General features: G+C 37.3%; 9 protein-coding genes across 13 annotated transcripts; 8 read left to right on the top strand and 1 right to left on the bottom strand.

Annotated features, from left to right (window-relative positions):
* The first annotated feature begins 748 nt into the window (after positions 1-748).
* On the top strand, positions 749-12771 carry LOC147393942 (protein argonaute 1-like). Of its 2 annotated transcripts, none has more exons than XM_086453079.1 (22): positions 749-994; positions 2254-2993; positions 3070-3299; positions 3410-3559; positions 3645-3778; positions 4108-4217; positions 4682-4788; positions 4932-5070; positions 5156-5272; positions 6640-6747; positions 6859-6930; positions 9456-9578; positions 9724-9889; positions 10004-10263; positions 10432-10574; positions 10739-10801; positions 10866-10929; positions 11506-11641; positions 11742-11815; positions 11919-12013; positions 12095-12126; positions 12350-12771. In XM_086453079.1, the coding sequence occupies exons 2-22, from the start codon at positions 2286-2288 to the stop codon at positions 12553-12555; spliced, it is 3237 nt and encodes a 1078-aa protein (XP_086309205.1). In that variant the 5' UTR covers positions 749-994; positions 2254-2285; the 3' UTR covers positions 12556-12771. The 2 variants fall into 2 exon arrangements, with proteins under 2 accessions (XP_086309205.1, XP_086309204.1); XM_086453078.1 differs by having other exon boundaries at positions 750-994; positions 2278-2993.
* A 9973-nt stretch (positions 12772-22744) lies between these two features.
* On the top strand, positions 22745-28999 carry LOC147393941 (phytoene synthase 2, chloroplastic-like). The gene is made up of 6 exons (XM_086453670.1): positions 22745-23444; positions 23526-23576; positions 25939-26111; positions 26537-26772; positions 27472-27664; positions 28662-28999. Exons 1-6 carry the CDS (start codon positions 23015-23017, stop codon positions 28839-28841), a joined length of 1263 nt encoding a protein of 420 aa, XP_086309796.1. The 5' UTR covers positions 22745-23014; the 3' UTR covers positions 28842-28999.
* Positions 29000-32319: 3320 nt separating this feature from the next.
* Positions 32320-42334, top strand: LOC147393939 (uncharacterized protein At4g15970-like). Of its 4 annotated transcripts, none has more exons than XM_086453752.1 (5): positions 32320-32569; positions 33843-34208; positions 36059-36540; positions 36682-36782; positions 38285-39835. In XM_086453752.1, exons 1-4 carry the CDS (start codon positions 32351-32353, stop codon positions 36746-36748), a joined length of 1134 nt encoding a protein of 377 aa, XP_086309878.1. In that variant the 5' UTR covers positions 32320-32350; the 3' UTR covers positions 36749-36782; positions 38285-39835. The 4 variants fall into 4 exon arrangements, with proteins under 4 accessions (XP_086309878.1, XP_086309877.1, XP_086309875.1 ...); XM_086453751.1 differs by lacking the exon at positions 38285-39835 and adding an exon at positions 42244-42334 and having other exon boundaries at positions 32338-32569; XM_086453749.1 differs by lacking the exon at positions 38285-39835 and adding an exon at positions 41365-41502 and having other exon boundaries at positions 32338-32569.
* MMD1 (RING/FYVE/PHD zinc finger superfamily protein) lies at positions 39822-41986 on the bottom strand. The gene is made up of 3 exons (XM_086454509.1): positions 41698-41986; positions 41362-41605; positions 39822-41268 (listed from the first exon to the last, which is right to left on the bottom strand). Exons 1-3 carry the CDS (start codon positions 41984-41986, stop codon positions 39822-39824), a joined length of 1980 nt encoding a protein of 659 aa, XP_086310635.1.
* Positions 42335-45575: 3241 nt separating the features above from the next.
* Positions 45576-46996, top strand: LOC147393938 (uncharacterized). The gene is made up of 2 exons (XM_086454508.1): positions 45576-45667; positions 45778-46996. Exons 1-2 carry the CDS (start codon positions 45576-45578, stop codon positions 46994-46996), a joined length of 1311 nt encoding a protein of 436 aa, XP_086310634.1.
* Positions 46997-47008: 12 nt separating this feature from the next.
* Positions 47009-47713, top strand: LOC147393937 (uncharacterized). The gene has a single exon (XM_086454507.1). The coding sequence runs from the start codon at positions 47009-47011 to the stop codon at positions 47711-47713; it is 705 nt and encodes a 234-aa protein (XP_086310633.1).
* Positions 47714-48907: 1194 nt separating this feature from the next.
* Positions 48908-49516, top strand: LOC147393936 (uncharacterized). The gene has a single exon (XM_086454506.1). The coding sequence runs from the start codon at positions 48908-48910 to the stop codon at positions 49514-49516; it is 609 nt and encodes a 202-aa protein (XP_086310632.1).
* A 33-nt stretch (positions 49517-49549) lies between these two features.
* Positions 49550-49996, top strand: LOC147393935 (uncharacterized). Its single transcript, XM_086454505.1, has one exon. The coding sequence runs from the start codon at positions 49550-49552 to the stop codon at positions 49994-49996; it is 447 nt and encodes a 148-aa protein (XP_086310631.1).
* Positions 49997-50427: 431 nt separating this feature from the next.
* Positions 50428-50829, top strand: LOC147393934 (uncharacterized). Its single transcript, XM_086454503.1, has one exon. It carries the CDS (start codon positions 50428-50430, stop codon positions 50827-50829), a length of 402 nt encoding a protein of 133 aa, XP_086310629.1.
* Positions 50830-70157: the final 19328 nt, after the last annotated feature.

Here is a 70157-nt window from a genome sequence, read left to right as displayed (position 1 = left end):
TCTGACCCATTAACTTCTTATATAGTTCATCAATCAAATGGTTCACACACACACATCCCACACAATTTTCGTAACATTTCTTATTTATGGATATTTTCAAATTATACGCTCTGGCATCCATTTCGTGCACCGACACCCACACTTATTCCACGTGCCTCATCATTACTTTGGTGAGTATTCGCACACACATGACACATACACATTTTTAGTGACGCTTGCGGTTTAAGGATATTTTCAAATTATACGCTCTGGCATCCATTTCGTGCACAAACACCCACGCCCGTTCCACGTGCCTCACCATGACTTTGGTGAGTGTTGACAAGTGTCATGCCAAGTCATAGTTTTCTCCCAGATAGAAAGGGAAGTTGTCATTTTCAGAATAAAAAAAAAATACTAAAATGACGTGGAAAATAACACGGTCTTCAGCACTGTGTATATAGAACCGTAGATTTCTTCCTCTCGATACGATGGTTGTATAGTTAAGAAAAAAAGATGATTCTCTACAGACAGAGTGCCGAAGGCAGTGTTTTAAGGATAGCTGTAGTTCAGATTCCCTATAAATACTAGAAGAAATATAGGAATGGAGTAATGATTTTCTGAATCCCACGTTGACATACTAAAAATACTCTCCTGACGTGGCATGTGGCAAAACGCTAGATCCATTTGCCTCCCGATACACAAATGCACATATTTATGGAGATGTATTCAGTTGTATCCCGAAGCAAAATCTATGGTTGTAGCACATACTACGTCAGGAGACTATTTTGAGTATGGTACGTATGGGAGTCATTTTATCACGACTCATAGTGATTAGTGGGAAGGGCACATAGAGAGGAAGGGATTTGATTACTAAGGGTTTGGTAAAGGTTGTTTGTTTTTTATTCTCTAAGTCTCCGAAACCACCCTGTCGGAGGACGCTTAGCCCTTTTACCTTACTAAGAAACCCTTGTCTTAACTTGCCTTGCCTTGCCTCTGATCGAAAAGCGGTTTTAAGGTAATCATAGTGGTATTAAGGGTAGTTTTTTCTGGTTTTCTACGATCAGAAAGTGGTTTTCTATGATCGTCTATTGTTTTTCTCTATTTGATGTTAGTTTCTGCTGTTGATCTAGTTTGTCATCTTTTATGATTCCGATCTATGGTTTTCTTTGTTTTGATCGTTCTGAGTTCTCATTTTTGTGTTGTTCTCGTTTCATATTTTTATTTTTCTTAAGCAGATCGAGAGTTTCTTCTCAATACTTGGATGCCTTGTGTTTTAAGATTATTATATGTTAGTTTGTTTTTATATTTCGTTTGATTTTGAGATGAAGATGCCTGATGATGTTATTTAGTGGTTTAAGTGAGATTGGATCTTGTAGTTAGGATTTTATGAGATGTGATGTTAAGATTTGTGGTTTTTTGAGAAATTTCTGGTTTTCGTAGTTTAGACAAAGTTGGAAAGTTGTTGTATGATCTGCATTGAGGAATCGGATGTTTTTCTATTTTGCATGCTGCGAATGCATAACAACTTGTATTATAGTTTTAGTTTTAGTGAACCCCAAATCTTTGGGAAGAGGCTTTGTTGTCATTTTAATTTATGCCGATCTTAGGATTCTTACCCAGATCTTCATGTAATTGTGAGTTGGAGAAGGTAATGTATGATTTACGTGATTTTAGATGTATTGTGAATGGCTTTTTTTTTTCTCGGTAATAAATTGTTAATTTTACTGTTCTCTGTGTTATTTTCTCGTTCCGTGATATTATTTTTAGTGATAGCATATAAGGATGAATTATCTGTTGTCACCATTTATGTTGTTTTAGTCTTTTAATCTTTTTTGGTTATATGTTTTTTTCTTCTTCTTTTCTGATAGTTGTTTCTGTGTATTAATTTGTTAATTTTGCTGTTCATTTTCTGGTGATTCGTTGTGTTATTTGATCATGCATGTAGTGTTCTTGTTCCTTGATATTATTTTCAGAGATAGCATATAAAGATGGACTACCTGTTTTCAGCATTTATGCAACTTTAGTTTTTCAATCTGCGATGATTTTATGTTTTTTTTCTTTATAGCTGTTTTTGGGTAATAATTTTTTAATTTTACCTCTTATTTTCTTGATATTTCTTTGTGTTATTTTGCCATCATGTATATACTGTTCTTGTTCCTTGATAATATATTCAGTGACAGCATATACGGATGGATTATCTTATCTGTTTTCAGCCAATTATGTGACTTTAATCTTTTAATCTTTGTTTTTTGATTTTTTGATTTTTCTTGATAGTTGCTTGTTTCTGCTGCTGGGCAGTTGACATCATGGTGAGGAAGAGGAGAACTGCACTTCCTGGTGTTGGTGGTGAGAGCTCAGAAACTCAAGAAGCCAGCGGTAGTAGTGGTGGTGGACAGCAGCCAATGGAAGGGACTCCACCACCAGCTCAACAGGGAATTGGAGGAGGAAGGGGGTGGACTCCCCAATCTCAATCTCAGCAAGGAGGAGGTCGTGGAGGATATGGTGTTGGTGGTGGTAGGGGATACCCTCAGGGACGTGGAGTATCCCAACCACGCGGTGTATCCCAACCACGTGGTGGAATACCACCTCAGCAATATGGTGGCCCTCCACCAGCTGAATATCAGATCCGAGGAACTCGTCCACCAGGAATGCCTCATGAGCAAACTGGTGGGCAACCACGCGGTGGTGGTCGTGGTGGAGCCCCGTCTTTCTATGGTGGCCCTTCCAGGCCACCACTACCCGAGCTGCACCAAGCCGTTGTGACCCCAGGGGCATCATCTTCTCAACCTAGTCCATCAGAACAGACCCCTCCTTCTGAAGTCACACAGCAGCTTCAGCAGCTTTCGCTCGTCTCGGAAGGGGCTTCCGGCATGGAAATTCAACCTGTGGCTCCGTCGAGCAAATCTTTGAATTTTCCCCGCCGTCCGGGTAAGGGTAATGCTGGGGTCAAGTGTGTTGTCAAGGCAAATCATTTCTTCACCGAGTTGCCAGATAAAGATCTTCACCATTATGATGTAAGTTCTAATTCTACCCTTTCTTTACAGAGGCCACTGAAATGGATATTGATCATTATTATTATTTTTTTGCTAGGTTTCAATTACGACTGAAGCTGGATCTCGGGTGACTGAAGTTACTTCCCGGGGTGTGAACCGTGCTGTTATGAATCAGCTGGTTAAATTGTATAGAAACTCACAACTTGGTAACCGTTTACCAGCATATGATGGTCGGAAGAGTCTTTATACTGCTGGACCCCTACCTTTTAATTCAAAAGAGTTCTCAATTACTCTAGTCGATGAAGATGATGGCACGGCTGCCCCCAGGTGATTGATTGCTAATATACAACCTATCATTTTGTTCTCTCTCTCACCCACATACCCACTTTCATTTGTTCCTTTTTTTTTTTTTTATGATCCCTTCTTTTGTGTTACAGGAGGGAAAGGACATTCAGAGTTGTCATCAAATTTGCTGCTCGTGCTGATTTACATCATCTAGGATTATTTTTACAGGGGAAGCAAGCAGATGCCCCTCAAGAGGCTCTTCAGGTGCTTGATATTGTTTTGCGTGAACTGCCTAATAGTAGGTAATTATGATATTCCCATCATCTTCCGCATTTTTTTTCTCTAAATCATGATTGAAAATATTATATCGTCTGTGATTGGTTGTAGGTATTCTCCTGTGGGGAAATCATTTTATTCTCCAGATTTAGGGAGAAGGCAGCCTCTTGGTGAGGGTTTGGAAAGTTGGCGTGGTTTTTATCAGAGTATTCGTCCAACACAAATGGGATTGTCTCTGAACATTGGTAAAATTATTTATTTTGCTTTTTATTATGGGCTAATTTTATATGATATTGTAATTTTTGCTGTACACACTTACACAAGTTATTTATGCTTTGCTACTTTCAAGTTGTAATCTATTTTCCACCCAATTGATTTTACCAACATAACCAGTATGGTTGTATATTCTCATTTCTTATATCAGTGGAATTAATGTGGACTACAAACCATGTTCAACAAACACAGCAAGAAAGTCTTCATAATACAATCTTCTACACTTATTGGAGAAAAAAACTCTCACTGAGAACCACATACCTTGGGTTCTAGTTACTAAAAATATTTGTTGATGTTGCAGATATGTCATCCACTGCTTTCATCGAGCCTTTGCCAGTCATTGACTTCGTAACTCAGTTATTAAACCGGGATGTCTCAGCTAGGCCATTATCTGATGCTGATCGTGTGAAGGTCTGCCTTCTTTCTTATCTGGGTGCTGCGTAGTGTTGTTTTTTTTTTGGTTCCACTTAAGATTTATGAATATATGTTGTTGACCTTTTTGTACTTCTATTGTTTATTACCTTGGAATCTACTTTTTATTAGTTCAGTTGGTAAAAGGCAAATTTTAGTAGGAAGGTAGGCAAAAAAACTATGACTTGATGTCTTGCCAAGTTAATGTTAATGAATAACACTTGAATTGGGTTGTAATAGTCGTTGACAAGTATCTTTTATTTATTCAACTCCCCTATCTTCACCTTAAGTTGCCTCTAGTTTTTTTTTTTTTTTTCAATTATAAATATTGATCTACTTGTTTTATTTTAATCATATCCAACCTATTAAAATATGGAGATGTTTTACTAGTGGTAGTTCACCATTATTTTTTGTTTTATTTGTATCTTATTTGTGTTTCATTGGTTCTACTGGGTTGTCCACAGATTAAAAAGGCTCTTAGAGGTGTGAAGGTTGAAGTCACCCATCGTGGAAATATGCGTAGGAAATACCGTATTTCTGGCTTAACCGCACAGACGACACGAGAGCTGACGTAAGTTGCACATGTTTTTTAATTATAATTGGATCTCCTTTATCACATCCTTTCCTTTAACTTATATAATTGCTGTGTTTGGTTTTATATGTTTTACAAATGTCATCTTTGATGTGCACTGGCTGGCCCATGGGTTTCTATAGTTTCCCAGTCGATGACAGGGGTACAATGAAATATGTTGTTGAATATTTTCAAGAGACATATGGCTTTGTCATTCAACATACCACATGGCCTTGTCTGCAAGTTGGGAATCCACAGAGGCCAAACTATCTTCCTATGGAGGTAACGAATTCCAACACAATATTCCTTCCTGGTTGGCCATTATGTTGTATAAGTTTGCGTGGTAATTATCTGTAAAAGAATTCAGGTATGCAAAATTGTGGAGGGCCAGAGGTACTCCAAGAAATTGAATGATAGACAAATTACTGCTCTGCTGAAGGTAACTTGTCAGCGTCCTCAAGAAAGAGAGCTCGACATTTTGCAGGTATGTCTTTGTTCAAAATATTTAGTATTTTGGTCAATATCTTATTTTTCATATGAATGACTCAGACATATAATGTGGCTTAAGAAAGTTGAAAATATAATTCCATATAGGCTATTATCAGTAGCTTCTTAGGCAAACAATGTCCTATTATTTTAAGTGGGATTTGCTTTGGGATGCACAAGGGGCTTGTAATCTTCTGTTTTTGATTCTTGTTTTGTTCTCTTTCTTTTCGACAGAACTAAATTTTGTTCATAGGATTCAGGTGTCTTTTTTTCCATCCTGGGATTGATATAAAGGTCTATGGATAGATTACAGTTCTATAATTAAAAAGAATGCTTAACTCCAATAGATGGAAATCACCAATTAGGCTTAGTTTTTGCCGTATTGGTCTACCAAGAAGTGGGGCTTACATAGGGTCACTGACCGAGGGAAAGTGTGCCACATGGAATTTTTGTTTCCTGAGTTCATTGATTGAGCAAAGCTTTTATGGAAATTCAGTACTACTTGGTGGAACACAGGTATCCTATGCTTCTCGAAATTTAAGGATCCTCTTCACCATTGATCAACATCATTTACTCATGGAAAGTTAATGTGTCTGAACCCCATCAACAATGTATGGATTCCCTAGCCAAATTACAAAATGCACCCGTCCTTCGCAAGGCTTGCACGTTCTTCTTGTACATTATTATAGGCATATAAATTGTGACTTTATGATTCATTTTTTCTTGTTATTAGTCTGGTTAGTTGATGAATTTCAAGGGTGCGTGAAGTTTTACTAGGAGCCAACATCATTGACCTATGGTCAAGGGTGACTCACTAATTTCACTCAGTAAAGGAAGTGTTATTTTTCATGTTGGTAATAATAAATTAAATGCTCAGAAAATTTTCTAAGCACACTAGAGATATATCAAAAGAAGAGACCTTTCTCGTGAGTGAAGCCTCTTGTTATTAAAAAAATCATCACAAAGTGAATTTACAAAATAGTTTCTGGTGCAGCCTCAAAAGTATAGAGGGCCTTAACCCTTTCTTTTTTTGGTTAAGGTTCCTATTGTCTACATGAAAGATGCATTGATAATGCCCAGGAAACAAAGCCAGTAAATATTATTATTTCAACACTTGACCACCGAAGCCCAATTTCTAACCTGACCAAATTGTTTTTTGGTTTTTAGCAGTGAGTCAGGCTACAACCTTTTAGATGGTTGGTACACTTGTTAGCTGTATTTTTGGAATTTTGGGCTTAACAGATCTACTAGTTCTTTTGTTATATTTAGTAAGAAGGTTCTTGAGTTAAGAAATAGATCGTAGATGTTGTATGATTAACAACTTCTTCGATGGTATGGTGTTCTAAAGCTTATTTTTTCTATTAGACTGTTCATCATAATGCTTACCATCAAGACCCTTACGCAAAGGAATTTGGCATCCAAATCAGTGAGAAACTAACTTCAGTTGAAGCACGCATTCTGCCTGCACCCAGGGTAAGTAAATGTGCAACTGTTTTTATCTGCACGATATCATTTTTCTGTTATATGGAACCACCTTTTGCCACTTCAGTTAATGGTTCACGATTGGTTGTGGTGTTCATGCAGCTTAAATACCATGATACCGGAAGAGAAAAAGATTGCTTGCCAGTAGTTGGCCAATGGAACATGATGAATAAGGTTTCACCTTCTCATTATTCAAGAACTTCACAATTTAATATGTTTGCCTTAGAACTGTTGAGAAAAATTATCCAGTCTCTTAATTTGTCTTCCTATCTAGAATATTGTAAATGAATCAGTCTTGTCAAAATAAATGTTGATATACTTGTATTGAATCGTAAAGTCGTAAGGAGTAGGATTCTATTTGAATCGTGATTTCATTTGATCTAAAGCAGTCTAGTTGAAGGAAGACGAGAAAAATGTGGATGGTCCTTGTCTTTGGTCACATTACTTCATCGTCAAATTAAATAAATTGCTCATTTTCATCAATGATCTTAATTATCAGTATTTAAATTTTGCATGGATGGACATGCATTTCTTGTTATTCATGTCAGTGATGTTAGTTAATAAGCATAAACACCCACAACTTTTTTGAGGTTTAGAAAGAACAAAAGTTACATATGTAGGTGTCATTGTTTTCACAATAAAAATGGGCCTTGTATCTGTATTCCAATCCTAAGAATTGATAGAGTTGTAAGTTTCAATCATGAATTGTATTTGAATCCTACATTGGATTCAAATTATGAATCATAAGATTTAATCAACACTGGCAAAAACAAAAGGTTGGTCAGATTTTAGACATTTGTCACCAAAGAATCCCATTCTAGACATCTTGGTTACTATGCTGGCCGAGTTATTTTGGGATTTTTGAAAAATAAGAAGAAAGAAAAAGAAAGAAACATCATCTATATTTTGGATATGATTTGAAATATAGTATGTTGCTTAAGTTTATGGTAGATTTAATGTAAGAAAAGAGATGGAAGGTTTGTTAATATTTTGAAATATTAGTTTTATGCAATAATAGGTTATAACTTAAGTTACTACTTACAACACTTGTCCATCAATCTGTCATCTTATATTTATGCATCACACTAGCTTTTAAAAATTAATTTCAACTACAGTAATTGGACGCGATCTATTTTGGGCACTTCTCTTGATTTCACACTGATGGAAGGACAAATTATTCATTTATACTCATTAAAGAAAAAAGATTTATTTATGTATCATAGTCAAATCTTAGTTATTCATTAATATTTTTAAGTTATGAAGGAGAAAAAAAGACTTGTAATGTTTTATTGTAACAGTATTGCTTGACTGGATTCTAACAGAAAGGTGTCAGTGGGATAGATGAATGTCCAACATTGCTTGGGGGAGAGCTCTTACTGATTTACAAGAGGTCAAACTTGTAATGTTTTTTACAACGCCGCCTTGATGCCGTCCATTTATTCAACGTCTCTTACAACACCGTCGTATGTTGTAAAATGGACGGCATTTGAGCATTGTAAAAACATTGTTACAAACAGTTGTCCCCCTTCCCTGATATTTGTATTCCGATTAGGATGTTTTTGTCAACTTCCTTCTGTCTTCAATAGTCTAGGAGTTTCTTGTAATAGACTGATAGATTCTCTCCTGAGAACTGAAGCTTATTGACTTTCATTGTGTGAATTGAAAGATACATTGAGAATCACTTAAGATAACAGTCTTTCTCAAAGATAAGTGAAGGATTCCAAGAATATCTTTAACTTATATAGAAGAGGATGTGGATGGTGTATAAAACATTCATTTGAGTTTGGTAAGGTGAAACAACTATCCTTCTACGGAAATAATTAGAAAATCAAGGGTTGGAACTGAACTTTGATGAGGCATAGTGCTTTAAAAGGCATTCGAGGCTTATCTCCTGAGACTCGTCAAGTGGTGGGGTCTTCCTTAAAATTCCCTATACCTTTGTAAATGCACAAAAGCTCACGAGGCATACACTTCTAGGAGTCTTGACAGAAAATGACTTAAAATGCCTTGTCATCAACCTCAGCCAGACCTTTTCTCCCAAAAATAGTCAATCGTTAAGCTCTTCAACCTCTATGGTAAATTATTATTAGCCGATTCAACTTCTTTTACAACCTCTTCTAGAAAACACTATATTTTTCTTTGCAAAAATTCATCACTTCTAGAGGTTGAAGATATGTGTGTTTAGGTCAATGGGGGTATGTCATCAGTCTGAAAACGTGGGGGTATCTCAAATATTCACCAAAATATAGAAGGGTATGTCTAAGTCACCCTTTATTGGTATTTTATTTTTATTTTAGTAATTAAAAAGGCATTTTCAGGAGCAAAGGTTTAAGTGTTTTATGGAGTGCTTGGACCCAATATTACCCAGATATGCTATTGATATGGTGCCGCTATGGCATTTACATTTTTGATATTGCTTCTGACATGGATATCAATATGATATCCATTTTGAAGTATCTGTGTAACATAATAACAAAAGACTAGGCTTTGGACAGAGTCGAATGGAGGTACAAGATTCGTTTAGCCAACCCCAAATATTTGGAATAAGGCTTGATTTTACATGCAAGTGCTGTTGTTGTTGTTGTTATGTTGACGACTGTTTCTATCCCTTCCATTTGTCCAAGTTCAATTTCACATGCAAATGATTTGGCAAGAGGTTTATAATTCTTGAATTTCTTTTGTTTTTTTATCTATTGCAGAAAATGATTAATGGGGGGACAGTGAGCAATTGGACTTGCATAAATTTTTCACGCGGTGTGCAAGAGAATGTTGCTCATGATTTTTGTCGTGATCTTGCACAAATGTGCTATGTATCTGGCATGGTACAGCTCGACTTACCGCCTTGGTTGTTGCCTTATTTATTTGCTATTAATTAAAAAAAATGCTTCTGTTGTGTAGGATTTTATGTTATATCTTTTTTTCACCACTATTTTCTCTTCTGAACTACACTGTTTGGATTATGTGCAGGCATTTAATCCTGAACCAATACTTCCACCGTATGGTGCTCGTCCTGATCAGGTGGAGAGAGCCTTAAAGACTCGGTACCGTGATGCCATGACCAAACTGCAGCCTCAGGGCAAGGAAGTTGACTTGTTGATTGTTATTTTGCCAGATAATAATGGTTCTCTTTATGGTAAGAAACATCTATTTTCTTAACTCCAATGCTCAGTTTTCAAATTTATCTTTATTTATTTTTCTTGAGTCACAAAGGTGTTACTTTAAATTCTTTGCCTCTTTGTATTTGCAGGTGATTTGAAGAGAATCTGTGAGACAGACCTTGGACTTGTGTCCCAGTGTTGTTTGACAAAGCATGTTTACAAGAGGAACAAACAATATTTGGCAAATGTAGCTCTTAAGATAAATGTGAAGGTTGGTGGAAGGAACACTGTGCTTGTTGATGCATTGTCGCGGCGCATACCTATGGTCTGTGATCGACCAACCATCATTTTTGGTGCTGACGTAACCCATCCCTCTCCTGGGGAGGACTCGAGCCCCTCTATAGCAGCTGTATGATTTTCATACTATTTCACCACTTCTAAGTTTTGGTTGGTTCGATATAGTTGGCATTTAACACATGCATGCGTATTTATTTGTGCATTTCTTTTTGTTAATCTCTTTTATTTGAAATTATGTGATGTTGATTTTATTTTGTATTGTTGCTTAATATTTTGTCAGGTTGTTGCTTCTCAAGATTGGCCTGAGGTAACGAAGTATGCTGGTTTGGTCTGTGCTCAAGCCCATCGCAGGGAAATCATTGATGATCTATATAAAGAATGGCAAGATCCTACAAGAGGAACCATGAAAGGAGGCATGGTCAAGTATGCTCTTTAATTTCCCTACTTTTTTGTTCAGTAGGTGAGGTTGAACTTGTGGTTCCTGTATTCTAAAGTAGTTTATATTGGGGTTCATGGAAGTGGACAGTTCTTAAAGAGCATAATAGGAGTTGGAGTTTGAATAAAATTTATGTTCTTATATAATCCAGGGATCTCCTGTTATCTTTCCATAGAGCAACCGGGCAGAAACCACAGCGGATCATATTCTACAGGTAATGTCCTTGTATTTTTACTCTTTCCCTTCCCTATGCAATGCTGATGATGCACCACATGCAGGGATGGAGTCAGCGAAGGCCAGTTTTATCAGATCCTATTCCATGAACTGGAATCAATTCGTAAGGTATGTCCATTTGTATTTTACTTAATTCTCCATGTGAGGAGATATATGGTGGGGTAAGGCACTATGCATCATACACTTGCCTACTGAGCCATCAATTTAGAACTTGAAGTATGTGGGTGGTTTTATATATTAGGTGGAGAATAAGGAATGTCCTGTGTGGCTCAAACTATTGGGTTCAACAGTTGGTTGAAAGTTCATAAGTTCTTTGTTCTTTGTCCTATGTTTAATAGAAAGTCAATGTTCTTGACCTATGTTACTGAGATAGGACTCAGGACTGAATTGGTTTGGATGCGATATTTAACGTTAAAAAATGGAACTATCTAAAGATAGGACTCAGGACTGAATCTGAATGTTGTGAATGCGATATTTATCGTTAAAAAAATTGAAGTATCTAATACTGATAGGGTACCTATTTTTATGTATCTGGGTAACATAGGTTTTACATGAGATGAATCAATGGACACTTTTTATAGTCATATATATTACTATCTTTCATGTTTGAGCTTTTCATATTCAAATAAATCCTACCAACAACTTCCATTACCCCTTCTTCAAACTATATCCATCAATGTTCAGGCATGTGCTGCGCTGGAACCAAATTATCAGCCCCCAGTGACATTCGTTGTGGTTCAAAAGCGTCATCACACAAGGTTGTTTGCAAACAACCATGCGAATCGCCGTGAAGTCGATCAGAGTGGAAACATCTTACCTGGTTCGTTATTCTGTTGGACCTCCTGATCTCCTTTTTAAATCTTTAAATAAATTTGATATATATTCCTTGGTATAAATTGCTCTTTTATTATGAATTGCAGGAACTGTTGTGGACTCCAAGATCTGCCATCCAACAGAGTTTGACTTTTATCTTTGTAGCCATGCTGGCATTAAGGTATACTGAAATCCTTTTTTCCCTTTCATGATTTTTTGAAGGTTCTGTTTCTGAATTTCGGCTTTGATGTTGATGATGGTGAACTCTGCATCAAATATTGAAGGGTACAAGCCGGCCAGCTCATTACCATGTGCTGTGGGATGAGAACAAATTTACTGCTGACGGGCTCCAGTCTCTTACGAATAATCTCTGTTACACGTATGGAATCTCTCCTTAAAATTGTCGTTATTCTTTTAATTTTATATTTATGATAATGATTTGATCTTATTTTCTTTGCAGATACGCTAGGTGCACTCGCTCTGTGTCAATCGGTTAGCTCTCTCTCTCTCTCTCACATACACACACGCACACACAAAACAATATTCTTATAATGACTTCTTACTAGAAGATCACTACCAGCTCTTATGTATTAACAGATTATGTAGTATAAACAAGATTCTTACGATAAACCATAAGAATTTATTATGCTGAACAGCGATTTTTTTAAAATCTAGAACAATACTGTGGGTATTATTGATTATGCGTTTTTGGCAGTACCCCCGGCATATTATGCGCATCTGGCTGCCTTTCGAGCTCGTTTCTACATGGAGCCAGACATGTCTGATAGTGGGTCGATGACAAGTGGTGCAGGTCGTGGTGGTGGTGGTGGTCGAAGCACACGGGGCCTAGGTGCGAATGTTGTGGTGAGGCCCCTTCCTCCTCTCAAGGAGAATGTGAAGAGGGTAATGTTCTATTGCTAGATGATCTTAGAGTTGCTTGCTTGAGGAACCCGGTGCTATATAATACTATGTATGACTAAATGTTGTTTGTGACTTGGATTTTATTTTAAACTTACATTGTTAGAAAACTATGGCCCTAGGGATAACGTGTCCTTACAGGTAGCTAGGGATCTTGAAATTGTTACCTTTGTGCCCTTTTATAGGTGGGGGCAAATGAATACTTTACATTCAAAATAAGACATTTGATCGATCAAAAAAAAAAAAAAAAAAGACATTTGACATTGGGATCAAATTGTAGTGGGATGTGTTGCCAGTTGTGGAGAACGGCTCCACATCCTACATATGGGTGTACATTTGAATCGGATTACCAACTCCTTGTTGGCCGCTGGACTTGTTGCAAAACCACATTTTGCCACTTGGCTTTAAGGTACAAGAGCAAAGTCTGTGGTATGGGTTTTCACCAACACACGGAACTTTCTCAGTCAAGTTGTTCGAAATCATTACGATGTCTAAAAAAAACCATGTTTAAAGGAACTGAGTCAACGTATTAGTCCTTTTTCTTCTTCATTGATCAGATCTTTGTAATCTCCTTCATTCATACAGGTTTTTTTTATTATTTATAATTATTATCATAGAGGATCTGTGTCGATGATGATAGGGTCTCACCCATATATCTTATTGTAATGTAACATTATCAGCAAGTATGCTTGTGATTGTGGGTGACAACCATTTTGTACATTATCAGTTTCTATCATTAATATGGTATTCGAGGTATCTGACTTAAAGCACATGGTGAGGTCAACTTCTTTCTCTGATTACACCGTCTTCTTGATCTTCTTTCTTTGAATACACTTTCAACTCCCCATAATACGATGTCCATTACTATCCCATCCCCTTCCAACCTTTGCTACTAAGGTCACATGGCCAACACATGCTTATTCTTCCAGTCGCTGCTGCGGTACAAATGTCATTCAGCTCACATGCGTATAGAATAATAGTTGCCTATGTTGTACCTGGTACGAATATGGATTGGATATATATGTCGAAAAAAAGTAAAACTGTGGCATGAATGTGTTGATATGTGCAATACATTGTATCATGGTCGCCTGTTAGAATTACCTGCAAGTTTTTTTTAGTGTACATAGCCTTGGTTCGGCAGGCTTCATTTCATTAGTATTGTTTTGTCCTCCAAAAAATTCAATTACAAGGTCTTCCTAACTTCAATCTTACATGATGGGAGTGGACGTCGTTATAAAGAGTTCGTTGACTCCTCCCTAAGTAGGAAATTCTGGACTATATGAAATTAGATGTTGACCAAATAAAAGCAAAAGCAAAAGTGGTTCCATTGTAACCCACGGTTTATGCTCAATACACGCACTTACCTCTCCGTACAGTCTACCCCAATAATAAAATTGAGTGCGAGTGGGTGCATGCAAATAGAATGACCCATAATAAATGACGATATTTTAGTAAGGTGGTTGGGGAATGACCAAAGGTAAGGATATTCTTTTAAATGATTATATGTGAGTTCGGCTAGCCTTACTAAGTTAGTAGAGATTTCCACCCTCCCTAACGGTCCTTGGGCTCACCTTGTGGCATCCAAAAACATGATCTGGTGCTTGAGAGTTGTAAAGGACAAAATTTTATCAACTTTGAAAAAATTTTCAAAAAAAGTTACTTTTTTCCGTTGGATTTCAAATTTAAGTTTGAGACTTATGTGGAAGTTTGGTAGTTGTCCATTTTCGTAACCTTGGATGAAGCTTAAAAAAATAAATTGATCTTTGAAATATATATATATATATATATATATATATATATATATATATATATATATTTGTTGGATTTGAGTTTTTCAAAGAAACTTAGAGGGCTCTGGTGTTGATTTGTTGATGTGGTAATCCATTTAAGCAAACTGAGTAAGACTTAAAGTCTTATTAAGTTAGTAAAGAAAATCTTATAATAGAATTAATATGCATACGGTCTACTTGATTAAGATGTATATTATAGTCCTATGAAGTGAAGTGAACAACTACCATATTATAATAATGATCTAAAGTAGAGATTGTGAGGATTCTACTAATTTATTATCCTAATATATTAATATGACTCTGAATGATGTGTTGCATATTTATTTTTTAAAGTAATAATTTTGTTGTAAATCCTATCACACTAGACTCTAGTTGGGACAATAAAATTTGGCCAAACGTCCCAAAAGGATCAAAATTAATTGATGCAAGTGCAAGTCAATCTCAGTTGTCCCTTTTATATTTTTGAGAGCTATTCACCACCAAATCTTCTTCTATCACTATAATACATACCTAATTTATTGCATTGGCTATGGTGTTGGGACTTTTGTCTATCTTGTTTTTTTTTTTTTCATCTCTATTCTTTAATAATAATAATAATAAGAGATTCTATTGTCTTTTCTTTAGAGTGCCCCAACTCATCACACGAAATTGGGTGCTCTCATACTAAAACACTCTTATAAACTAATCAAATAAAATACTCTCATCTTCAATTAGATCTAATTGAAGACATCTTTATTTTTCAAAATTCCTAATTTAATTATGTTAGTCTGAATATCCCAACGCTTGATTTTTCTCTCCTCTTCAACCTCGTCTTCGATTTAATTCAATTCATCATTTTCTTTAATATTTTAAATTATAAAAGAAATCCTTAATTTTTTTAATCCAAAAATTTTATATCCTTCTTGAGATTTGAAGGTTAAAGTAGATGAAATCTAAAGATTAATTTTGGAAAGAAACATCAAGAGATATATTTTCTTTTTATTACTACAAATTGAAAATTTAAATTAGTTTTCTATAATCTAATATTGTAGACCAAAGTCAAAGATGCATTTCTATCTCAAAAATTGACGAAAAGGTGGGAGAATGGATATGTAACGAATATTGAAGATAGAGGAATTTATAATAATTAAAAATAATTTGTCTTCCACGATTAAAAAGTGCAGTGTGACGTGTGTTGAATGATGGACCAAATTGGACTCGTTCAGTGTGAGAGTGGGTCCCAGTCCCAGTCCCACAATTGAAAGTGGGTTTTATCATCATGGGTCGGTAATATGTGTGGGATAGAGACCACATTCTCTGCACCTTACGTACACCTTGCAAACCACCCTTCGACACGTACGTACGTAGCTAATCTGACTCTTCGTGGGCCTCTTCTGCCTAAAAAAGAAAGACCTCTTTTTCATTGGCTTTCCGACCTAACTTTTATGGGCCTAATTGGCTATCTGTCAATCAGTCTATCTCATTGACTCGTCCGAGAAACAGGACCGAGTCACTCAGCTCACTAAGTTGATTGAGACAAGTTAAATACGCGTTGCACTACTTGATTTTGTTCATGGTTTAAGTGGAGAACCCACGTGTCAACTTCTCCAAATCTTGGAAGGAATTCAATTAGAATATGACACGTGACAGGGAATAAATACTTGGTTGTTGAGCACGGTTAAGTGCGATAAAGAAGGAAAGATCACGAAAATTGTAAAAGAATCCAATCGAATTCTAATAGAAGATTTACTCGAATGTTTAAGACTCTTATCACAGTCAATTTCTGTATTAAATTAGAAAGATATCTAATTGAGGAAGAATTGTAATTTAATATTTAATTAATATAGACAAGAATAGAAAGATCCCCAATTAAAAAAGATGTTGAAAATGAAAGGGGATTGACAAGATTCTTGCTAGATATAAGTTACTAATAGTCTAATACTATTAATAGGTTAATTTTTGAATTTATAAATAAATAAAAGAGTTAACACATAAATTAAGGATTTTTTTTACTCAATCTGAGGGTCTTGATCTGAAAATCTCTCATTGATTTAAGATTTTTTTGAAAGAAATATGATGAAGATCTTCATCAAGATTCAAATCTGGGGGTGGAGTAACATATTTTTACCTATAAAACATATTTAAGTCAACATATAATTCCATCTTCTCATAAAGCAATAATTATTTAGATATATAAATATATAAAGCTGCTACTAGTACATCGACTTTTACTTGTAACACATCATTCTATAGGTAAACTAGTGTTTAATTTCAAAAGGATTGGTGTGTTATAAATAAAAGTGAATTTCTCTAAATATAATACTATAAAGAAAATACAAACATCCCTTGCTTTATGGGAGATTAACATCTTTCACAATTTTCATTTTTTAGATTTTAAAAAATATATTTATAAAACCAATCTCATTCAACAATAAATAATGATAAATTGACAAATATTAAACAAATATTAAACAAGTTGACTTGTTACTTCAATGATGGCTTGGACGAGTCAACTAGGTAGTGGGTCGAGGAAGAGGAGATGGAATCATGGTAAACCTTCATTTTTTTTTTCTTGAACCACGTTTACAACTGCATAGTTGTACAATTTCATCAAATAATATATATATGGGAGTGGTTCGGCAGCCCTAAAGTTTGCCAAACATTTTTTGTAAATCACTTTTGATGGGGTTAGAAGTTTTGGAATAGGCTGATTTTTCGTGAGGATGATCTCTACAGTGAAGAGATTATCCTCATCAAAAATCAGTTCATTTTGAAACTTCTAACCTTAGTTTACAAGTTGAAGAATCATGGACTGTCCAATTTTTGTAAATCACTTTTGATGGGGTTAGAAGTTTTGGAATAGGCTGATTTTTGGTGAGGATGATCTCCTCATCATAGAGATCATCCTCACAAAAAATCAACTCATTCCAAAGCTTCTAACCCATGTTTTGAAAAATGTTTGGCAAACTTTAGGGCTGCTGAACCGCTCCCCATATATATATATAGGGTCGCGTTCAATGGCAAACTTTTTGGCAAAACATTTTTCAAAACATGAGTTAGAAGTTTTGGAATGGGCTGATTTTTTGTGAGGATGATTTCTACGGTGAGGAGATCATCATCATCAAAAATCAGCCCATTCCAAAACTTCTAACCCCATCAAAAATAGTTTACAAAAAATGGATGGTCTACGATTTTTCAACTTGTAAACATGGGTTAAAAGTTTTGGAATGGGCTGATTTTTGGTGAGGATGATCTCCTCACCGTAGAGATCATCCTCACCAAAAATCAGCCCATTCCAAAACTTCTAACTCATGTTTTGAAAAATGTTTTGCCAAAAAGTTAGCCATTGAACGCTACCCATATATATATATATATATATATATATATATATATATAGGGGGCGGTTCGAGGGACATGTTAGAAATCGTCTGAGAAACCCATGTTTCTCAGACGTTGGATTAAAGGAAACCGACAACTGAGAACGCGTCAGACATCAATTCCAAAGAATTTATGTAATTTTATAAAAGTCCCTCGTTTTTTTTAAACTAAATCCAATAGAGATAAATTGTTTAAGGAAATAACTTTATTTCCCTCTCACTCTCAACGAACCCTTCGTTTCATTTGAACACTCCAGCTCTCTCTTCTCTCTCTCTTGATCTATAGAAGACTCAAGGAAGCCAATCTCTCTCTCTCTTTCTCTGTTGACCCATCCTTGATGGGAAGTTTTCCAGTTACAGAGGTATCGAACGTCCTCCAAATTGGGTTTTTATGCATACATGCATCGGTTTCATTAAGGCCATATATGGTTGAAGTGCTGCAAATGTTAACCGATAAAGATTGCAAGATTCCTTTGCCAATGCAACCTCCATTTCTAAATGCTAGCGTAATGAACCCAAATACCAGCACCATGTCTTTTGTTACGGCTTCATCAGCATCAAACGAACCTATAGACACCTCCACCAAGTTTTACAGTTTTTCTAGTTCAGCATCCATACCAAGATAAAATATAGATCAAATACTCAAACAATCCATTACTTAATATATCGTTGTAAGTATACATAATTCTTATAATCAAATATAGGATTGCATCTCTCCAGTTGGAGAGATCAATGGGTGTGTAAGGATCTAGTGGGCCTTGTTGTATTTATCATCAACTTTTCATCTTCAACCTTGTAAGTTACAATCAGTTTGGAGTTTCTATAGAAGCTAGTGAAAATGAGGTGGGGATAGTGGCACATAAACGGTAAAAGATAGATTTTTTTTTTTTTTGGGTAGTGGTGGTGGTGGTGGGTTGGTGTTGTTATATTCTCCTTCTTAGATATATAATTACATGGTGCCCTGTTTTGTTCTCTCTGTCTCTGATTTTTTCTTTTGAATCCTATATAAATCTACTGCTTACTGATTTGAGTGGGTGATTGAGAAAGAGAGCTTGATATTTGTTCAATCAAGGTCGATCGATCAAGAGACAGATCGAGAGAGAGTTCGGGTTCCTTGAGTCTTCTACAGATCGAGAGAGCTGGAATGTTCGAAGGAAACGAAGGATTCATTGAGAGTGAAAGGAAAACAGAGTTATTTCCTTTAGTTAAAAAAAAAAAAAAATGAAGGACTTTTATAAAAGTACATAAACTCTTTAGAATTGACGTCTAACATGTTCTCAACCGTCAGTTTCTCCTTAATCCAACGTTTGAGAAACATGGGTTTCTCATACGGTTTCTAACACGTCCCTCGAACCGGACCCTATATGTATATATAGGATTAGGATCCGTATACACATAAAGCTACAACGTGTTTTGTCTTATATGGGCAAAAATGTTTGGAATGGGCTGATTTTTTGTGAGGATGATCTCTATGGTGAGGAGATCATCCTTGCCAAAAATCAGCCTATTATGAAACTTCTAGCCCCATGTTTACAAGTTGTAAAATTTTAGACCGTCCAATTTTTGTAAATCAGTTTTGATGGGGTTAGAAGTTTTGGAATGGGATGATTTTTTGCAATGATGATCCCCTCACCAAAGAGATCATCCTCACAAAAAATCAGTTTATTCCGAATCTTTTTAACCATATAAGACAAAAACATTGTAGCTTTATAAGTAGCTTTATGTGTCTACAGAACCTGACCCATATATATATATATATATATATATATATATATATATATATATATATATATATATATATTTATATGGGAAATGTTCAACACCCTAAGCTTTACCCTACACTTTAACAAACGTGTTCTGTCCTACATGGGTTAGAAGTTTTGGAATGGGCTGATTTTTGGTGAGGATGATCTCTATGATTAGAAGATCATCCTTACAAAAAATCAGCCCATTCCGAAATTTTTAGCCCCATGTTTACAAGTTGAAAAATCGTGGACCGTCCATTTTTTGTAAACCATTTTTGATGGGGTTAGAAGTTTTGGAATGAGCTGATTTTTGGTGAGGATGATCTCCTCACTATAGAGATCATTCTCATAAAAAATCAGCCCATTCCAAAACTTCTAACTCATGTAAGACAAAACACATTTGTTAAAGTGTAGGGTAAAGCTTAGGGTAGGGGAACAGGACCCATATAAATATATATATATATATATATATATATATATATGGGTCCGGTTCGAGGGACGTGTTAGAAATCGTCTGAGAAACCCATGTTTCTCAGACGTTGGATTAAGGAGGAACTGACGGTTGAGAACGTGTTAGACGTTAATTCCAAAGAGTTTATGTATTTTTATAAAAGTCCCTCATTTTTTATTTTATTTTTAACTAAAGGAAATAACTCTGTTTTCCTTTCACTCTCAATGAATCCTTCGTTTCCTTCGAACATTCCAGCTCTCTCGATCTATAGAAGACTCAAGGAACTCGAACTCTCTCTCGATCTGTCTCTTGATCGATCGACCTTGATTGAACAAATATCAAGCTCTCTTTCTCAATCACCCACTCAAATCAATAAGCAGTAGATTTATATAGGATTCAAAAAAAAAAAAAAAATCAGAGACAGAGAGAACAAAACAGGGCACCATGTAATTATATATCTAAGAAGGAGAATATAACAACACCAACCCACCACCACCACCACTACCCAAAAAAAAAAAAAAACTATCTTTTATCGTTTCTGTGCCACTGTCCCCACCTCATTTTCACTAGCTTCTATAAAAACTCCAAACTGATTGTAACTTACAAGGTTGAAGATGAAAAGTTGATGATAAATACAACAAGGCCCACTAGATCCTTACACACCCATTGATCTCTCCAACTGGAGAGATGCAATCCTATATTTGATTATGAGAATTATGTATACTTACAACAATAAATTAAGTAATGGATTGTTTGAGTATTTGATCTATATTTTATCTTGGTATGGATGCTTCAACAAACTATTTGATGCTGAACTAGAAAAACTGTAAGACTTGGTGGAGGTGTCTATAGGTTCGTTTGATGCTGATGAAGCCGTAACAAAAGACATGGTGCTGGTATTTGCGTTCATTACGCTAGCATTTAGAAATGGAGGTTGCATTGGCAAAGGAATCTTGCAATCTTTATCGCTTAACATTTGCAGCACTTCAACCATATATGGCCTTAATGAAACCGATGCCTGTATGCATAAAAACCCAATTTGGAGGACGTTCGATACCTCTGTAACTGAAAAACTTCCCATCAAGGATGGGTCAACAAAGAAAGAGAGAGAGAGATTGGCTTCCTTGAGTCTTCTATAGATCAAGAGAGAGAGAAGAGAGAGCTGGAGTGTTCAAAGGAAACGAAGGGTTCGTTGAGAGTGAGAGGGAAACAGAGTTATTTCCTTAAACAATTTCTCTCTATTGGATTTAGTTAAAAAAAAAAAACGAGGGACTTTTATAAAATTACATAAATTCTTTGGAATTGATGTCTGACGCGTTCTCAGTTGTTGGTTTCCTTTAATCCAACGTCTGAGAAACATGGGTTTCTGAGACGATTTCTAACACGTCCCTCGAACCGCCCCCTATATATATATATGGAAATGTTCAACACCTTAAGCTTTACCCTACACTTTAACAAACGTGTTTTGTCCTACATGGGTTAGAAGTTTTGGAATGGGTTGATTTTTGGTGAGGATGATCTCTATGATTAGAAGATCATCCTCACCAAAAATCAGCCTATTTCGAAAATTTTAGCCCCATGTTTACAAGTTGAAAAATCGTGGACCGTCCATTTTTTGTAAACCATTTTTGATGGGGTTAGAAGTTTTGGAATGAGCTGATTTTTGATGAGGATGATTTCCTCATCATAGAGATCATCCTCACCAAAAATCAGCCCATTCCAAAACTTCTAACCCATGTATGACAAAACACGTTTGTTAAAGTGTAGGGTAAAGCTTAGGGTGGGGAACGGGACCCATATATATATATATGGTAGTGTTCAATGGCTAACTTTTTGGCAAAACATTTTTCAAAACATGAGTTAGAAGTTTTGGAATGGGAGGATTTTTGGTGAGGATGATCGCTACGGTGATGAGATTATCCTCACCAAAAATCAGGCCATTCAAAAACTTCTAACCCATGTTTACAAGTTGAAAAATCGTGGACCGTCCATTTTTTGTAAACTATTTTTGATGGGGTTAGAAGTTTTAGAATGGGCTGATTTTTGGTGATGATGATCTCCTCACTGTAGAGATCATCCTCACCAAAAATCAGCTCATTCCAAAATTTCTAACTCATGTTTTGAAAAATGTTTTGCTAAAAAGTTTGCCAAACATTATGCCAAGCATTTTTTATAAATCACTTTTGATTAGGTTACAAGTTTTGAAATATGCTGATTTTTTGTGAGGATGATCTCTACGATGAAGAGATCATCCTCACAAAAAATCAGCTCAAGAAATCATCATCACAAAAAATCAGCTCATTTTGAAACTTCTAACTCTAATTTACAATTGAAGAATCATGGACTGTCCAATTTTTGTAAATCACTTTTGATGGGATTAAAAGTTTTGGAATATGCTGATTTTTGGTAAAGATAATCTCTTCATCATAAAGATCATCTTCACAAAAAATCAATTTATTTCAAAACTTTTAACCCATGTTTTAAAAAATATTTGACAAATTTTACGGCTGAACCACCCCCATGTATATTATTGAAGATGAAAATACTGAGTGATAAGGTTATCTTTCAGTACCCCTTCCCATCATTTGGACTAGGAAGATGTTAGGCCACGTAACCCTTTACGTGTTAGTCTTCTTTCAAGATTGCTTGCCTTGCTTTGGTGTTCAATGGCAAAACGAAAGGTAGGAGAGAAGCCAAACCCACGTGGTCAGTGGAAATTAAAAATTAAAAAAAAAAAAACAAAATGTGGAGAGATAAGTGGGGGTGTAATTGTTGTGACCATTTATGTTGTGTATGGTATGGGGGTAAGACAGTAAGACTTTTCCTTGTCAATTTGTGAAACTTCTGTTTTTTTTTTTAATAAATAAATAATACCAAAGCACTGAAACAGAGATATATAGCTTTGTTATTTCAAGAGCTGAACTGAAGAGAAGAGACTAGAGATAGAGAGGTGTATTATTTCTTATTTTATTTAGTGTTTTGAGGTTTGAATCTTGATTTTTTTTTTCTTTTCTCTTAAGATCCATAAAAGGGTTTTATGTGCATTTGGTTCAGTTGTTTACTTTGAGGTAGAAGGATAGAGAAGCAATTGAAGTTGGGGAGTTATTTGAATTTTGAAAGATGTCTGTTGGTATTATGTTATGGGTTCTCTCACCTAATAGTAATTCAGAGACTTCCAACTTGCTTTATTATGGGTTTCAGGATAGTTCAAGGACCCTAACTAGAGTTCTAAGACATAAAGGGAAGAAGAAACATTTAAGATGGAGTTGTTGTTGTCCTTTAGATGTAAATTTGAAGTATTCTTGCTTGGGTGGGTCAGAGACAGAAAACAAAGGGAAGTTTCCTGTGTTGTCCTCTAGAGGAGAAATTGTAATTTCTTCAGAAGAGAAAGTTTACAATGTGGTGCTTAAGCAAGCAGCTTTGGTGAGATCAATTGAGAGTCTAGATGTGAAACCAGACTTGGTTGTTCCTGGCACTCTCAGTTTGTTGAATGAGGCTTATGATCGATGTGGTGAAGTTTGTGCTGAGTATGCAAAGACATTTTACTTGGGTAAGGTTTTAAATTTTTAGTTGGGTATTGGGATTCCCCTGTTTTATAGAATTGATCTCAATTTTTGTTTTTGTCCATCAGGTACATTGCTTATGACCCCAGAGAGGCGAAGAGCTATCTGGGCTATCTATGGTGAGTGTACACAACCTATCATTGGAATTATTTTCTATATATTTTGTTTTTGTCTATTACTGAAATTGAAATTGACAAGTCAAATTATCTATTAGCTTTCAAACCTACTATGTAGGATTGCAATTATTTGATAGTGTTCAGGAAGTGCTGCAAGTATCTCCAAAAGTTGTGAAATCAATTGAGAAGCAAAATTTTGCATCCTAGATTGTGTTTGAGTGAAGACAAGTCGAGAGAGATAAACCTAGAAATGTTATGGGGAGTTTTCATTATCAACTACAAAAAAATATGGAACATTTCATCCAAAAATTCCAAATTTTGTGTCCCATTTGGGCTATTGAGAGGATCCTGAAGTGAAGTCGAGCGCACCTACTAAACATGCTTTTGACTTTAAAAAACGCTTCTGATGCGTGGTTATCTAATAGTAGCCCCCAAAAATACAAAATTACTGTGTAGGAGTAGGAGAGTATTTCAGTGATGATAGCAACATGATAGCTTCACGATCCCTTGTCACATTAGTTAGTGCCCTCTGCCCTCTGTATTAAACTTGCAATTGTTAATTTGATAATGAATTTCTTTCTTAAAAATGTTAATAGCTAAGTTGAGATTGAGTGTCAAACCTCTTTCACTGCTGCGCTGCAAAACATGCTACCATTAGTTTAAGCTTCAGGTTTATGTAGATAAGCTGGGATCAGACCTGTGACACAAGGAACTGTTCATTGGAGGAGCTATGGGCTTGCGTTGGTTTGCTGGGATGTAGCCAGCGTTCATTGGATACCGTCCACATCACTACCTATCCTACTTCAATCCTCACCCAGAAGAAAACATAAGTAAAGGATGATCTTACAGTGTAACAGTTGTAGTTAACTAGACCATGTATGATGGTTTATTGAAAACTTAAGCTATATTATTATTTTTATACAGGCCCTTAAAAGTATGCTTAACCCCTAAATCCGAATGATTGGGGTAGGCTAACACTTGTAGATGGGAAGCTTGTTATTAATAGTTGTATATTGTTAAGTCTGATTCAGGACAACATTAAAGGAAATTAGAAAATCAATAAAGAACTCAGAGTTGTCGAGCTACCTAACTAATTAGACTAAAATTTAACTCCTTTCTAGGAAGGATTATGTTGCAACACAAAGTCCTCCCAGTCTAATCTAAGAGTTGGAGGTTAAAAGTCAACACTGACATAATAAATAAATTACTTCAACTGTGTAGGTGAATTTGTATCTTGTACTTCTATATTCTCAAAACAATCATCATTTTAACTAATTTTTTTCTGCATTGATTTGCATCAGGTCCTCCAGATCCCATAATCATATTTGCACCAGGGTCTTAATCTAACTGAAATAACTGTTCTCATGAGTTGATCTTAGGTTTCATATCATGTTTCCAGTTTTTATATAGTTAAGGATTATGCACACACCTTCACCTTGTAAAGTAAGCATGAACATGTATTTTGGTGTGGGTCATTGTGAATTTTTAAAGTTGGGACTCATCTGGATGGTCAAAATCTATGGGGCGTTGCCTGCCCTACCACACTCCCTGACAGGAACAAAAAAAAAACTAAAAAAAAAAAAAAAAAGAAAAAAGAAAAGAAAAGAAAGACTAAAAACGTATAAGACTTGACCATTTTCCATCTATATGATTATACCAAAAACTATATTCATGTTTCGAAATTGACTAAACTTCAATACTCAAAATTGTCTCGAGTAGACTTGGGTCTGTACACTAGAAGGATTTGACTTGTTAAATCAATTGGGGGCTTCTGATGAATCATCTTGAATGGGCTTGTGGGTCTAAAAAGGATTTCAAATGCAAGAAGAAAAAGAGGATGAAGGTGAATAGGAGAAGAAGATGCGAATGAAGAAGTCCCTCTTTTTTTTTTTCCGGGATCAATAGAAGTCTCTATTTCTATGTGACTTATCCCCAAACCTCTCTCTGCAACTTTTCACATTATTAATGTCCCCACCCTCTGCTCTCTCTCTCTCTCTCTCTCTCTCTCTCTCTCTCTCTCTCTTTCTCTTACCAAACAGAAAATATATTTAAGCTATTAACTTAATAAATGCTTTATTGACTTGTCTAAACGGACACATGAATTCAGTTGCAAAGAGCTTTCAGGTTCTCAAACACTGGTAAAGCTGTATGAGAAATGTGCTCTCTCTTGCTTGTCCAAGGTGTTGGACAATTGTGTGCTCATTCTTATTTCCTTTTTGCATACTTGCTTATGTGCTACTGTAATTTCCACATAATGTGAAATCATGCACAAACTTGATTTGGGATATTGAGATTCCTCATGAGATAGGTTCAAAACATTGGATCTTGTTGCTTCTTTTATTTTCTAAGTTTATTTGTGATTCAGTGTGGTGCAGGAGGACCGACGAACTTGTGGACGGGCCCAATGCTTCCCACATAACACCAAAAGCTTTGGATAGGTGGGAATCAAGGTTGGAGGATCTCTTTCAAGGTCACCCGTATGATATGCTTGATGCAGCTTTATCAGATACAGTTGCAAAATTTCCTGTCGACATTCAGGTATTACAGTATTCTGTGGTCTCTCATAATGATTATATAATAACCATCACACTTGTGTTATGAGACAGCCCTTATATGATTCCAAATTACATAAATTTTTAATGATCAAATGTCTTTAGCTAGGAAATATAGAAATAGAAGCTCTCTCTCTCAAGTAATCATCAAATGTCTTTAGCTAGGAAACATAGAAGCATCTCTCTCTCAATTAATTAGAAATTGAACTACTTAATTGAGACAGCATGCTAGGTAGAAGCTTCCTGCTACTAGGGTTAGCATAATTCATGGGAATTGTACTACTTAGTTCATTCTTTTAATTCTAGTCGTTGTTTTCATTTTGTATTTATTAGTCATACTAGGTAGGAATTTGTGGAGCTTTATGTGTTGGTGAAAATTTTCATTCAAGATCAAAGTATTTTATTTTTCAGCCATTCAAAGACATGATAGAAGGAATGAGGATGGACCTTAGGAAATCAAGATACCAGAACTTTGATGAGCTCTATCTTTACTGTTATTATGTGGCTGGGACTGTTGGATTAATGAGTGTTCCAGTGATGGGTATCGCACCAGAATCACGAGCAACAACAGAGAGTGTCTACAATGCTGCCTTGGCATTAGGAATCGCAAATCAGCTAACCAACATACTCAGGGATGTTGGAGAAGAGTAAGTGCTGCACTATAGAACTTGCTATCCTGTTTTTGTTTCATCTGATTTTCTCACCTATGAAGTATGTGAGTGATAATACCCTTGGGGTGCTGTCTTTTTTTTGTCGTTGTGTGTGCTTGTGTGAGCAAGTGATAAGAGTTGTTCAGCAAGCTTTAGTTCTCATTTTTTTTGCATCAACCCTTTACTGAGAAGGATACTTTAATCTTTTTCTCTATATTTAAATTGTAGACTTAGAAAAAAAATATTTAAATTGTGGTAGTTTGCACTCAAAGTGGAATTGATACTATCAAAACATTGTTTGGGTTTCTGTAATACTAGTGCACATTGTCATTAATCTGAGCTGTCCAACCAACATGCCACGGTATGGAATTAATTCCGTCTCAGAAATAAGTGTAATTGGATTCTCTCACCAGTCTGAACATTAGGGGAATGGTGCAAGGAAACATGTATGTACTCAGGCAGGTTCATCTGATTGGGTTGGTTTATGAGTTATGAGAGGTTGATTGGGTGCGTGCAAGTACAGCACATGTACAAAACAAACCAAATATCATTACAAGTATAATGCTGTTGTAGAAACTCAAGTTCTGCTAAGTGAAAGAAAGATCGGATGATTTCCCAAGAGTACTAACTCGAAGTAGCAAGTTCATTTTGTTCCGCATCTTGTTAACTTCTTCTCATGGTTTTCCTTTGATTCAGTGCAAGAAGAGGAAGGATTTATCTACCGCAGGATGAGCTGGCACAGGCAGGGCTTTCGGACGAGGATGTATTTGCTGGGAAAGTGACAGACAAATGGAGGAACTTCATGAAGAACCAAATTAAGAGGGCAAGGATGTTCTTTGATGAAGCAGAGAAAGGAGTAACACAGCTCAGCTCAGCTAGTAGATGGCCGGTAAGTAAATAACTACCATAATAAATATCAGTCTCTCTGTTTGAACCAATGGCATCACGCCATGTTTATTGAAAAAATTACTAAATAAGACACTTAAACTGCTCCAAAATTTTCTCTCTACTAACCAATCACTCTTTGCTCATTTAAAACACACAGCATCGTGCCATTGGTTCATCAGCTTAGCACATAAGTTTCTAAACAGAAAATCTTTGTTCATACAAATGGTATACCTGTTTGGTTAGTTTCCCATGTACCACTCTGAAGAGGAAAAGATAAAAGGGTAAATGACTACAAAGACCGTATTTTTTTAAAATATGGATCAACAGGTCCCCTGACATAAAGTGTAGATCTTTTTAAGGTAAACTTTTTATAACATTGTCCATACAAAGATCTTTTGAAGTACTATTATATTAAGTGCCTAAAATACCCTTTAAAACATTATTCAAAGCTTTGAAAAAAAATTGAAGTTTTCTTTGCATGATATGTGACCCTTTTGATGATAAGGATAATGATAATAATCAACACTATCAAATTAAGCTTTGATTGAAATGAAACATTTTCTCAAAGATTTGAATGATGCTACAAAGGCTATTTTAGGTATTTAATGAAATAATATTTCAAAAGGTCCTTGTAAGGGCAACATTCTACAAAGTGGGTGGGTCTCGTCCATATCATTCTGTCAGGATACTTTTGGTTTATATTTTTAAAAATATGGCCTTGGTGACGAGTTATGCGTCTTCTAAATACTACAACTTATTACTAAAAACATTCTGCTGTGGTGACATTCCGGCCTTATCACTAAAAATATTTATTGCTTGGTGACATTCTCTGTTTCAAAAGGGAAAATTATCTGCTATTTATTGAAGTGAAACCTTAGCTTCAAAGGCTCGAATAATTATTTTGATTTCTTTCAAAATTTCATGACAGACAAGTGCCTTTTTCTGGATTATTGAAAACCTCTGATGTCAATTGTTGTGTTTTGAATGGTTTGTTGCAGGTGTGGGCATCATTGCTACTATATCGCCAAATACTTGATGTGATCGAAATTAATGATTACGACAACTTTGCCAAGAGGGCATATGTTAGCAAAGCCAAGAAGATAGTGACTTTGCCTGCTGCCTATGCAAGATCCATTGTTGGTCCATCAAGAGAATCATCGAGACTTGTCAAAGCATGAATTCAACTAAATAAAAATGCTATACATCAATGTGTAATCGGAAAGAAGAAGAAGAAGAGGATGGTAGTGGAAAAGAAAAGCTTTTAGTGTATACTAGAAATTAGTATTGGGAATGAAGATTTCTACTACAATTAATGAAATTGTAATTTTATGTGGTTTCCTTAGTCCCCTCAACTGAAGTACTTACAACCTTCAATGTTCTATCCTCTTAGTGAGTTCTCGATTTTTCTTATTTTGGACATGAGATTTCCCAAGTATTCCTGAGGTCTCTACAGAATCAACTTGAATTCTCATAGGAAGCCGTCTCACTTTCACACTCGTACAAGTGCTTCTAAAAGACTCAATCCTCATAAAACTAATGCAAGTGGTACAATTGCACCATAGGGGATGAGAAAAGGAGTAAAACTCTTATGTAGTGCCCTCAAAAATCACTTGAACAACTTGATTTTCCATTGTACCTAGATCTTAGGATCACCAGTCACATAGATTGGATTTCCATTGTTGGTGATTAGTTTTATTTTATTTTATAGGCTTTAGACTTATCCTCTTCGATATAAATATTCACTATTATGATTTACTTTAATTTCAATTAAATCAGTAGTCACTACTATCCTTACTAACTGGAATACATAAAGATAATAGAAATGTGATTTTCCTTCTTTTCAAAGAAACCTATTTTAATAGAAATGTGATTTTCCTTCTTTTCAAAGAAACCTTAAAAATAGTTTGCAGGCATCAAAATTTTAAATGGCTCACAACTTTTCAAATTATCAAAAAGATCCATAAAAATCAAAGTTGGACTTACATAATTTCGCCCCATTGATTGGGATAGGCCTATTATGATTTGGGTTTTCACAGATAAAGCCTATGCTCCAAATAAATCTTAGTGATTCACATTAAGTATTGGAACTTACACTTAAATAAAGAGTTTGGCCCATCAACAATCCACCAAATCCTTAAAATCGGATTTGGACGAACTTGAACTTTAGACAAGCCAATCAAAACTTTTTAAATCAAAGTATAATTGGAAAATTAAATGACTTTAAATTTATAAATATTAAAGCTTTCCTTATTTGGAGGAGATTTGGATCACTTTATCTTAGAAGATAAAAGCTCTCTTTAAAGAAGAAGAAGCTCTCAAGTCCTCTTTTAGAAACGCAGCAAAGTTCTTAAGAGAGACTCGAATTTTGATTAAAGAAAAGATCAAGCCTAAAACCCTTATTCGGAAGTCAAGAAATCATTCTCAGTCAATCAAATGCGAAGTCTAGAGAGAAGAAATCCATGCAAAGACCCTACAGATGATCTAACACAATAAAAACCACTATTAAAGCAACTTTCTTAATCAATCAAATGTAAAACCCAGAAAGAAGAAAGCTACACATAAGTCACTACCTTTATTTTTGTACTAGATTGTTAATCCGAGGATATTACTGAGATCTGTATCACCTTTTATCAAATCAATAAAATTATTTGTGATCTTGTTTCACGCATCTTGAGGTAGATTATGAAATTTGTTGTCGACAAGGTCCCATACAAAAATTTTGGATTGTGAATACATTAAACATCTTCATTCATATCGATTGATCTCATTCTTTTATAATTTAAGAAATACTAATATCATTTATAAAAACAATTATTTGCAACTAATAATGATCGTAAGGCGATCCACAAAGAGGGAAGGAGAATTGGTTTTTTTTGCTTCTGAGCAGCCCACATTTGGGCTTTCCATTTGGATATCCATCCATTTATGTCTCTTGATCCTGTTCATAAATTGGATGAATCTTTACATATATTTTATAAGGTAAGAAACAAACTCACAATTATTAAACCTTACTAATTTTATTTTATTTTTCTTCAATACCTAATTCTAGTATTCTTTTTTAATAAAAAAAGTTAAGAAAATCTATAATTTAAATTAATTAGTCATGTTTTCAACTATCACTCATTATATCTGCAATACGCTATAAACTTATTTGTAATGATAGTTTATACTCTATATCTTACCGGATTATCCTTCTTCACAATTTTTTTAAATCCAAAATTGAGTATTCTGAAAGAACAAACATCCAAAATTTTATTTATTTATTTATTTATTTTTTCATTTTAGAATCCATAACAATAAAGATTAACATTTTTAAATTGTTCCAAAATTATGAAAAAATTATAATGAATTAATGAAGACTAAATTAATAAAATAAGATCATTCAAATTTATTAACACTAAACTAATTGCAAATTAATGGATATAAACTTGAAAATAAAATTAGGAATTTGGCAATTATCCAAATAAAGTAGGCACATACATATATTGGCAGATTTAAGAAGTTCCATAGCTTTAGAAGATCTATTACATATAATGCTATAAAAGTAAGAGTTGTGCTAGAGTAACATTGAAATTGTACATCAATTCTGACATTCTGATGTACATTTTAATGTTACTTCAGCATTATCCTAAAAAGTAATAGTAAGATAAAAAAAAAAGGGTAGAGAAACATAGTTTCTTCATTAGTAAAAGCGTCGAGGCACATGTTGAACGTGTTGTCCTTGAGATGTTAATTGTCCTCACTCGATCCTCAATGCCATCAGGTTCATGCCAGTACACCTATCGAGATACATCGATGATGTCTCTTTGATGACGGTGTAATTAATTAATGGGAGAATGAGCTGAACTACCCTAAAATACCCTCAAAAACTAAAAACGAAAAGAGAATATTGAAAAATAGAATAACATGAATCTCTCTTCAACATTTGAAATTTATCTTTAGATATTTGATTGATCAAAATTGAAACATCTCTTTTTTTTAACTCTAGGGGATGTAAAAAATTAAAAACTATATCTCGTAACCCTACCTCTTTTCTTCTTATAATTCAAAACAAAAATAATAAAAAGAAAGAAATGATAATAAGAACAAAAATTACTTAATAGACATTGTGATATAGACACCTTTCTAAATGCATCCCAAGTTATGTATAAAAAGAAAAAAGGAAGCCTGAGTTTGGGTCGACAATTTAACAATCCAATTAGTAAAATCTTTATTCTTAATACCCTTCTCAGTATAATAAAATGTCAGAATTGATATTTCAAATTATTGAGATCAACCATTCAAATTATCGATCATTGAGATTAAAGCATTGAGATGGACAATTGTAAAAAAGTGGATGTAAAATTATTTTTTCTTGATGATTTATGTTTAAACGTTTTTGATCAATGATCTTATAATTGAAGCAAAAGTTGATCTTGATGATTTGAATAGTCGATCTCATCAATTGAAAGAGGAGAGAGGGGGCATTAAGAAAGAAAAAAACAGTTTACTAATAAAATGGATCTTCAATTATTACTGCAGAAAAATTAAGGGGAGTTAAGAAAGAAAGAAATCCCTCCTGAGTCCCAATGATGAGAGTTCATTAAGTAAATTATTTATTTAAAGTATATAATTACCTCAGAAACTATTTAGCTGTAAGTATGATACGTGGCCCTACAATCAATTCTGTCGAGTTTTGAGAGAGGGGATGGTGAACCGAAGACGAATATTGACAGTGATGTTGATCTGTAAAGGGATTGCTGATGGAATAAGACCTGAATCAGGGGGTTTTATACGGCGGATTATGACATACACGGTGTTGTGCTCGGCCGTGGTATTACCGTGTCTGGTAATGTACAAGGCCGCATATCCGTTGCAGCTTCTCTTTCACTCCTCACGCAGTCTTGTCGATTCTTCTTCGCTGATAGTGAGTCCTTATTTATATTTTTTTAAAATAAAATATTTTGATTAAAAACCCAAACTCCACTGTTGGGAAGGGGTAATGGGGTTTGCTTTTCCCCTGTTTCCTCTCTCAAGCTACCGAGTTGTGCAAAATCGGGCGCATGTTAGCGTAATCAGGCGCAAATTAACAAATTGAGAGTAGAGTAGAGTAGATGATGGAAATGGAATAGACATTCATTCAAAATGAGAGTATTAGATTAGGTTTTACGATGTCAGTCATGTCGGATAGATGAAGATTACCAACCAAGTCTAAGTCACATTGTGTAGATAATACACTTAGCCATTACTAAATGTGGTCAGTCAGTACAGTCTAAGATTCCCTATATAGATAGGTTAGGTAAATTTCCAATTATAATTTTGGGCAATCTTTGATCCCCCAATTGGGTAGCAAGGTCCAGCATGATCCCAACCTTCGACTCTAGCCTGGCCTCCGGTTAGTATCAAGTTCTGCCTGAATGATTTTCTTCACTGCTCTATTACTTTTTGAGTGACAGTTTGTGTGCCAATCATGTCGACTTATTTTGTTAATTTAAGATTTATCTAAAGGTGGTGAGTGTGTTGAGTATGGCAGCCAAGTTCAGAATAGTACTTGCTTCGATAGGCTATCCCTATCTCCTCTGATAGAGAGGATACTTTGGGTGTGGAACAAGACCGGGGTGGAAAAATTATTCTATGCCATGCTCATGCATTCCCAACCTTTTTTCCTTATCAGTCCTATGCATTTGGGGTTCAAAATTTCTGTGTAGAGGCCTTTTTTGTTTGGTCTGATGTTTTAGATAGTATTTTAACAGTGGGTCTGATGCAGGACCGTGAATGTTACCCTAGGATGATGAATCTGGAATCAGACTTAATTAATATAAAATATGTAAACATAAATCATGAGACCATACACTCAAATATATGCAAGAGAATAAAACAAAATAAAAATAATCCCATAGTGATAGCAATTCAAGTATGAACAATAGGTTCCAATGAAAGACAAGTCTTCCTCTAGCCTATGGTTTTTGTTGGGATTTATGGCTGATTGTTGTAATGGTCAGCTGGGATGCCTGTATTGTTTTTTAATTTCTCCTTGTAGTCTTCTTAGTTTAGGGTAGGTTCTGTTGTATTCCTTGGTCTTTGTTAATGAAATTCTATCTACTTGTTAGAAAAATAAGGAATAGGCATTTACTAAGAAAGCTGCAGCATTGAATAACCCATTATATTTTTCTTGTCATATTAAAATATCAGTTTTGTAGGATTGCAGGGAATTTAGGCTGGAAAGAGTTTTGAAGGCGGCTGCCATGGAGGACAGAACTGTTATCCTAACTACTTTGAATGAAGCATGGGCTGCTCCAGATTCAGTTATTGATCTCTTTCTTGAGAGCTTCCGAATTGGAGATCACACCCAGAGGCTTTTGAACCATTTAGTAATTATTGCTTTGGACCATAATGCATATGTTCGTTGCCTCGCTGTACACACCTATTGCTTCGCTCTTGCTACTGATGGTGTCAATTTCTCCAAGGAGGCGTATTTCATGACCCCTGATTACTTGAAGATGATGTGGAGAAGGATTGATTTCTTATCGTCTGTTCTTGATATGGGATACAACTTCATTTTCACGGTAACACCTCATTTTGTGACTGTTATTTTATGTCTTTTGAATGGTTTCTCTAATAATTGGTAGCAGGTATCACTATGGATTTCTCTTTCTACTTCTTTCACAATGCTGCTTCGGTATTGTGGATACATAACTAATGGTCATCGTCAAAGTCAACTTGTTTTTTATTATTATTTTAAAATCTAGTTTGATTTTGCTGAGTTGGTGGATGTCTCTCTCGTAAAATTTGCTCAGTGTACTTTGTTATTAATTTTTGAAGTGTGGACGTGAAACTTGGAGCATGTCCTAATAAATTCAACTAGGTTAACTTCTAAGTTGGTTAATGGTTTTTGAACAATTAAATTATTGGGTTCATGGTTTTCTTCGTCCTTTGTGTTATGTATGTCCTGGATTCTAAATTGACAGAGTGATAGAGGTAACTATAATAATAAATTTGCTATTAAAAACTTAAAAAATTTAGCCATCAAAGTATTGTGGATGTTTGTATCATCCATTTTGGTCAAATTTTACACTATTGAAGATGTAACTTGCAAGCGAAGATGAAGCACAAATTTTTTGCATTAATCTGTAGTTTTGTAAATGTATGGAGATGACAATAGAGTAGAGTGGATTATAATTCTTGGGTGGAACCTGCAAATGGTGAAGTCGCATTGAAGTGCCAACTTAGCTAAGTTGGTAAGACTTGTGGAGTGTTGTTCCCATGTCATAGGTTCAACCCCCTTGATTCCAACTTCATTTGCTAACCACTAATCCCATACCTATCCAAAAATAAATAAAAAATAGTGAAGTCGCATCCCCCTGCATCCCCTCCAAGTGTATTCTGCTTCATTTGTAAGCTGTTTTTAGTATGCATTGATGTATAAGCATTCCAATTTTTATTGTTTATTTTTTAAAATTTGCTATGTCTAACCCTTTCCATACCCATGTGTTTAATTACTTCATATGTTGTCCAACTCACTTTACCTAATGAATCTTTAAATTATTCAAATTTTATTTTCATCTGTTATTTATGAATAAGTGTATATGATTTAATGTATCATGGCTTACCTAATTACATTTTCTTTAAGTTGTGTACTTAACGTGGACTAGCGTATTCAAAACTGTTGATCAACATATGAAATAAAACTCCTAAGTTCAAGGAGTTCCTTAATTTTCTTTCATGATAGTCCTATTAACTAATATTTTGAAGCCTTCAGGAACAACAGTGATTAACTAGTAACAATCTTACCTTTTTCAAAAACCCTAGGGTACCTATGTCAGACAAGACATAACATTAGAGTGATACCTATTTAAAAACCCCCTTAGGTTTCTTTTGTGATAGTCCTAATGCCTAGTAGTTTGAAGCCTTAATAAACAACAGTGTTTCTCTGGTAACAATCTTACCTTGACGTTTCAAAACCCCTGGTGTACCAATGTCAGACAGGAAATGACATTGGAGTAGTATTGGTGTCAGATATGGCCACATCCTGCCTGAATTTTTATATTAAGATAGTATTAGAAAAACCGACCCAATTTTTTGGACATGGCTTTGACAGAAATGTACACAGGAACATGATTCATTGGGCCCACGCCAAATTTTCGGGATACCACTTTGATGATAATGATTAAAAACTTGAATGAAGAAAATAAAAGTATTCTTGTGTTATAGAAATAAAATGATATTAGCCATACAATCCAAGTTCCCTAAGATGGGGTGGGGGGGGAGAGACAAGTAAGTTCAACACTTAGAATCAACCACACCCAATACTTGTGTTCGTTTCTGAGTAATGTAGGCTGGTTATCAACCTTGTAGAAACCCTTTCTACAATGATAATTTCACATTTCAATGTATTTTTCCTTGGTTTTGCCTTCAGGATGCTGATATCATGTGGTTCCGAGATCCATTTCCACGCTTTTATCTGAATGCCGATTTCCAGATAGCATGCGATCACTTTTTGGGAAGTTCTTATGATATACAAAACAGACCTAATGGAGGATTTACCTATGTAAAATCCAATAACCGGACAATAGAGTTCTACAAGTTTTGGTACTCTTCGAGAGAGATCCATCCTGGATATCATGACCAGGATGTGCTTAATATGATCAAATATGATCCATTCATCACAGAGATTGGATTGAAAATGAGATTCTTGAATACTGCTTACTTTGGTGGATTTTGTGAGCCGAGCAAAGATTTAAACCAAGTTTGTACCATGCATGCAAATTGTTGTTATGGTCTGGATAGCAAGCTTCACGATCTAAGAATTATGCTCGAGGACTGGAGAAAATTTATGTCTTCTCCTCCAAACGTGAAGAGATCATGGGATTCATTTTGGCGGGTGCCGCAGAATTGCAGGTAAGATGGTTAGAATATTTCTGTCGATATTGCATGTGAGCCTTCATTTTATGTTTAATATAGAATGATTTACTGTACATTTGTTCATTGTTGTTTATCACTTGTTTATGATTTTTTTGCTTGATGACAATTTCATTCCAGTCTTGAATCCCTCCATCATTACAACTCAACCACAGAGAATGTACCACTAAGAAGGACAATAGATTGAAAACATCGGATGCAGAAAAGCTAATTTGTTAAAGGTAGAAGTTTTTCTTTTTCCCTGGATATTTAATGAATGCTTATCAAATGGTGATTTATCTTCTACAAATGACTGTAGGTCTTATAGGAGGCCACAAAGATAAAACTCAATTATTTTAGTCTATACTGTCATTGTACTGAAAAACACCTATACCTAATGTAACATTCTAAAATATGAAGTAAATGAGAATTGTACTAGGATCATCTGGCAGCAAACCTCGCATACCCTGTCCCGCTGTCTGAAGAAATTTGATTTCTTTTGCATTTTCTTTGTTGATACTCCTATAAGTTGAAATACAAATAAATATTTTTATGGTTTAATGTACTTGTTTGGATCAACTGCTTGGCATCAGCATGTCCAACACATTGGATTGGTTTCTTGTACCTTCACATGTATGTCATTATTCAAGTTATGTAGGATGCAAACTTATTTGGTTCACTGTTCTTGACACCAATTAGGTAATACCATCAAGATCAAATATATCACTTGATCGAGTTTGACTAAGAATTTTCATGTTTTCATGATGGTTGGTAATTGTTCCACTTGTGATACTTTTCATTGGGCTAGGATTATCAGCATATGTGGATATTTTTGGGTATCCTTCATGAGATCATCCTTGTCCAAAATCAGCCTTTGGTTCATCTCCATGGGGTCCATTTGGAGATGAATCAAGGGCTGATTTTTTGGAGAGGACATTCTTATCACCGTAGAAATCATTCTCACCAAGATCAGATCATTGCAACATTTCTAGCATACTTAAAGAATGGATTACAAGTTGAAATAATACTGGGACACATTTCACCTCTAAGTCCACTATTCATGGTTAGAAGTTTCAAAATGGGCCGAGTTCTAGTGAAGATCTCCATTGTGAGATCATCTTTTACCAAAAACAGGCCTTGGGACTTGGACCCGTGTATGTTTATATTGTTAAATAGTGTAATATGACTAAATTTTCAAAATAAATAAAAAATAAATGAAATTTAGGGCCTATTCATTTTATTTTATTAATTACAATACCTTTACAAAATCATCAATTGTTATGTATATATTGTTGAACTTCTCAAACAATATATATTGCTAATGCTGACTTTGTTGAACAATATATGTATAAACAAAATTTTGAATTCAGATCTGAATATATGTATATATTTTGAAGCTAAATATTTCAACGTGGTGTTCATTGAATCCAAAGATGCCAGCAGTGTTAGTCCCCTCTCTTTTATGAACCTACAGCCCCAAAGCTTGACCTTATAAGTGAACCCCAGCTATTCCACTGAGACAGTTATCGGGTGGTTTTTGGGTGTTGGTTTGCCTCAGGGTTAGACTCCCCAAATTGTCTTGTGTCATTTGGTAATATTTAATGACCAACACATTGAAGGTATTTGTGAGTCTTTAATAAAAGCTGCTGTGGGAGTAAGAGTTATATCTGTTTTGGTGTCAACCATGCCGAAGACCACACTTAAGGTTTAGCTTAAATATCTAATTTGCATTTCAACAATGCAGGTGTAAAATGTAGATCCATGAAGTTTTGGACTAGAGACCAAATTCCTGCATTAACTGCATTGGTGATGTTTTGAGTCACTGTTTCAAGAACTTGGGCTAAAGACAAAGATGTAAAAAGAAAACATGCGAATCAATCTATTTTTCTGAGAGTTTAGGTGCAATGAGGACAATCGCAAAGAAGGATTTCCTCTCACCCAGCTGCTTTTCTTGGATGTCTTCTGGTTAATGAGAAAAATTATTTACGTATAACACTATACATGATGGTACTATTGACCATATGTGGCACTCCAGATATCAATCCAGCCCTGTTCAGTTGGTGGCCATGGCATGAACGTTGTCGTGTCCATATTCGTACTGTTCCTGATCCTCACCCTCCCATTGATATAATGTATTCATTTATTTGATAATAAAGTTTATTTAATTACTTTGAGTGAAATCCATGTCATCTGCTTTGCTTTGCTTTGCTAGTATCTTCTGGTTTATCAGGAATGGGAGAAGCATAGAACTTCTTTCTTTGGACAGGGCCATTTCCTCAGTGTTCTGTTTTGTCTCCTTGGCTATGAAACTTTGAGGCCACTATACTAACCAGATATTAAATTGGGAATTCAGGAGCCCTAAAGATCTACTATTTTAACAAAGGCCTATTTTGAAAAAGAAAAAAAAAATGTGTTTCTTATAAAAATATCTTTTTTTTATTATTATAGATATTTCTAAATTTAGTAACTCTCTATATTAGGAAGAAGATTACCATGTAAAAATATACCCTTTTTGAAATCCTAGTAAATTTAGTAAAACAACTAAAACAGGTCCCTGCCCAATGAGTAAGAAAAACAAACTACCTCTCAAGGAAAGATTGAGAGTTGAAAAAGAAATATAATTTGGCATATAGGTCCGTTTGACCTAGACTAGAGAAGAAGGCAGTAACTATTTCTAAATCTCTAATTCTCCAACTCTGAAGTATTCTTGTTATATGTATACCAAGTACTTTTTACTCTACCCACTTTTGAGAATCAATCTTCTACACCTTATCCCAACTACAAAGAAGCATGACTACTATTTTTCCATATCATGACCCATGCCTTTCGTAGAGCATATTTTTCCTTGAACACTTTTGGAGCTAGCCCTAGGCTTGCACCAAAGCTCTCTTCATTGGGGATGATGCTACTTCCCTTCATAGCACATTTAACATATCTAAATACTGGCTTTTTTCTTCAATTCTTAATCACAACTATGAGAGTCTTAATAGAATTAGGAGGACTCCTCTATTTGTAGGGAAATGTATGGAAAGGGTAGCTCATTTCTAATAAATGTGAGGATCAAATCCCAAGGTATAGATTGAATTTAGTAGTTGACAAAAAAAAAAGAGTTGAAGGAATTTTCTTTATTAGTTTCCATTTTCTGTGTGAAACATATGAAAGAATATTAGCTTCAAAAGAAAAAAAAACAAAATGAAAAACAGCTACCTAAGAACCTCATTCTTTGGCTCCTCACTGTTACAACTGATACCCACTGCACATACTAGCACACTGCCCCACCATCACCACAAAGACGACTCCATGTCCATGTTCATGTTCATGTTCATGTCATATTCCCCCAATGATGGCATGAGCGAAGAACTGCACCTGCAGCAAAGGAACAACGGCGGCACAGACTCACTGTCATCAATGCCGCTGCACCTTGTGTGCTGCCACACCTCGCAGAGGTCGCACGACACCATCCTCTCCCCGTCATCATCCTTTGCACCACAACTACATTCCACTATCCAATTGTCAACCCCGCCTTCATAACTCAATTTGCCTTTTTGTGGCTCCACTCCACTCCCCCTTACCCAAACATCTGCACCAGACTCAATCCTCCCAAATAGAACCTCCCCGTCTTCCACCATTTCACCTACTCCTTCCACCTCCCTCACTATTAATTCTTCCATTGCACAATACGTATCCCTCAAAGCACATTCCGCGGCTATCTTCAGATCACCAACAGTCGCGTAGGGTGGGACAATCACAAGCTCACCTGGGGGCGATGCTTGACTCAACCGCCCTGTACCCAACTCATCTGAACTCACTATCAATCTGCACATGAACCTTAGTAATTCGTCATCTTCATCCCTAAATGGCCACTCCTTCACCAAGTGTTTGCTGTCGAAAACCACCTTAATCGCCAGTCCCACCAAATCTGATTCAGGGTAGCCCTGTAGAATTTCCAGATACAAATACTTGATATCGCGGTACACATCCAACTCCAATGGGTCAGTAGTCGGCTCAGTGATTGTTTCTGGTTCAATGACTGTGCTAGTAATACTGTTAATCTCATGGATTGTGAACTCTAACACTCTTGTTGATGGATTAAGGGCACGACGAACGACATAGTTGCCCACGATGTAGTTGTTGATGGATTTAATCACGAAGTCTAACAAACCTGTATCGCCAATGTGAAGCCTGGCTGCATCACGCACCTCCTGCCTAGACATCCCAGCTCGGTTTTCTTTTAATGCATTAACGATCACCTCTGCGGCGTACTCTAGTCTCCTAGCAGGCCATCTACTAGCCATTTCAGTAATGAAAGATGCAAACTTTCTGTATTCCATTGATTTTTCCTTCACTGGTGATGCGCATTGCTTAATTGCCTTTGTTGGGGGTCTTAGTGTTTTTCGTTGAGAAGGAGTTTGGGTTTTGAGTCTGAGCATGAATCGGATTAGGTCTCCGATTGTGATCAATTTCACTTCACTCACTTCTCTGTACATACAAACAATCTGCTTAACATGTTTGTCTTGTCCGGTGTGAACAAAATCTTGGACGACCTTGTCAATCTCGAGTGATTGGAGGATCCGAATTGCTGCTTCATAGTTGTGATCAGTCACTCCAAAGCTCCCATGGTAGAACTTGTATCCCCATCTCCCAAACCAGGGGTGACCATATGCGACCCCATAGAGAAGTCTCAAATCCATCGATCTCTTCTTCGAAAAGTCCTCCACAGTAATTTTCCTACAAAAGAGGGGAAAAAAATTATTAAAATTAAAACCAGACATGGTGGAACAATGTTGTTATTCTAATTCTCTGAGAATTAAATTTTCTTACCAGGTTCGAAGAGTGGTACATATCCGATCCCAAAGATCCATGATCTCACTCCCACGCAGATACTTGGATCCTCCTTCGCGCCCATTTATACAGAGAAGATGCCCGAACCCATTACAGTGAATCAATCCGTGCAAGAGATGGTTATGAAGATCGAGAACATTTCCATCCAAGGGCTTTTTCCAATCGTAATCTACAGGAATTATTATATGATACCTTCGTTTTGACACGAAATGGTGACTCCAACCTAAGAAAGAATTGAAATTAAGATTGAATTACATAAACCCAAATCGAATTTTAATAATATATATATATATATATATATATAAAATACATTACCAATGCATCTACAGTGATCGCAGAAAGGGAGGGAAGAGTGCTTGACAGTTTCTTCAATGGTGTAGAGTGGAATAACAACGCCATTGTTCTTCTGGTTAAGTAGAAGAGTACACCAAGTGGGCATCCCTAAGATGTTGTAATCTTCAATCTCTCCGCATTCTTGAAGGAAGGAACGTATGTTATCGCGAAAAGGTCCAGAGAGAGAGATTGGGCATCCTGGATCAGCGAAGGTGTGAAGACTGTAAAGCTTTGGGCTTCGTTTTCTATTCTTGCAACCTTGGATCGCCATTAATATATTTACAAGAGAAGCTTAATTGTGTTTGCTTTCTTGCTGAAATCTTTCTTTCTTTCTCATACTGAAACAAACAAACAGAAATCCAAGTTTGTTGGAGACTTCAAACATAATTGGTTACGGACTCTGATTTTCTTCTTCTATTTGGCTATTGCCCGCTCAATTTCGAATACGATTTATTTACATAAATACCCCCGTTGTGTTAACAGAATTATAGAGTTGATTTTGGTGGCAGCTGGACATTTTTATTGCAGTGACAAGTGTCGATTCCATGATGGACAAGTGGGGGGGCTGAACTGAACTCAACTACAAAGTTACAGTTACAGATTCAGTTGGAAAATATAGTTTGGAGGTAAATCGGTCTGATTCTGGATTCGGTCCGGTTTCAAACACCTAACCCAAGATCAAACCTTTAATTATCGAGATTATAAACGAGATTATAATAATGTCGACCGCACACAATCTAACCCAACCTTATTTGGACATTTAGAAATAAACTATAATCATGTCACGTTAAAGGGTTATGCTTGTCAATTTGAAAATTACACAACCCAACTTGTCTATTTAATGGATACACTAAGTTTTGATCTAAGATTTTGCCATGATAATTATTATTGTGTCAAGTCATGCTGGGGTGACACAAGATTTACTGTGATTCTCACAATTTTGACGTGGACATGCATACATAATCGTAAATGGTTTTTACTCGTATCGCAAGGAAACACATCTATGGTTATGTGCACATCCCATGTCAGACTTGTGAGAATCATAGTAAATACCCTATGTCATTCCAGCATTTTCCTATTGTGTCAGGTCCTTTCCGGAGAAATAATAGATCTTGACGGTCTAAACATAAAATCCAGTTGTTAACAATTACTTTTGAGTTAAATATTATTAAGATATGCATAAAATCCCAATGATTGGATATCATCACCATTGGTATGTGTGTAATTTCTTGAGTTAATGAACCTAGTATATAAGCCCTATGATGTTGACACATGCCACATGTGGATCATATTTCCTAAGTTAAGGAACCTAGTTTGTGAGCCTTAGGATGTTGACACATGTCACTTGCGGATACATGGAAATTTAACCTAAAGTAAGACAGTGTTTGTTTGTGCTATTTTTCAATGCTTATCACTGAAAATTTTTTTTTAGCACTTTTTGTCAAAATAACACGTTTGTTTAATCTATATTTTCAACTTTTATTGCTGAAAATAAGTGTAAAAAATTCAACACTATTTTGATGTTGAAAAAAAGTGTCGAAGCGGTAAGTACTTCGTTTTTTTCAACACAGACAAGTATGCCTTTCATTTTTTCGACATGGACAAGTATGCCCTTATACTTAAAAGGATATTACTTCTTATATCCCATGGATAAGTATATGAGCACCCCACAAATTAATAAACCCACACCATAGCTAAATTATTTTGTCTTATATGAGTTAAAAGTTTTGGAATGAGTTGATTTTTTGTGAGGATGATCTCCTCATTAGTATTTAAGCACCTCGCAAATTAATAACCTACACCATGGCTAAATTATTTTGTCTTATATGGGTCAAAAGTTTTGAAATGAGTTGATTTTTGTTAAGGATGGTCTCTACAATGAGGAGATCATCCTCACCAAAAATCAGCTCATTTCAAAACTTCTAACCCTATCAAAATAAATTCAAGTACCGTAAATCGTTACTTTTATTTTTTTTTTTGGAAATCATTTTTGACGTGGTTAGAAGTTTCAAAATTGGTTAATTTTTGGTAAGGATGATCTCTAGACCATGTAAATCATCCTTACTAAAAATTTGCTCATTCCTAAAACTTTAACCCATATAAGACAACAAAAAATTGGCTATGATGTGGGTTACCCTTATTAATTCATAGGGTACTTTTATAATTATACATCATTCATTTCTATCGAAAATTATTCATCCAAAATTAAATTCTTTTAATGTTGATTTCAAATTTTGGTGATTTATATGACATTATTATTTTAATTTGAAATTTGTGGGCTTTTAGAAATAAAAATTATTATTTATAAATTGAAAATTTGAGTATTTTTATTATTTAATAATGTATTATATTTTAATTTATAAGAAATAATATATTTTATTGTGTTTGACAAGAAAAAGGCATTTGAAACATGCAAACAATGTATATTATGATTGTAAGGATAAAAAAGATAATTTATCAATTTCAGTAATTAACAAACATGATTCAGCATCTAAACAAACAACTTTTTCAGTACTTAAATTTAACACTTATAAGTTTCAATGCTTAATGCTATTCAGTACTTATTTTTTTCCATTTAACAAATAACACCTAAGTCTACTAAGCTGTGAGTTCTAGGGATAATGGCTTAGAGCTAGGTATAAGGACAGGGGAGAGTAGATACTCTTGAACGGTGTGTCAGAGTATGTTGCCTTAGATCCAGATTTTTAAGGATTTGAGTTTTGTATATTTTTAATTGTTAGAATGAACATAGGATTGTTTAATTAAGATAATGATGGATTAGAAAACATCTAAAAGGGGGATGTACACAAATTTAATATACTGAAATTATGCTAAAATCGTTATATGGATTAACTTGGGCGTCAGCGGCTTTGTGGTGTAAGCACACCCAAGAGATATTGGAGGAGTAAGGAAGCATCATTATGTGGATTAACTAAGTGTATTTTGAAGTTGACCTGGACTAATTAAGAATTATGAATTGATCAAAACGAGTAGACTTGAATTTAATTCTCAAATAGTGTGAGCATCAAATCAACTTGGCAAATCCTAAATTTAGGAGTCGTGATTCTTTATGCGACTCGAAAACAATACGAGGTAAATGGGTTTGAGTTGAGCTTAATCGCATTCGACATCATAAATGTGTTGGTTTGTCTAACCCAAATAACTCAGCTTCCCTAGAAGACGGGATCTTCAAACAACTCCCCATAATCAATTGTTGGACGTGGTGCTTTTGCTATTGAAATATCTGTAAATGATGTGGTTGCTGTGGGGGAAATTCTTGAATTTGGACACGTGGCATGATGTTAAGCTCGAAAGTATAAATCCGAGACTCGGATGGCCTGAGATGTAGGCCTAGTTAATTAGATTCTTCGGGAGCGAGGACGTCTAGCTCGGACTGATTCACCAATTGTATAGGTGGCACGAAATAACGACAGTATAGGTCGGAGAGACGGTCCTGACAGATGTGCCATTGATTGACAGTGCTAACAACCCACATCATCTCAGACCAGCCCTAGTCATCCCAGAGGCGGCAGAGCAGTTACAACGACTCCTGCAGCTGACATGTCAGGGAGTGAGCTAACTGCCCTTAGTCATTTCGAAGGGTGGCACAGAAAACGATCAAGTGGCATGCCTCTAAAAGGAAGACAACGAAGGGAAACAAGGGGGGGTTTTTTTTTCGATTTCTTCTTCTCTAAAAAAACTAAATTACACTGATCAATTTGTCTTGTCTAACTTGATCGTCGGAGTGGGCTGATTTGCAGGTCCGCCCGAGTTAGGAGAGAAGAAAAGTGTAGAGCCATTTCTTGCATCTACAATTTGGCGCCGTCCGTGGGAAACGTACAAGGAGAAAAACGACCAAGATGGGAATGGCTAGAGGCGAAAATCGTGGAGAGCCATCGAATCCGCTACCAGCAGACTCACCTCCAAACGCGCAAGACCCAATGCTTGCAATGTACACCTTACTCACGGAGATGAGAGAGTAAATGAACAGGGGGTTGGAGAGACAAAATGATGAGATAATGAATGTAAGGAGGGAAAATGAGGAACTCAGGCAAATGCTAGGTGGCGTGTGGAAACCGAAGAAGGCCCAAGTGTAGAGCGAAGTAGTAATCATGTTGTTCGAACAACACGGACAGAGGCAGACTGGACCGAAGACTCAGCAGCAGTCAAAATGCAGCAAGGAAGCTCCGAAGTTAAGGAAACAATGACGAGGAAGGAAGTGGAGGAAATGCTCAGGAGGAGGGATGAGGAATTCGCGCGAGGGAAGGATCTCGCACAAAAGGTACGGAACGCGATTCGGGAACTCAAAGGGACACCATTCTCGTCGATGATAATGAATTCAGAACCACCCAGATCGTTCCACATGCCGAAGTTTGAAACCTATGACGGAACACGAGATCCTATGGACCATATTCTGCATTACAGAAGTCAGATGGTGTTGTACCAGAACGATGATCCATTACTCTGCAAGTTATTTCCATCAACCTTGAGGCTCGGGGCTATGATGTGGTTCCAGGCTTTACAAGCTGGGTCCATTACAAACTTTTTCGAGCTAGAGGAAACGTTTGTTGGGCAGTTCGTGCACTTGCGAAGGAAGAAGGTCAGGGTTAACACTCTATTTAACCTTCGACAAGAGCCCGAGGAGAGTATCGGGTCATTCGTAACTCGTTTTCGAACAAAGGCCCTGGATGTAGAAGGCATGGATGAGGCAATAGCTTGCGCGGCGTATATCGCTGCAGTCATCCCGGGTACACGGTTGCATGAGTCTTTGATCAAGTCTGACCCCACTCGTTTAGAAGATTTGTATGCAAAAGTGGAAAAGTACATCCTCGTGGAAGAATCCGTGAAAGGTAGGAGACGAAGCACTCAGACAGTGGCCAACAGCGAAGGAGGAATGGATGCTACAAAGGTACCGGCTCACCTCGGAGGGGAAGGAAGCAAGAAAAGGCGGAGAGATTCGAACGAACAGTCATGGTGGAAAAGAGGCCGGGTGTATACCCCGCTCAATGAAAAACTATCTATGATACTGAGGCACATAAAAGGGGAACCCGATTTCATTCAACCACCACGGGGGTATAAGGGGAAACCCGGAAAACCATACTGCGAGTACCATGAGGCTGAGGACCACCCTATTGAGGATTGTTACAGGCTGCGCCATATCATCCAAGATATGATCGAAGCAGGGAAGCTCAAAGGTTATGTCTCGGCGGGAAGAGGAAGAAGAGGGGAAATTGCCGAGAGAGCCGAACGAAAGCCCGAACAAAGAAAGCCTACTAAATGAGGGCGTCGAGAGATGGAAGAACGCAGGATAGTTCATACCATCACAGGGGTGTTGGGGGCCGAAGTGTCATCTAGGCAGGTGATTCGGGAAAGAGTAAAAAAGATCCGACATATGGTTGGGGTTAACAGTGTGGCATCAGGAGTACGGGTATCAGGAACGACGAACAACGGAGCGGATTCCCGGGCAATTGTGTTCATAGAAGATGACCTGAGGGGAATGGAAAGGCCCTATCAGGACGCACTAGTGATCGCACTCCCAGTGGGAAATGTCGAGCTCCGCAGGATACTGGTGGATTCGAGGAGCGCAGTGGATATTCTTTTCTTAAGCGCAACGAAGAGGATAGGGGTTTCAGGGAGTTTGGAACCAACACCGACCCTTGTTTATGGGTTCAATGGTGCTCTGAGCAATTCAGTGGGAGAAATCGCATTCCCGATTACGGCAGGGTCAAAAGTAGTAATGACAAGATTCGTGGTAATAGAAGCGGACTCGACTTATAACGCGATCCTGGGGCGGAGGTGGATACACGAGATGAAAGCAGTCCCGTCAACCTATCATCAAGTTATTTGTTTCCCGAGTAAGGAAGGAATAATGGAGATCAGGGGTGACCAGGAGATGGCGCAAAGGTGTTTTCACTTGACCTTGAAACAAGGACGAGGCCCCGAGGCCATTCCTCAGAAGAAGAGAAAGGCGCCACCAACTGGGAGTAAAGCATCATAGCAATTACAGAAGCAGCCACAATGAGAGCAGCGGGTAACAATTGAGGAAGTCGAAGCCGTGGATCTCGGCGATGACGGAGGTCAGCTAGTTAGTATTGGCACCACAATGTTGCAGGAGGAGAAGGCAGCATTGCTCCAACTTCTGAGGGCAAACAAAGACGTGTTTGCATGGTCATTGGAGGATATGCCCGGAATTGACCCCTTGGTGGCGTGCTATAGACTAAATATTGATGAAAGCTTCCAACCTGTTAGACAGAAGCCGAGGAAGCTGTCTCCGCGCTTCAGGCAGGGAGTAAATGAGGAAATCGAGAAGCTTTTAAAGGCTGGGTTTATCAGGGAAGTAGATTACCCAGAGTGGATAGCGAATATAGTGGCAGTACCGAAGAAGGACGGGAGGGTTAGAGTGTGCATCGACTTTACGAACCTAAACAAGGCATATCCAAAGGATAGCTTCCCGCTGCCGAGGATCGATAGGTTGGTCGACGCTACTGCCGGGCATGAGAGAATGTCATTTATGGACGGTTATTCGGGGTATAACCAAATCCCCCTAGCAGTGGAGGATCAGGAACGAACATCATTCATCACCGAGCATAGGCTGTTCTGTTTCAAGGTCATGCCATTCGGCTTGAGAAATGCCTGGGCCACTTACCAGAGACTCGTGACAAAGATGTTCGAAGGATTAATCGGGAAGACCGTAGAGGTATATATCGACGATTTACTGGTAAAAAGCAAGAAAGTAGGAGATCATCTGACAGACCTCAAGCAAACTTTTAACCGACTGAGGAATTTTCAAATGAAGCTGAATCCGAAGAAGTGTGTTTTCGCGGCCTTTTCTAGGAAATTCCTCGGTCACATTATCACCAGGAGAGGCATTGAGGCCAACCCAGACCAGATCCGGGCGTTGGTTGAAATGCTGAGCCCCACTAACCAAAAGCAGGCGCAGAAATTGGCAAGGAGAATAGCTGCGCTAAACAGGTTTATCTCCAGGGTATCCGATCGATGCCGTCCACTCTTCAAGTTGTTGCAAAAAGAAAAGAACTTCACATGGGGTGTGGAGTGCGAGGCAGCGTTCAGCGACCTAAAGAAGTACTTGGGGCAGCCACCAATCCTTAGCTCTCCAGAAGAATGAGAGGAGTTGGGAATTTACCTGGCAACAAGTTCGTTGTCGGTAAGCTCAGTTCTCTTTAAAGTTGATATGGGACGGGAGTACCCTATCTACTATGTCAGCAAAACGTTGGGCCCATCAGAGATGAGGTACACCAGGACGGAGAAGGCGGGATTGTCGCTTGTTTACTCAGCACACAAGCTTAGGCCTTACTTCCTCTCACACCGTGTCCTAGTTGTGACGGACAGCCCATTGAAAGAGATGATGCACGGATCTGAAAAATCAAGGAGGATGGCGAGATGGGCTGTAATTCTCGGTGAATATGACTTACAGTTCGAGTCACAAACGGCATTAAAAGGACAGGTATTGGCAGACTTCCTCGCTGATTTCCCGGTTGAAGATCCGAACTGGGAAGAGTTGGAGAACGAAGACGAAGGGGCAGAAGAAGTGGAGTTGTGGGACAAGCAGGCAGGCTGGAGGATTTTCGTCGATGGGTCATCAAATTACTCAGGCTCGGGGGTAGGAATAGTACTTGTAACACCGAGCAACGACAGGCTGGAAAAGATAATCAAGCTTGGGTATGGGGCATCGAATAATGAAGCTGAGTACGAGGCAGTCATCCACGGGCTAAGAATGGCAAGCAAGTTAAAAATCGATCGGATAAAGTTATATGCCGATTCCCAACTTATAGCAAACTAGTGCAATGGGAAATTCGAAGCCAAGGACGAACGCATGGCGAAATATCTAATCTCAGTAAAGCAGGAGATTAGGAAGTTCGACCAAGTGAAGATATGCCAGATACCGAGGGATGAGAATAGGCATGCAGATTCGTTGGCTTACATTGCCTCAATGCTAGGGGAAACGGAAGGACGGACTTTACCGGTGGAATACGTGCCTAAAGCAAGCATCGAACACGAGGAAAGGGAATGCGCACAGGTTGGAACCTCGGGATGGATAGAAGAGTTCACGCAGTATCTACAGTCAAAGGTTCTGCCAGCAGACAAGGGGGAAGCCAGAAAATTGTTTCGGCAGGTCGGTAAATATACCCTCGTTGGAGAGGAGCTATATAGGATGTCCTTCGGGGGACCACTACTCAAATGCCTTACCAAGGAAGAATCAGAGCTCATAATAGCGAAAATTCACGAGGGAATCTACGGCAACCATTCGGGAGGACGGTAGCTCGTCAATAAGGTGATCAACCAGGGCTACTTTTGGCCCAGGATGCAGGAAGATTGTAAGAAGTACGTAAGGGCCTGCGATCAATGCCAAAAACATTCCCCTATACATCTGCAGCCGGCCAGCGAACTCCATCCTATGAAGTCGCCCTGGCCGTTCTCAATATGGGGGATGGACATCGTTGGACCTCTACCTCGGGAAAAGGGGGTAAGCTCTTCATCCTTGTTGCCATAGATTATTTTACTAAGTGGGTGGAAGCTGTTCTCCTCACACGGATTAGGGAAGAAGAAGTTATCAAATTCACTTGAGAGCACATCATAACGCGCTTTGGAATCCCTTATGCGCTGATCTCCGATAACGGAACGCAGTTCAAGGGTAACCGCGTGCAATCATACTTCAAGGAATACGGAATCCGATCATTATAGTCATCACCAATGTACCCACAAGGAAATGGCCAAGCTGAAGCATCCAACAAGACAATCCTCGGGAACTTGAAGAAGAAGTTGGCGAAACATAAGGGAAGATGGGTAGATGAGCTACACAGCGTCCTATGGGCATACCAGACTACGGTAAGAAGGGCAACATGTTTTACCCCGTTCGCACTAGCCTACGGAACGGAAGCCGTTATCCCAATCGAAATACAGATTCCTACTACGAGGACGCAAGTGGCCGAGACGGAGTTCAACGATGAAATGGTGGCTTGGAATTTGGATTGGTTGGATGAGACGCGAGAAAGGGTCATAGAGAGATTGGCACGATACCAACAGGTGTTGAAGAGGTCTTATGACCGGAAGGTCCGTCGCAGGAAGTTCAAAGTCAGCGATATGGTGTTATGAAAGGTATTTTCCAATACTAAGGAAGTCAATAGTGGAAGCTCGGCTATAACTGGGAAAGACCCTACATCGTGCGCAATGTCTGGGAAACAGGCGCGTACTACTTGGAGACATCGGCAGGGGATGTAATTCAATCACCATGGAATGTATTCAATTTGAAGAAATACTATCAATAAACAGTACTCTTTGCATCTATGCCTAATTGCTCGAGCAAAAGCCTTGGCCCATTCACAAGAGCCAAGCCCAACTGAGGAGTTGGTCTAAGGACAAAGCCTCGGCCCCCTAACAGGAGCCGAGCCCGACTGAGGAGTCGGTTCGGAGTTAAAGCCTTGGCCCCTTCACAAGAGCCAAGCCCAACTGAGGAGTTGGTCTAAGGACAAAGCCTCGGCCCCCTAACAGGAGTCGAGCCGACTGAGGAGTCGGTTCGGAGTTAAAGCCTTGACCCCTTCACAGGAGCCAAGCCCAACTGAGGAGTTGGTCTAAGGACAAAGCCTCGGCCCCCTAATAGAAGCCGAGCCCGACTGAGGAGTCGGTTCAGAACAAAAGCCTTGGCCCCTTCACAGGAGCCAAGCCCAACTGAGGAGTTGGTCTAAGGACAAAGCCTCGACCCCTTAACAAGGAGCCGAGCCCAACTGAGGAGTTGGTTCGGAGTCAAAGCCTTGGCCTTTTCACGAGAACCAAGCTCAACTGAGGAATTGGAAGAATTAACCGAATAAAATAAAGGAAAAGAGAGAGAGCAGAAGGCACGAATATTGCAAAAAATACTTTCATTAATACAAAAAGATTTACATGGATAATTGTAAGCAGCGTAATACAACTGCTGTACTACAAGGAAAAATTAAAAAAAGGGGGAAAAAAAAGAAGGGAAAAGGGAAGAATCAGGCATCAACGCCGGCATTGTTTTCGGCATCACCGGGTAAGCATTCCTCGGCTGGCGTATCCTCAGCTTGCGGAATAAGCTCGAGAGTAATGTCAGCAGTCGGTGAAAGCGCCCTCGATCCGCGGGGTGCGCGGATCCGCTTTTGACCCTTGAGGTTTGGGAGTCGCCACCTAGTTATTGTGGTCTAGGAACCAAACTGACTCTAAAATGGATAAAAAGAACTAATCTACTATAGAATCTGAATCCGGGGATCATGTTACGGGGTTGGAAGGTGTTAGGCACCAACCCCGCCCGGCCAATGCCGGTCTCTACTTATCCCAAATAGATCTACATTGCTAATGATAAACCTAGATTAAAAAAAATAAAAAATAAAAAATTTACCTTTGATCTGCAAAAGTATTATTCCCTCAGATCTTGTTAGAATGGCTCCTTGTACCGTATTCCTTACTTCATTCTATCTCCGGATCTGATTCCTGATCTCCGAGGTAAGGTATCTCCTTCTTGGATCTGAGTGCTTCGAATTTGTTGTGGATTTTTGGGATGTTTTTGAAAGGTTTTTGGGTGTTTTTTAGGTTAAAATCAGAGTAGGGGTGTTAGGGAAGGAGTTGGGGCTCCAAAATTAGGGTTTTGGAGGGGTTGTGGAGGCTTCTTCACCTACTTTTTCTAGGGTTTTTTCTTTGATACGAAAATAGGGTGTGGAGGCTCCTATTTATAAAGTTTTTAGAAGCATTAGGGTTTGATTAGGGTTTCTTTTAAGGTTTCAATTAGGGTTTTGACTTAGTCTTTAGGGTTTTAGGGTTTTGACTTTAGTCTTATGAGATTGACTTGATTAGGGTTTTGATTTAGGGTTTTGACCTTGGTCTTATGAGATTGACTTGACTAGATTAGGGTTTTGATTTGGGGTTTTGACCTTAGTCTTATGAGATTGACTCGATTAGTTTAGATTAGGGTTTTGATTTAGGGTTTTGACTTTAGTCTTATGAGATTGACTTTAATACTTGACTCTAGTCTTGCTTAATTGACTTTAATTTTGACTTTAGTCTTATTTGATTGACTTTAATATCTTGACTTTAGTCTTTCTTGATTGATTTTAAATTTTTGGAGAACCCCTTTCTATTATATCTTTAATTCTTTGGACCCCCAAATGGAGGGGTCCTTAAAGAAATATCCCACGAACCCTCAACAATTTTGCCTAAGAGTCCAATTAATCGATTTTTTAGGTTCAACTTTTTAAATTAATTTCATTAATGTTTCACTTTAATTATTTAATGTTTTATTTATTAATTTCGAATTTTTTAATTATGAAAACTGTGAAATTACCGTTTTACCCCCGGAGAGGACTTTTCACGTTTCAAGTCGGTTTTTAATGTTCTAGGATGTTTTAGAATCAGTTTTTCGTAAGGAATTCAATGAGAATGTTGGTTTGTGTCATTTATGAAAATTTTTATGTGAAATTATTGTGAACTTTATGAGGGGCATTTTCGTAATTTTGTCAAATTCTGTTAAAATTGGTGAAATGATTTATTTGGTTCCGATTTATTATTTTATGTGTTCGAGAGAGTTTTCCTAAGCGTAACGTAGGCTCTAGGGTTGTTTTGAGGTTAGGGGTATTTTGGTAATTAATAATCATTTTTAGTGATTTTTATCGTGAAGCTTCTTTTGGTTTGCAAGATGATGATTTCTATGTTTCTGGGGTCGTATTTTCCTAGAGTAGCGTGGTTTCTAAGTTTTGTCAGTTCGAGATACCTCATCCGGATTTCTGAAACATATCTGGTAACAAAATAAAGCATTGGAATAGACATCCATCATTGGGAACCTTTGCGATCGGGTTGACGACTTGATTAATCAGGCGGATGCAAAAATGGGGGTGTCTACAGATGCCCCTCTTTGGCAGAGGGTTGAAGCAAACTAGATAGCAAATCTATCTTGGTAGATAGTGCGATATCCGAATGCCAAAGCTAGTGATAGTTCATTTTGCAGCGCCTGATTTAACAATTCGTCGGGGTATTCGGATCATTGAGCGTAAAACTCTCCCCGAACTAGAAAAATGTCAGGTCCTTGAGCGCGAGCTCTCACTGGCAGTGTCAGATCCTTGAATTTTTAAAAAAAAATTCTCCTTGACTGATATAACAAATGTGCAAGTGTGTGCACTATGTGAAATTGAGTAAAATCTGAGTAAAACAAAACTCGAGAAAATTTGAATGATATTTGAGATAAATCTGAGCAAAAGTTGGGAGAAAGTTAAATGTCCTACTCTACCTACTCTATGTGAAAGAGTAATGAATTTATATATATATTTTTTTTGAGAGTCCTACTCTACCTGCCCAGGGTGAAAGAGTAATGAACTAATTTTTTTGGGAAGTTCTACTCTACCTACTCGGAGTGAAAGAGTAATGAACTAAGCTTTTTAGAAGTCCTACTCTACCTGCCCAGGGTGAAAGAATAATGAACTAATATTTTTTGGGAAGTTCTACTCTACCTACTCGGAGTGAAAGAGTAATGAACTAATTTTTTAGGAGTCCTACTCTACCTGCCCAGGGTGAAAGAGTAATGAACTATATTTTTTTTTTTGGAAAGTTCTACTCTACCTACTCGGAGTGAAAGAGTAATGAACTAAATTTTTTTTTTTGGGAAGTTCTACTCTACCTACCCGGAGTGAAAGAGTAATGAACAATTTTTTTTTGTTTTTTTTTTTTTTTGGAAGTTCTATTCTACCTACTCGGAGTGAAAGAATAATGAACTAAAATTTTTAGAAGTCCTACTCTACCTGCCCAGGGTGAAAGAGTAATAAACTAATTTTTTTGGGAAGTTCTACTCTACCTACTCGGAGTGAAAGAATAATGAACTAATTTTTTAGGAGTCCTACTCTACCTGCCCAAGGTGAAAGAGTAATGAACTATATTTTTTTTTTTGAAAAGTTCTACTCTACCTACTCGGAGTGAAAGAGTAATGAACTAAATTTTTTTTTTTTTTTTGAGAAGTTCTACTCTACCTACCCGGAGTGAAAGAGTAATGAACTATTTTTTTTTTTGGAAGTTCTACTCTACCTACTCAGAGTGAAAGAGTAATGAACTAAGCTTTTTAGAAGTCCTACTCTACCTGCCCAGGGTGAAAGAGTAATGAACTAATTTTTTTGAAAAGTTCTACTCTACCTACTCGGAGTGAAAGAGTAATGAACTAATTTTTTAGGAGTCCTACTCTACCTGCCCAGGGTGAAAGAGTAATGAACTAATTTTTTTTTGGGAACGAACAAGAGATTAACCTCGCATTTGAATTTTTTTTTTTAATAAAAAGTTGGATTTTATGAAAGTCCGGTAAACATTTTAACTCTCTTTGAATCTGAGGAGTTTTCAAAATTGCTATCAAGAGGGTAACCTTTAATTCAAAGTTAACCTTATCATTTGGGGTTGAAATTGACCAGGCATCAGAAAAAAAATGCCCCTAGTTTGACAATGAACATTGCACTGGGGATAATTGAATATAATTTGAAAATAAATGCCCCTAGTGTAAGGGGGGAAACTGTACTCTTTAGAAAAAAGAAGTGCCCTTGTTATGAAAATTTGAAATCCTTGATTATCGCAAACGCAATAAAGGTTTAACATTTAATTTTGACTTTTTATATTGAAGATTTTGAGTCAGGCTCAAAAAAAAATTGGAACAAAATATTTCTTTCTGAAATTCATCATAGAATTCGTTCTTTCTCCCCGTCGGTTCACTTAGGGATATGAAACTCTTCAGATCAATCATAAACGAGATACTTGTACTCACTGAGTCTATATTTGGTTCAAACTGGGTATTGAAACTTGATCATTCGAACTTCTGATGTTTTGGCTCGGACTGTCTTTTTAGCTTCTCAACTCAACGGAGATTTTCTTTTATTTTTCTTTGTTGCTCTAACTTTTGCCTAGATCGCCTTTTCAGGTTTTCAATCTAGCGAGCTTGCTCTAGCTTTTGCCTAGATCGCCTTTTCAGGTTTTCAATCTAGCGAGCTCTTCTCTTTTTTTCTTTGCTCTGATTGTTGTCAAAGTTGTCCTTTCAGATTTTCAACCTTGCGAGCTTGCCTTAATTTTTGCCTAAGTCGCCCTTTTCGGATTTTCAACTTAGCAGGCTTCATCATTTTTTATCTTTTTTTTCTCCTTTGAACTTCTGGAGTTGCTGTCTGATCATGCTTTGCTATCTTCCTTGACTTCTCGTACGGTACATAGGAGGACTTTTATAGGTAGGCTTGGGACTAGGCATAAAATGAAAGGGATTTTGAGGCTCAAAAACCCAAATGCCCCTTGTGTAGCATTTCATTTAAACTTTTTCTTGAATTTTCTTTCCCATTCTTTTGAATTTTTTCTTTTTAAATTTTTTTTCATCGGGGAATCTATTTTTTTTATTTTGGTGTGGTCGGGCCTGAAGTAACTTCTCAGGTTGCCTACGTACCCCAAATTTTTGGGATCAGACCAAAACGTAGTTCGAATTTTTCCCTCCCCTAGGTTAGGTGATCAGGCTAAGAAATAAAAGACACAATTTTCTCTTTTTGAACAGGCTGCAAAGGGGTTGAGAAAGGAGATAAAGAATTAGGTAATAGGAAAATTGATTCGGCCAAAAATGGCCTCCTTAAATGTAGTATCGTTTGATTTGGTCAAGGTTGGTTGATTCTGGTAACTCAATTCCATCATGATCTTGAAGCCTGACAGCTTTTCCTGGTAGTATCTCCTTGATGATGTACGGACCTCCCCAATTTGGTTTGAACTTCCCTCTAGGGTCAAAGATAAGTGCCCGATTCTCTTTTAGTACTAATCCCCGACTTGTAAATGACGAACCTTGATCTTTTTATCTTTGATAAGCTTGCACGTGATATAGGGCTTTAACTCATTTTCTTCGATCAAGTTTATTTCTTCATACTGTTGACAAACCCAATCTGTTTCTAACAAATGATTTTTCAACAAGACCTTGAGAGACAAAATTTCCATTTCAACTAGCAAGACTGCTTCCATGCCATACACTAAGGAGTAGGGAGTAGCTCCACTAGAGGATCGAATTGAAGTTCGATATGTCCATAGCGTGAATGATAATTTTTCTGACCAATCTCGATGTGATTGACACATTTTCCTGATGATAGTCTTGAGACTCTTACTAATTGCTTCAATCGTTCCATTGATCTGAGGACGGTAGGGGGATGATTTGTGCTTCCGGATCTTCAACTTTAAACATAGAGTAATGATTTATACTTTGAAGTACGACCCATTACCAGAGATCAGTTCAAAAGGTACCCCTATATCGATTGATAATATGTGATTTGAAACTCAAGATGTAGTAAGGATAGTGCTGATACATTTGATTCCATCAATATAAATGAGTATCTATTCCATGTTGAACAACACCCAAACTTGTACCTAACATACCCTCATATGATCACATGAACAAGTCTTTTGAAATTTCTGAGTAAATTCATTATCCTCTCGTGTTCCTCTAGGGATAAGATGGTTTCTATTTGAATCTCTTTAGGAATTTATTTCTGTTCCGAGGTCAATGACCTTTGCTTTCTTGAGTCCGACTCTTATCTTCTTGTTCAGGAGAAAAATATATATTTGAAGCTAGATTATTAGTTAATTCTTTAATGCGCTTGAGGTATTCAAAAAATTTCTTTATTCAATCAAATTTAGATGGGGCGACTGACACCATTGCAGACTCGACAAACTAACTTGACTAGAACAAAATAAGAAATAAAAAGACAGACTTGATTACTGAATTGACAGAAAGAACTGGACTCAAGACTCATAAATAACTAAAGACAATTACCCACAATGGGCTTGATTACAAACTGAGGACTAGAGAAACTATTTCCAAGCGATTGGACTGAGTCTTCTTCTTCAGATTCTTTGCATTCTTCAGACTTACTTCTTCTCTCTTGGCCAAGACTGCATTTGGTGGTGAAAACCTCATTAGGGACCGTCACTTTGGTAAGAGGAGGGCTAGGAGGTTTATGATTGACTGATTGGATGAGAAGGATTGGGTCAAACGAGAGTTGAGTATTGGATACCATGTTCAAAGTCTGAGGAGGTTGGTAACTGGGTAGAAGGTTGGTAGTAACATTCGGCTGCTCAAGGGCAGGGACAATAACTTTTTTGGCGTCGATGAGGTCTTGAACTGTATGACGAAGAGCGACACAACGATCAGTAAGATGACCGGGATTTTGGTGAAACTCACAAAATAAGTTGGGATTATGAGAAGTGGGGAGTGGATTTGGTAAAGGTCGAGGTTGGAGAGGTGCAATGAGCCCTTTACTTAATAGTTTTTGAAAGACAATGCTCAAAGGCATACCAAGATTGGTGAATTTCCTACGCGGTCGGGGTTGATTAACTTGGTTACTAGGCAAGATAGTAGATTGGACGGGTGTAGTAGACGTATGGGCTACATAGGCGTAATCAGCGCTAGACTTGAAATTGGTGAAAGGCTTTTTGAACTTGTTGTCCGAAGGATTTGAAAGGATTCCGGAAGCAAAAACATCTTCCAATTGGCTACCAGCTTGCAATAGAGACTCGAATGTAGGAAGGTATTGGGAGACTAGATGTCGGGCATACCCTTGCGAGAGGTTTTTTAAGATAATAGCCACTTGTTCTTTCTCTGAAGGTCTATCCCACATTTGTGCAGCCTTGGCCCTCCAACGACCGATGAAGTCAGTAAATGTTTCCCCATTCTTCTGTTTGGTTGACTCCAAGTCCCTTCTTGAGGTCTCAATCTCGGTACTGTACTTGTACTGATGCCAGAAAGCCTTTGACATGCTCTCCCAGGTGCCCACAGTAACTGGATCTTGAGACATTAGCCAGCGTAGTGCTGATCCTGATAAAGTTCTCTGAAACAACAATGTCATATGTTCGTCGCTAAGTCCCATAGTGCGCATGTTAGTAACATACACCTTAAGATGTGTTTTTGCACACCCTATACCACTAAACTTATCCATTTCCGGCATTACAAACTTATCTGGCAAATGAATTCTGGGAATGCGGTTCAAAGCTTCAATGCCTGCTGCAATTTCATCGATACCCTTTATACTCTTCATAGCTGATTCTAACTGAGACATTCTGTTAGCTAACATTGGGTTCTCATCAACATATTCTTCATCTCCGTCGAGTTCAAAGACTTCACGTGGGCGTCTCTCTTCTACCTTCTTTCCATTTGGATCATTTAGGGGATTGCCCGTTGATTCCGAGGTCTGTTCTAACATTTTCACTTTGCCTTTTATACTGTTGATATCGTTGGCAAAGGTTGCCAAGATCTTACGGATCTCTGTAAGTTCAGATTCTGAAGCCATCTCTGTTTGCTGACTTGGTACTGTAGCTCGTTCTAACCGACTGGATCTACGACTCCAACTAGGAGGTGGACGCTTGAGTTTGGGTGCAATGATAATCCTGAAAACCCCATCAAAGGTGGATTACTAGTTACGGACCCTAAACTTTTAATAGAGGTTCTCTTGATAGCATGGGTTAAGTTAACCCCTAGATTCAAAATCTCTAATCAATGAAATATTTCGATCAAGAAATATTACATGAATATGATTACTGATCTGTTAAGTATGAAATATTCAGTCCATTGAATTAAACTAGCTAATGCAAGGTGATTGGGACCATGTTCCCATTTGAGTTTGGGTCGGTTCGACCCAATGGATTTGAATATTTCACTTGCATCACTTCATCGAATATTTTTAAGCCAATTAGTTCAACCGGTCCATATGTTGATCCATAAGATCCATTTACCAGTGGACTAATTGGTTTAACTTGATATTGACCAGTATGTCTCGTCAATTAAGTTTATTGGGTTGGATCGATATTGCGGGTTTGATTGAAGTAGTGTGGACCGGTCCACCCACTTACCTTTTGGTTGGATTAAATAAAGCAACCCGGGAACACCCACGATAAGTTCGAGTCGTGACCTACTAGGAAGGTTTCTAGACTCTAAGCTTACTACGTGCAATGCATTTTTATCTGGCCACCCTTGCCCAAGCACACCTATATACCTTTCGATACGTGGTGACTTGGTTTGATATACCGTATAGATGATAATCTAAAACCTCAATTCACTTCTCTGAAGCCAAAAACAACCAGTTTGATCTCCAGTTGAGAGGTGGCGCACAATGCTGAGCAAGGGCCCACTTAAATACCTCTCGTCTAGAATAGACGTAGTCTATCCCCCTCGTACAGTAGGGTACAGCGGGGCAAGATCTTGCTTAGGCACCGGTTTTGACCAAGAAGTGCAATTGATATACTTAGATTATCTTTTATACCTACGGGTACGAGTCAAGAGTTGTAGCTTTCATAAATGGTTTAGCATCCCACAAGGGGACCGACCACGTACTAGTACTACGTTGGCAATCGGGACATGTGACTGTGTGGCTTACAATAGGTCAAAGGCTCAGGTCGCTCCAGCCTGGGTGCATCAACATACTTCTCAGAATCACCTGATCAGATGGTATTGATGCCCCCAGTTTGATATACCCTAAGGTACGTGACTGGAGTTGTGGGTTTCATGAATGACGTCGCATCTCCGAAGAGACCGGGCCACGCACTAGTGCCACGTTGGCTAAATGGGACGTGTAAGTGCACAAAACAGTAAACGTGCATGTGGTGTGTGCAAAACAGGGTGGGGTGTGCCCAGGGCCTTTTTCAAACAAATGGGCCTATGGGCCCAATCAAACCAATCATACATCGGATTATGTGAACATTCAATCAAGATCGACACCATTCAAATCATATGAATATTTAATCAAGATCATCATCATTCCAATCACATGAACATTTAATCACGATCAACATTATGATCAATATCAAACGTGTATTTCAAGCAAGATTATGGCACGTTAGAAGGGTGTTTAACATAAACTAATAATATGGTCCGATTTAAGATCTAAACATGCACATCACTTTCATACATCGATCATGGTAAATTAATCAATGGCATATGATAATGAATTAGGTCCGATCATTACAATAAGCATAATCTTGTTTATCATTTTTAAAGTCCAATCGAGGGTTATTTTGGGGTGACCACAAACATGTTGATATTCAATGGGTATTAGATTAAGAATGGAACAACAATCATTAAGATAGAGGTTATGATAATTTCTCAACCAATTGAAAGAAAAAAGAAGAGAAGAAAAAAACAAAAAAAAATAATTTAGAAAACAAATCAACCTTATTAAATAAAAATTGTTTTTTTTTTTTTTTTTAAAACTTAAATAACACATTTTTTTTAAAAAAAAAATCCAAAACAGAAGCACCAATATTTTGCCATGCCAAACCGTGCTACTAAAGGAAGAATTTAAAATCTCGATGGTGCGTTGGTGTAATAATATATAAAAATACTAAAACACCCAAAATTCAAAGTGGCTTGCATAGAATCTTTATTAGAATGATTCTCGAATTAGATTTCGGCTAAAAAAATTTACTTTTTTTTTTTTTTAAAACATGCATTCATCCAATACCAACAGAGAAGTCACACTTCGGTGCCATTCGGAATTTGCGCATCAAGAAACAGTAGACTAGGTTCTTGATAGCCATTGAACTCAAAGTTGACAAGAAAACAATACTGGGTGGCTGTAGGATCGTCCCAAACTTTTAATTCGACTATTGCATCCTGATTGGATGATTCAAGTTTTACTAAGTGCTTTGAAGTTTAGAGCCGATCAACCAATGAAGTCCAGAAAACAAAGCATCAAAAAATGTTTTTTTTTTAAAAAAAACAGCAAGTTCAGTTTAGGGGAAATCGTAGGAATCTCAAACCGAAATCTCGATCACCGATTTAAATCCAACAATCTTGTGATTCGGTCGAATGAACCAGATACGAACGAACACAATGGCTGGATCAATATTCGAACTCCTCAATGGTACAAAAAGGGATCAATCTGGAACGACTTTAAGTTCGATTTCTACTCTCTCTTCCTCTCTAACTCCAAACACGTAGCAATCGCCATTACTATTCTTAAAAACTAGGTTCAAACGAACCCAAAACAGAAATTTTCGGTCAAGGATTCGAACGATTTTTAAAGAAATCAACAGGGATTTAATTTGAAAAATTCTATTCCAAACGAGATCTATTATTTCACTTTTGAGAATCGAAGGTCTCCTGCTGATTTGAACCAGCAACTATAAATTTATTCTTTGATCGGAGGAGGAGATATCAATCTTCTCACTTAACTCGCGTCGATTTCGGAAGGAACTCTTGGTTTTGAATCAAGGAAAACGATGAACCCAAACTATGAACTGATCAAGCTGAAATTTCAGCCGATCGAACAGAGAGCCGATCGGTCTCTTGTGGAAGACGATGACCCAAGTTGTTTAAGAAGATGGTGTGAGAAGAGAGGGAAAAAAAATAATTTTAGTTTGGACACACCACTTAAATCAGCATGTTGTAGCTGTTAAGGGGGTGTAAAAAATAAAATAAAACTTTTACTCGCGGCACCCCGACTATACCAGCACATTGTTGCTGTTGACCATATTAAAAAACGTATTTACTTGGTCTGTTTGCTTGCTGTTCATGGACAGCACATCTGAAAAACCTCTTTTTTAAAAAAAAAAATCTTATTAACATAACAAACAAAAAAAAAAAGAAAGTTTTGAAAAATAGATCGCCCCTACCTAAAAACAAGAAAATCATGATTTTTTTATAAAAAGGAAAAAGACTGCTTGGAGATAGAACGAGATGTATCCTAAAAAAAAAAAAAAATCTAAAAACGGCCAAAGGGCAGATCAACACGCCCCTAAAATAATAATAAAAAAAATAATAACTTCCCAATTCAAGATCACTATTCCCTTGTTAATTAATCAATTGAAATCTTGCATTATTTGGAATCATTCCGAATGACCCCCGATTGAACCATAAAAATAATAAAAAATAAACAGAAACAAAACTAACATGCAAAAGTGGAATATTCATGATCCAAACATGTGATCAATAATTGCACCGAAAAATGATGATAAAAACAAAAATAAAACATATAAACTAACAACCAAAAAATAGTCTAGGCTATTCTAGCAATGCTCCCTTACTTGGGGCTTTTCAAGTTTGATCCTCAATGTCCCCAGCGGAGTCGCCACTGAAAGCGCCCTCGATCCGCGGGGTGCGCGGATCCGCTTTTGACCCTTGAGGTTTGGGAGTCGCCACCTAGTTATTGTGGTCTAGGAACCAAACTGACTCTAAAATGGATAAAAAGAACTAATCTACTATAGAATCTGAATCCGGGGATCATGTTACGGGGTTGGAAGGTGTTAGGCACCAACCCCGCCCGGCCAATGCCGGTCTCTACTTATCCCAAATAGATCTACATTGCTAATGATAAACCTAGATTAAAAAAAATAAAAAATAAAAAAATTTTTGATCTGCAAAAGTATTATTCCCTCAGATCTTGTTAGAATGGCTCCTTGTACCGTATTCCTTACTTCATTCTATCTCCGGATCTGATTCCTGATCTCCGAGGTAAGGTATCTCCTTCTTGGATCTGAGTGCTTCGAATTTGTTGTGGATTTTTGGGATGTTTTTGAAGGTTTTTGGGTGTTTTTTAGGTTAAAATCAGAGTAGGGGTGTTAGGGAAGGAGTTGGGGCTCCAAAATTAGGGTTTTGGAGGGGTTGTGGAGGCTTCTTCACCTACTTTTTCTAGGGTTTTTTCTTTGATACGAAAATAGGGTGTGGAGGCTCCTATTTATAAAGTTTTTAGAAGCATTAGGGTTTGATAGGGTTTTTTTAAGGTTTCAATTAGGGTTTTGACTTAGTCTTTAGGGTTTTAGGGTTTTGACTTAGTCTTATGAGATTGACTTGATTAGGGTTTTGATTTAGGGTTTTGACTTGGTCTTATGAGATTGACTTGACTAGATTAGGGTTTTGATTTGGGGTTTTGACCTTAGTCTTATGAGATTGACTCGATTAGTTTAGATTAGGGTTTTGATTTAGGGTTTTGACTTAGTCTTATGAGATTGACTTTAATACTTGACTCTAGTCTTGCTTAATTGACTTTAATTTTGACTTAGTCTTATTTGATTGACTTTAATATCTTGACTTAGTCTTTCTTGATTGATTTTAAATTTTTGGAGAACCCCTTTCTATTATATCTTTAATTCTTTGGACCCCCAAATGGAGGGGTCCTTAAAGAAATATCCACGAACCCTCAACAATTTTGCCTAAGAGTCCAATTAATCGATTTTTTAGGTTCAACTTTTTAAATTAATTTCATTAATGTTTCACTTTAATTATTTAATGTTTTATTTATTAATTTCGAATTTTTTAATTATGAAAACTGTGAAATTACCGTTTTACCCCCGGAGAGGACTTTTCACGTTTCAAGTCGGTTTTTAATGTTCTAGGATGTTTTAGAATCAGTTTTTCGTAAGGAATTCAATGAGAATGTTGGTTTGTGTCATTTATGAAAATTTTTATGTGAAATTATTGTGAACTTTATGAGGGGCATTTTCGTAATTTTGTCAAATTCTTTTAAAATTGGTGAAATGATTTATTTGGTTCGATTTATTATTTTATGTGTTCGAGAGAGTTTTCCTAAGCGTAACGTAGGCTCTAGGGTTGTTTTGAGGTTAGGGGTATTTTGGTAATTTAATCATTTTTAGTGATTTTTATCGTGAAGCTTCTTTTTGGTTTGCAAGATGATGATTTCTATGTTTCTGGGGTCGTATTTTCCTAGAGTAGCGTGGTTTCTAAGTTTTGTCAGTTCGAGATACCTCATCCGGATTTCTGAAACATATCTGGTAACAAAATAAAGCATTGGAATAGACATCCATCATTGGGAACCTTTGCGATCGGGTTGACGACTTGATTAATCAGGCGGATGCAAAAATGGGGTGTCTACAGTCGGCTCAGGAATGACGTCAGGAGTTGCCTCTGATTTCTTCGCTGCAGCCTCAACTTTCTTTAACTTCGCTTTAAGCTTGTTGTAGGCATTCTCCCAAGCCTCCTCCGAGGAATCTAACTGAGGCTGAAGGGAGTTGAGCTGGTCCTGAAGGGCTCTTTGTTGCTCCACTTCCTTAGCCTTCACTAGCTCTTCCAAGGAAGAGACCTTCCCCTCCGCCAGAGCAAGTCGATCTTTATTCTGCTCTAGCTCGGATAGTGCGCTATCCAAGCTCATCTGGAGCCTAGAGGAATTGGCCGCAGCCGCATCCCTTGCTGCCTGCAACTGGAAAAGGCGACCTTCGGCAGCTTTGAGGTTATCTGCCGAAATGTCACGAGCTTCCATGAGCTTGGCTACGGCATGTTGAGGCCTGGTAAAAAAAAAAGGGGGAGAATATTAGAAGAATTCTTAGAAGGATTCAAGTACATAACAGAGATATCAAAAGAAGAAAAACAACTTACCACAGCCAAAGCTCGGAAAGGCGTCGTTTGCAAATTTACCCGAGTCACCGGCATAGCTTCTGCGAACTTTCTCCACGTCCCGCGGGAGCGCGGACGCTTTGAAGACTGTCCTGGCCACCACCGGGTCGGATAAGGCTGAGTCCCTATCCGAGACCGGTCTCCCCCTTACGTTAGGAGTAACGACCCAGGGGGAGGGGGGTGGAAGACTTCCCCTTTGCACCGAACCAGCCGAGGATGTTTGAGATCTCTCGGCTGGCTGATTCGCCACCTCGACAGGAGGGAGAGGAGGCAGCTGGAGTTGGACCTCTGGGGCCGGAGAGTGGGCCCCTCTCCTGAGCCTTTTGAGAAGGGATTGATGGTCTTCTTCCTCTTCCTCTTCTTCCATAGCGGCGTGCCCCACCCCTGATGTTCCTGCTGGCAGGATGAGGGGAACTTCAGCGATTTCATCCTCGGAGTCAGATCCCAGGATAAGTGGCGGCCTTTTTGATTGCAATGCCATGCTTGGAGGACGGATGGTTGGCGGAAGGAAGGCTGTGGCGTAGTTGTAAAGCTCGGGATTCGATAACAGGTGATCGATCACCACCGAATCACTCGGGAACTTGTCTTTACTCGGAACTGTAGAAACGAGAAAAGCTGAAGTTATTTACCAAAAAAAAAAGAAACTGGAAAGGCGAGGAGAAGAGAATTAAAGTAAAAACTCACCTTGGGGGTTGAACGAGGGGTGGGCCAAAGAGAGAAGCTCGTCACCAGGAGCGCTCTCCAATCCTCCGGATATCTGAATTGGGAACAAGAACCATTCCTTGTCCGAATAGGGAAGATCGACCAAGGACGACTTCCCTCTCCTCTTAGATATGTAGAAGAAGCCCGATTTGTTTGGGCACTTCTTCAGGACGAATTGGGCCCTTATGTCCCATAGCCCGAACTGGAGGCCATCCTCCAGCTTGCCGTTCATATGCTCGCAGGCGTTAATGAGTCGGAAGAAATTTTCGCTCATTTGTCCGGGAGCCCTCCTATAAAAATTCAGGACCTCCCGAGTCAACCTATTCAGAGGGACTTTGAGGCCTGCCCTGAATTGCCCCCAGTGTACTACTGTGGTACTTGAGGGACTTTCCCTGAGAGACGAGGCTTTGTCCACATAGGACATGCCTACACTGGCAGGGACACCAAATGTGTCCCTAACCGCCTCTAGCGGAGGACGAGCAGGGGCATGGGATTTTCCCTTGGCCATTTGAATAAAAAAAAGAAAAGAGGGAGGAGGGGAAAACAAGAGGAGAGGGGCCTCTGTTTTCGTTACCTTCCCTTGACCTTGCACTTCGAACGACCGGATACTTCAGGCCACTGGATGACAGGCGCGGCGAAGACATAGTGAAGGCACGAGCGGAGACAAAAAGGGTAGAGTAGCGGCAAATAGAGTGAAGGTAAAGTAGGATTGAGAAATGAGTGGGATATTTATAGACCAAATGGGCCTTGAGATGTGCGCTCAAGATCAACGGACGGGGTTTCTCAGATTGGTTATGATAGGGCATTAAATGATGAGAGATCCGATAAGACCATTCGCCCCTCATCACGCGAATCAAACCATTTACGGAACGCCACGTGCATTTTCTATAATAATTGCGCCGTTTAAACCAACAGACAGGACACACTCTACAAGACCAGCCCAACCGATCGCCGTCCTCGAGAAACAAAGAGGCTAAATGACAGTTAGCCATAAAGAAATCATCAATCCTAACTGAGATCCAGTGGGAGGCTGCCACGTGTCAACTCACCAATTTCTTATTAATTTTCTCGAGCACCCGAGCAATCCGCCCGAGTCCTCGAGAGGGGGTATTGTGGGGGAAATTCTTGAATTTGGACACGTGGCATGATGTTAAGCTCGGAAGTATAAATCCGAGACTCAGATGGCCTGAGATGTAGGCCTAGTTGATTAGATTCTTCGGGAGCACGGACGTCTAGCTCGGACCTGATTCACCAATTGTATAGGTGGCACGGAATAACGACAATATAGGTCGGAGAGACGGTCCTGACAGATGTGCCATTGATTGACAGTGCTAACAACCCACATCATGTCAGACCAGCCCTAGTCATCCCAAAGGCGGTAGAGCAGTTACAATGTCTCCTGCAGCTGACATGTCAGGGAGTGAGCTAACTGCCCTTAGTCATTTCGAAGGGTGGCACAGAAAACGATCAAGTGGCATGCCTATAAAGGGGTTTTTTTTTTTTTTCGATTTCTTCTTCTCTCTAAAAAAACTAAATTACACTGATCAATTTGTCTTGTCTAACTTGATTGTCGGAATGGGCTGATTTGCAGGTCCGCCCGAGTTAGGAGAGAAGAAAAGTGTAGAGCCATTTCTTGCATCTACAGTTGCTCTAAAAAGTCAAATAGATGTGTTGGTTTTTTATCTGTTTCTACATATCTGAAGATGTTTCATGGCACTGTAGGAGCTTGTTTTATTTCTTAACAAAGATAGGTGAATGGAATAGGTTCTATAATAGATTTTTTTTTTTTTTTTAAATATTTTTTATCGGGTATTTGTACAGATCTATCCTGGTTGTGTGGTGCACATATTTATTGGTCTTTCTCTTTTGTTGGTATAATTCTACACACAAATTTGGCAATTAAACTAGGGCATTATTTTAAGACTTGCAATCTGATTTGGATATTGTTTAATTTTAATTTTTAAAAGATTGTGATGCAATTGAACGTGGACATTAAGTCGGGTATGATAGTTCTATCTAATTTTCTTAATATCCATATGACTTCTATTAAACTCATGGAAATAATTATGTATAGTAGGTAAAAGCAGTACACGTATTTCTTACTACTAAAGGTAAACTCAAGTACCTCACGGGAGAGAAGCCTAAGCACGAAACTTCAAATTTTTCTTAATGAATCCTAATGACAAGTGGTTGTGGAATATAGTAATTCTTTTGTTCCTTGATAAAGCTAAAAAAAATCTGACAGGTAAGGAAGATGAATTATGGATCCAATAATATTACAATAATATATCAACTATCTCAATAATATTTTAATCTTGAACAAAGTGATAAAAGCCTTGAAGACTACCATTTGGAGATGCTGAGTATTTGTGAGAAATTTGATATAAAAAATGAGAGAGAAAAACAGGAGAAAATTGAATTATTTATTTAATAGATTTAATTACATATATAATCAAAGTACAACAACTAACAAAGTTAAAAACTAGGAAATAGATAAGATTTTATGTGACTTATTCAACTACAAATATACTCCAAAAGACTTGGTAAAACTAATTGATTCCTACAGATTTGTTAAAACAGAAACTTGTTCAAATTTAAATTAAACTCTAAACACCATCCCTTAAACTGAATGTCATTTAGATATTAATTTAGAGAAAATTTAGCCTGTAAGCACGCTTAAATGCGTGTCCGAACAAAAAAATTACAAAATCTTCGATTATCAAGTCGAATCAAGCTAAATAATAAATTTTTTCTAGAGGAAGAATTGTTAAGATTCAATCATACCATTGGATTCGTAATGAAAAACTATAGAAAATTGACTATTTACTTGTCATTTTTGGAGTCAAAAAAGTCGAATTATCGTAAAAAACGAAAACGACGTCAATTTTAGGATTTCATTGGGCCAAAAAAATAAATTTTTGCCAGAGACATAATTTGTAAAATTTGACTATACCATTAGATCTATAATAAAAAATTAGATAAAATAGAGTATTCATTTGTCACTTTTGGAGTCCGAGCGGTTAAGTTATCGTTAAATGAAACAATAGGTAAAATACTAAATTTGTCCCACAATTATATAAATAATTAAAAAAAAAATACTATTCATCTTCCAACTTGTCCAAAACCAGGCAAGATGTTTTTTTTTTTTTTTTTTAAATTTATTTTTTCTCCGACTTTCAAACTCAAATCTGTTGCGAATGGGCCGTCGTTGATTTTCGCCGTAGAAGGGAAAAAATGTCTGCAGCCTCGACATCTACTGTATATATATACGGGGGTTTCGTAACTTCGATCTCGGATTACATCTGTTTTGAGGTCAAACCGTTATCCGTCGCAGAAGGAAGAAATGACGACAGTGTCAAGATCTTCAAAACCACCGAGTCAAATTCAAAAATAAGCTCATTTCAATTTACCTAACACTCAACCAAAATACGTTAAAAAAGTCCAATCCATTTGGATCATAAACAACCCAGTTACATTTCCTTTCACAAATAGCTTTTCCCCACCTTTAAATTACAAATATTCTATTCATAAACGTTATATCATTCTACTTTTTTTTACCATCTCATCCCACTTTACCCTTAAAAGTTACCTCTAAAATATTATAAAATCTCATCATTCTTAGCATAATCCTTCAAGTTTTTAAATCTTTATCAAGTTTCACTCTCAACTCACTCCCAACTCTCAACTCACTTTCAACTCCTTCTCAATCCATTCTCAACTCACAATCCCCTTTCTCACAATCTCTACTCTACAAGTACATCAAAAATAAGACCAAGAAGTCCACTTTGAAGATCAAGAAAAAGACCTAAAGGAAATCAAGTCAAGAAAGGTAATGTAAGAGTTAGAAAAGATAGGAATAATCCCTTTTCTCTCCCTTTCACACGTCATTTCTTTTATTTCCCCCCTCTTTACTTTTTATTTTTAATTTTTTTATTAGAACAAACCTAAGATGTAATGGATACCCTCTCTTACCTCCGATAGATTAGGCTTTGGCTATGTCAAAAGAGTAGGGGTTGAAAAATCCTTTGTAGAAAAATATTTCCTTAAAACCCCTATATTAGTACACACACCACAAAAACAATTTGAGACTAAGGCCTTGGGTCATTTCCTTATAAAAATGGGTCTTTGATCGAAGAGTCTACATTTTTCAAAAGTTTTCCAAAGTTATGAACCATAGAAGGACCCCTTTCTTAAAAAGAAAGCCTTTTTTTTATTTAAACCAAAATCAAAGTCCCTTGCACTCAAGGACACAAATTGGTTTTTTCAACATTTTTTTTTTTGGCATTTTTCAAAAATAAATTGAATCTGAGGTTATCACCAATGGTAGAAGGAGTATGCCTAACACCTTCTCTACCCCCTTACCTAAATCTAGGGTGGACCAATGTACCTTATA

This window comes from Akebia trifoliata, chromosome 9 (assembly GCF_017979445.1).
Source record: "Akebia trifoliata isolate Shusen 1 chromosome 9, ASM1797944v1, whole genome shotgun sequence".
Taxonomy (NCBI): domain Eukaryota; kingdom Viridiplantae; phylum Streptophyta; class Magnoliopsida; order Ranunculales; family Lardizabalaceae; genus Akebia; species Akebia trifoliata.
This window is presented reverse-complemented; position numbering and strand designations above follow the sequence as displayed.

Coding starts and splice junctions, on each gene's coding strand:
- LOC147393936 (XM_086454506.1), top strand. CDS start 48,908: ATGGGACGGGAGTACCCTATCTACTATGTCAGCAAAACGTTGGGCCCA.
- LOC147393941 (XM_086453670.1), top strand. CDS start 23,015: ATGTCTGTTGGTATTATGTTATGGGTTCTCTCACCTAATAGTAATTCA. Junction 23,445..23,525: donor TGCAAAGACATTTTACTTGG/GTAAGGTTTTAA, acceptor TTTGTCCATCAG/GTACATTGCTTATGACCCCA. Junction 27,665..28,661: donor GCTCAGCTAGTAGATGGCCG/GTAAGTAAATAA, acceptor GGTTTGTTGCAG/GTGTGGGCATCATTGCTACT.
- MMD1 (XM_086454509.1), bottom strand. CDS start 41,986: ATGGCGATCCAAGGTTGCAAGAATAGAAAACGAAGCCCAAAGCTTTAC. Junction 41,606..41,697: donor CGATCACTGTAGATGCATTG/GTAATGTATTTT, acceptor ATTCTTTCTTAG/GTTGGAGTCACCATTTCGTG. Junction 41,269..41,361: donor TGTACCACTCTTCGAACCTG/GTAAGAAAATTT, acceptor CCTCTTTTGTAG/GAAAATTACTGTGGAGGACT.
- LOC147393939 (XM_086453751.1), top strand. CDS start 32,351: ATGGTGAACCGAAGACGAATATTGACAGTGATGTTGATCTGTAAAGGG. Junction 32,570..33,842: donor TCGATTCTTCTTCGCTGATA/GTGAGTCCTTAT, acceptor TCAGTTTTGTAG/GATTGCAGGGAATTTAGGCT. Junction 36,541..36,681: donor CGGGTGCCGCAGAATTGCAG/GTAAGATGGTTA, acceptor ATTTCATTCCAG/TCTTGAATCCCTCCATCATT.
- LOC147393942 (XM_086453079.1), top strand. CDS start 2,286: ATGGTGAGGAAGAGGAGAACTGCACTTCCTGGTGTTGGTGGTGAGAGC. Junction 5,071..5,155: donor CAAACTATCTTCCTATGGAG/GTAACGAATTCC, acceptor AAAAGAATTCAG/GTATGCAAAATTGTGGAGGG. Junction 6,748..6,858: donor GCATTCTGCCTGCACCCAGG/GTAAGTAAATGT, acceptor GTGTTCATGCAG/CTTAAATACCATGATACCGG.
- LOC147393938 (XM_086454508.1), top strand. CDS start 45,576: ATGGGAATGGCTAGAGGCGAAAATCGTGGAGAGCCATCGAATCCGCTA. Junction 45,668..45,777: donor CAAGACCCAATGCTTGCAAT/GTACACCTTACT, acceptor GGCAAATGCTAG/GTGGCGTGTGGAAACCGAAG.
- LOC147393934 (XM_086454503.1), top strand. CDS start 50,428: ATGTACCCACAAGGAAATGGCCAAGCTGAAGCATCCAACAAGACAATC.
- LOC147393937 (XM_086454507.1), top strand. CDS start 47,009: ATGGAAGAACGCAGGATAGTTCATACCATCACAGGGGTGTTGGGGGCC.
- LOC147393935 (XM_086454505.1), top strand. CDS start 49,550: ATGGCGAAATATCTAATCTCAGTAAAGCAGGAGATTAGGAAGTTCGAC.